General features: G+C 52.1%; 2 protein-coding genes across 2 annotated transcripts; both read left to right on the plus strand.

The window, feature by feature from the left end:
* Positions 1-1,473: 1,473 nt before the first annotated feature.
* Positions 1,474-17,740, plus strand: ETV3 (ETS variant transcription factor 3). Its single transcript, XM_075906939.2, has 5 exons — positions 1,474-1,631; positions 4,162-4,224; positions 5,860-6,097; positions 9,633-9,748; positions 12,916-17,740. Exons 2-5 carry the CDS (start codon positions 4,179-4,181, stop codon positions 14,106-14,108), a joined length of 1,593 nt encoding a protein of 530 aa, XP_075763054.1. The 5' UTR covers positions 1,474-1,631; positions 4,162-4,178; the 3' UTR covers positions 14,109-17,740.
* A 43,410-nt stretch (positions 17,741-61,150) lies between these two features.
* Positions 61,151-66,849, plus strand: ETV3L (ETS variant transcription factor 3 like). The gene is made up of 5 exons (XM_075908299.2): positions 61,151-61,211; positions 61,766-62,003; positions 63,897-64,083; positions 64,452-64,575; positions 65,879-66,849. Exons 1-5 carry the CDS (start codon positions 61,160-61,162, stop codon positions 66,511-66,513), a joined length of 1,236 nt encoding a protein of 411 aa, XP_075764414.2. The 5' UTR covers positions 61,151-61,159; the 3' UTR covers positions 66,514-66,849.
* Positions 66,850-69,980: the final 3,131 nt, after the last annotated feature.

Below are 69,980 nucleotides of genomic sequence, written 5' to 3' on the forward strand. Positions count from 1 at the left end.
AGGAGTGTGTCACTTTGGTAACACCAGTAGGAAAAAACGGATGTGGAGAAAACCAGTGGAATTGGGCAGCCCTGCACTTGGGCGAAGGTAAATCAAACGATTCACGGGCCACACATAGAATCCTGATAGGCCGCAGGTTGCTCCCCCCACTGCCTTAGACCATGCTGCCCCCACCAGAGGCAATGAAGAAGTGCTTGCTGCTCTCATGGTCCCAGGGCATTAAAGATCTTCTGCAGAGAGCATTAATGGGGTACTCAGTACCCCTCCATTCCCCAATATCCCCACCCCACAACTCCTCCCCACTTCCCTCACCCAACTCCCTCCCTCCCCATCCTAACCCCCCAAACCCTGATGGCTTCTCCTCTCTCCCCACCCCATCCCTTCCTCTCATCCCTTCCACACCTCAAAAAACCCATTCCCCTGCCCTTCCCCCTTTTTCCTCTCCCCATTTCCCTCTCTGTCCCACTATTCCCCCTCCAACCCTCTTCCATTCCCCTCAATTCCCCTCCCTCCTCTATTCCCCTTATCTCCCCCCATTCCCCTCCCCCTCTATCCCCCTTACCTCCCCCTCAACCCTCCTCCCTCCTCTACTCCCCTTATCTCCCCCCATTCCCCTCCCTCTCTAGCCTCCTTACCTCCCCCTCCCTCCTCTATTCTCCTTATCTCCCCCCATTCCCCTCCCCCTCTGTCCCCCTTACCTCCCCCTCAACCCTCCTCCCTCCTCTACTCCCCTTATCTTCCCCCATTCCCCTCCCCCTCTAGCCTCCTTACCTCCCCCTCCCTCCTCTATTCCCCTCCCCCCTCTATTCCCCTCCCCCTCTATCCCCCTCCCTCCTCTACTCCCCTTATCTCCCCCCATTCCCCTCCCCCTCTATCCCCCTCCCTCCTCTACTCCCCTTATCTCCCCCCATTCCCCTCCCCCTCTATCCCCCTCCCTCCTCTATTCCCCTTATCTCCCCCCATTCCCCTTCCCCTCTATCCCCCTCCCTCCTCTACTCCCCTTATCTTCCCCCATTCCCCTCCCCCTCTATCCCCCTCCCTCCTCTATTCCCCTTATCTCCCCCCATTCCCCTCCCCCTCTCCCCCATTCCCCCCCCCTCCCTCCCTCCTACTCCCCTTATCTCCCCCCATTCCCCTCCCCCTCTAGCCTCCTTACCTCCCCCTCCCTCCTCTATTCCCCTCCCCGCTTGTCTCCCCCAATCGCTCCTCTACTCCCCTTATCTACTTTCTCCATCCCCCCATTCTCCATTCTATCCCCCATCTACTCCCCCTCCCCTTCCTCCACGCCTTCGTTTTCTGAGGTAATTTGTCCCCCGCGGGCACTGGTTGGCAGGGTGGGCAGTACGTCCGAACGTGTGCGGCGGGGGCGGTGACGCGCGGTGCGTGTGCGCGGTGACGCCACTGCGGGGCGGAAGCGCGCGCGTGTGTGTGTATATGTGTGTGTGGGCGCTCGCTTCCCCCCCCCCCTTTTCGCCCTCCCCAGTCCCGGAAGCGTGTGGGCGGCGCTGGTTCCGGTTCCGGTGGCTGCGGGGCTGGGTGGCGAGGGGGAGGCAGCAGGCGACGGAGCGAGCGAGCCAGACTCTCGGACGGGCGCAGACTCCGCCGCCCAGAGCCGCCGCCCGGGGACTGAGGTGAGGCCGGGGCGGGCGGGGCCGCGCTTCCCCCCGACTCACGGGCAGCCGCGGAGCCGCCTCCCGCCCCCGGCCCGGGCCGCCCGTCGGGCCTAGGCGGGGGGCTGAGGGGACGGAGGTCACAGGGGGGGGAGGGGGCGTCGGGACGGGTGGGGGAGGGGATTGGGGGGGCTCTGCGTGTTGGGGGGGGGGGCTCAGCGCCAGTGGGGGGGGCGGCTCGTGGGATTGACGGGGGTGGGGCCCTGGAGAAGGGGAGATACGCGGGGCTCGGGGGGGGGGGTCGGGAGGGAGGGAGGGAGCAAAGGGGTCGGTCGGTGTGGGGGGGGCTGAGGATCAATGGGGGAGGGGGTTGGGGTTGATGGGAATGGGGTTCCATTGGGAAGGCGAATATGCCGGGATCTTAGGGGAGCCGTCTCTGGGACTGGTGGGGGCGTCTGGGGGTCAGTGGGGGTGCCTGCGGATCGAAGTGGGAGGGGGGTATTCAAGGGAGCGGCAGGGTCTCTGGAGGAATTTAGGGGGTGAGGTTCGATAAGAAAAGATTGGGAGAAATGGGGGCTTGGGGGGGAGCTGAATGTCTAAGGAAGATGGGGGGCATCTCTGGGGGTGCATGGCTGGAAAAAGGAAACAGCGTGGGCTGTGAAGATCTGTGGGGTCTCATGGGGGTTTGTGTCTGAGGTTGGGGGTGGGGCGGTGGGGTTATTTTGGGGGCTGCTGTGCAAGGTCGACTTCAAAGAGGGCCTCTGAAGTGGCCGACTGGGGTATTTTCGAGTGACTCAAGGTTGTGGGGTTTGGCTAGTCACTACAGGGAAGGGTGTTGGAAATTCCTAGGGCCTGGTGAAGAAAGATGGTATGGCCCATCCAAGGAGCTTTCCTGGGGGGAGAGGTGTGGTAAGCTTTAGAAAAAGGGTGCTGGGGTCTTGGGTATTGTGAATACTGGGCTGGTTAATCCATTTATTGGCCTTTATCAGCTCCGGCTCTGTGAGGAGAAATTTGCTTACTCTTATCCTCACATTGTTAGGGCTCTTGGTTTTCTCTCATTAATAGATGACTACCTGTAACTTGAGTGTTTAAACATTGGGGGGGGGGGGAGAGAAGAGAAGGAAACATACTTTAAATTGTCCTGCCCCACCCATGGCATGAGGAGGCTTGGGTGCATTAATATAAGTTTTGAGCTGCCTTGAGGATGGTGCCATAGAAATTGAGCTTAGTTACCCAACTGTTGGAATATAGGATACCTTCCCCCCCCACCTCTACTCCCACCCTCAAATGTATTGCACCCATACTAACCCTCAGCAGGCAGGATTATGCTCATACATTATTCACCAGAATTTAAATTAACACTGCCAATTCCAATAATTATTTACCCTGCTGTAACTGTAGATGATAGGGAACATTCTTTCTTTCAAACAAAAAACCATATTGTGGAAGAGAGAAAGCTACTGACTTTTAAAAAAAGAGGGGAACACTCTGGTCTCACCTACCTCCATTTCCCTACTTTCCTTAGCTTTGTGATTTCAAAACATAGACCTTAACAGGAAATTCATTGAGGAAGTATAAATTTTTAAGTAAATGTTTGGTCATCCCTAAGAAGGGCTGATCATAAGCACCTGCTGACCGGACCCATTTCCCACCAGAAACAAGGTTTAAACTGGATTTAGTTTCCACCGTCTTGGTGGTGTGGATACTGTTCTGAAGGGACTGTGTAGCCAGATTTTGAGTCAGTTCTGGCCTCCCACCTTTCTTTCAACTAGCATAAAAATGAACATTTCCCTTCCTCCGCCTGTGCTATTGGGCAGTTGATGTTCTTTTTGAGGCCTGTTTGCTTGAATAACACGAGAGATGGTAAAAGCGGCGAGGAGTCCTGTGGCACCTTATAGACTAACTGAAGTGTAGGAGCATAAGCTTTCATGGGCAAAGACCCACTTCGTCAGATGCAACGAGAGATGGTAGGATCTTACGTGCTTACTTTCTGTACCTCAGAATATTATTGGGAGCATGATATACCTGTTTCTTGGCTTCACTCTGTGTGATGAGGCCAAGCACATGCAGGTAGTTCTTAACATAGGGTTAATTGACCTAAATAAATCAAAATCAGATGTGCATTCTTGAGTGGAACTCAGAGGCTTGGATATTCTTTCCCTCTTGCTGGTACATCTGAGTGAGTTCAGCAGCTTGTGTATTTTGGCACTCAGGCCTGACCAGGAACAGAAGGCAAACTGTTTGGCTTGTTTTGTCTGTCTCATGGATCTGTCTTGCAGTCCTGTTTCATTTTTACACTTCAGTGGCATGTCAGGAGGGAAGCAGATATTAAACACTGTGTTTACATGTTGTGGTGTTAAGTCACGTTCCAGTAATTACAGCTGCTAATAGCAATGACATCCTGGGTACCATCTCTTGGAGTTGGAAGTATTCTCGATTGGAGTGGCTACTTTGTCTAGAAGAGCTTTCTACAGGATGGAACAAGATTCAAAGTCCTGTGGGTGATGATTGCATATTGATAAGTTGTTGCTTATTTCCTTTTATTTCACAGTCAGCAGGAGGGAGAAAATGAAAGCAGGCTGCAGCATTGTGGATAAGCCAGAAGGAGCAGGAGGTAAGGAAGTGTATACAATATGACATTCGACATGGTGAGAATCCTTAAAAACTTAATTTTCATTTATGCTAAGAATCCTTTACATGATTCTGACATTGTAGAAGCCCCTGTCCCGGAGCTGAGTGTGGATGGGAATCAGACCACCAACGTTAATATCAAGCAGGTCTATAATAACGTGGTAGGGGATGTCCTGTGCGGTTTGGATTTAGAGTCACCTAGAGCAGTTACTGGGTTAAGACTTGAATACATTTTCCTATAGGTACTTTACATGCACGGATCGTGATCTTTGACCTTGATTTGTGTCCTACTATGGCTTGTAGGTGTTTTCAGGCCCAATTATTATCTGATATGGTGGTAACACAGATGTCATCCATCCATGGCATGGTTTGGCCTAGCACTATTCTTACAAACCCCCCAAATTACCCTGTCCACAATAAGCTAGGAAACCCTGCAACAATAGCTATGTTGGAAAACTGTTCTAGCCCAACTAAATTTGCTAGTCATTCATGAGCACCTGTTAGCAGGACTGAAGGTAATGTAGATAGAGATTTTCTTTAAAGACTGGAGAGCTAACTGGATTCATTGAAAATTAGGCCTCATTTAGATATCTGTGGGTTTAGGTGTCTGATTTTAGAATCCCAAGTTAAAATATGTGGCCAAAATGTTTGGTGCGTAATAGGGATGTTAAATTTCAATTATTTCACTAATTGAATAATCGATGCAAATTGCATCGCCTATTCAATTAGTTGAAAAGGATACTTCCGTTACACTGGAAAGGTGCTTCAAAGGTACTTCAAAACAGCAAGGGCTGTTGCTACACTTTAAAAGTGAAAGCATTGCAGGGAGCACTGGGCCAGCAGGGGTCTCAAGCAGTCCCCCACTGGCCCCATGCACCCTGTGGCATTTCAAAGCAGCAGCGCCGCATGGAGCCAGGGGTCAGCTGGGGACTCTGAGTCCCCAGCTGACCCCAGGGCTCCATGCGGCGCTGCTGCTTTGAAACGCCATGGGGAGCCCAGTGTCAGGCTCCACGCGGTGTTTCAGCTTTGACAGCGACACATGCAGCCCGGGCTCCCAATTGGCCCTGGGTTGCATGCGGCATTTCAAAGCATCGGTGCCACATGGAGCCTGGGGTCTGGCCCCAGGCTTCACATGGCACTGCTGCTTGGAAGCAGTCCCTTGTCTCCTTCCCTCCCCCTTGCTGCCTCTTTCTGATAGAGGATAGTCGACTAGTCGTTCACATCCCTATTGCTTATTTGATAATCGACTAGTCATTCGCATCCCTAGTGTGTAAAGGGGCCTCTTTTCTGGGTCTTCTAATGCTTTTTTATCTATAGGCCCTGCTTCTATTTGTATCAGTGTTGATTTTTCTCATTTTTTTCTCAAGGAAGTAGGCAGTATTGCATTGTTATAGCAAGGGAACTGGTGGTCGGGACTCCTGGGTTCTAATCTGCAGTAGCATCTAGGGACCATAACCAAAATCACAGTCCCATTCTGCTAGATACCATTTAGCCACAGTGAAAGGCAGCCACTGCCTCAGAGACCTTACAGTTGCACAGCTCTGTTTTTCAAGCTTTGTATTCTTTTGTTTTGATAGCTTTTAATTCTTTCCCTCTGTTGCTTTGGGTTCTTCTCAAGGCTATCACTTCCCGGAATGGGCCTACAAAACTGAATCGAGCCCTGGCTCCCGTCAGATCCAGCTGTGGCACTTCATTCTGGAGCTGCTGCAGAAGGAGGAGTTCCGTCACGTCATCGCCTGGCAGCAGGGCGAATACGGGGAATTTGTGATCAAGGATCCAGATGAAGTGGCCCGTCTGTGGGGCCGGAGGAAATGCAAACCGCAGATGAACTACGACAAGCTGAGCCGGGCCCTCAGGTGAATGAAAGGATACTTGAAAACAATTATTTGCGAGGGTGAAATAGAATAGGGTGGATGGGGAAGGATGACTGGAAGATATGGTTGATTCATGTAAACAGTTGATTGTGGAAATTGACTCAAACTCTTTCCCCCAGCTCAATTGCCTCTCTACTTTGGAGAACTTTGGCTCTGAAGTTGAAGTCCATAGTGTGTGACTGTTTGGTTTATTCAGTTATATTTGGAAAACATGAGGAGGAAATAGCCACGTGGTTGCCAGAGAGTTGTGACATGACAGCAGATTTGTCCTCTAATCAGATGTGGGATGTAACGACAAATTTGCATTTATAATTTGAAACTCATTGTAATCTGGATTATTTACTTCTCCTGAGCTTTCCTGAGTCTCTCCTCTTCCTCCAGTTCTGAGGCATGCTTGAGCAATACAGGTGTTGCAGGAAAATATTGGCTTATTCCATCAGTGATAACATTTCTGAGAAAGCAACTCCCTTGTTTAAGACCAGTTCCTACTTGTACAGAATTAGAGGGAAGAGACACGGGTTTATGGTTTTTACTTGAACCCATGATCAGGTGTTTTACAACAGTTGTATTTTCCTTATTAGCCTAGCACTTGTATATACAAACATAAGTAACAGCACAGTGAGATCCTGGTCTCTGACTTGGCCCTGTGGGTGCTACAGTAATACAAATAATAAACAACAAGGATTGTCCAACTCCTTAGTGTTTTTCTGCACCTCTTGCAGCAATAAATTCAGCTGTGCTGCTTTAGGGTTCAGCTCTAACCTGCTAAGAGCTGCTAACATCATAGAAGTGTGCAACAGAGGGTCAGTGTTCCCTGTAAGTGGGCACTTGGGTCAAATGCTACCCAACTGATAGAGCAGTGTTTTTCAACCTTTTTTTTATAAAATACCTCTTTTAAAAAAAATTGTAAGTACCCCCTGTACCTACAGTTTTCAGACACACACACAATTTTTTTCTACCATTGCAACACATGTTGTTTTAACAACTTAATCGTAGCCAGGCAGGTGATGAAATTTTTGGGTGTAAAAAGTACAAAAATAATAGTGCTGTAAAACTTAAAACCAAAATTCAGTTTTCTCTAAATTTCAGTTGTGTTGATGTACCCCCGCAGGCTTCTCTCGAGTACCCCTAAGGGTACTCATACCACTGCTTGAGAAACACTGTGATAAAGCACTCACGGCCAGCAGCATCTGTTTCTACCAGTGGTGCACATCTGCACATGCCTCTGTGCGCATACAATAATTTATTCCACACATGGATGGAAAAAAAAAGTGAGAATATTACCAAGGATAGAATGTGGCCAGTGGTGTAATTTCGTTTAGTGGTGGTGGGTACAGTGGCAGAGGTTGATCAGTTTTCACTGTGCACTTCTGAATCTGCTAGTAAAGTTCTCAGTTACCTTTTCTCCTTGCTAAAGTAAATCCTAGTTCTTGAAATTTTTCCCCATGTAACCTTCACCAGAGCACCAGCCAATTTTATTTACGCCCTTTCAGAGTCTCTGCTATATAGTTTGATGGGGGAAGAAGCTCAAAATAGGCCCAGTCTTGTTGACTAGGGAAGTGTAGCCTGGTTAGATCTGTCATCATAAAAATGACTCTGGGCTCCATTCTGAGAAGTTGTGGTGTTACCAACCTCACTAATAATATGGGCCTCGCTGTCATGTGCCCTCTGATCCCTTCTGGGCAGGGCAGGCAAAGATAAACAAGGCAGCAAACATAACAGACGCATAATGGAACAGGAAGGAAACAATAAATTGAATAACACCAACGCTGCAATTGGTGTATGGCCCTGGAAAAAGCTCCACCTGCGTGATCTGGCCATGCCTTGGTTCCTCGGTCACGTTCGGAACTTCAGGGAGATTAATCAGCAGTGCAGGTACAAGCAACCACCTCCAGTAGGAAGCCTTTGGCTTCCCACCCCCCTCCCTGTCCTCCAGCTGCTTGATTTCTTGCCATCTGTGCAATCACCAAGTGCTGACAATCCAGGGTTTTAAATGAAAAGGGGTGTGGGTGTGTTTCAATGTACTGGTGATATCTATCTGGTGAGCTAAGGGTGTGATTCCCAGTTTGTGTTGCTATGCACTAGCTGGCTAACAACAGTTGTGTAGCCATGGGAGCGCAGGCAGCAGGTCTGAGTGCAAATCCACTTGGACCCTGTCGGTACATACTTGGCTTGGCTACCCCACACAGACGCTTGTGGGTGCTGCCACGGCAATGCTTCTCTTTAGGGTGCTACCTTGAGATCCAGCACATGTCGACGCACGCTGGGAATCGAACCCCGATCCCAACGAGCAATTTTTGCCCTGGTGCAAGCTGGCATGGCTTGGCTCCCATTGGGATTACAGGGGGGAGGCAGGGCAATAGCAGCTCTGTGTATTTGTAGTCCTCTTCAGCTGTAGCACCCATCAGCATTTTACAAAGGAGGATGTGCATTGCTATTCCTGATACACTGGTGGGGAAATCAGACCGCCGAGGGGAAATCAGTCACGAACAGTTCAGGGGTAGAGCGCAGAATAGAATCCAGGTGTTCTGAATGCCTGTCCAGGGCCTCAGCCTCCCCACCATGTGGTCTTCTATTGTAGCCAAGAAGCTAGAAATGAAAAGGACCCTTGAGGGCATCTCCTCACTGTCTAACTGTACAGTGTCCCTTTCAACAGCAGTTCCACTAAGCCCCTGAAGCTTAGTGGTCCTGTACGCTTTCAGAGTGGGAGCTTTACTTGAATACAGACTCTTACGGTCACATTCCTTCCCGTTCTCGATTGTTCATTGGCCCTGTGGCACCTGCAGCTACTGTGTAGGTGGAATCGTAGCTGTGCAAAATACTATTTGGCTGTGTTTAATGGAATCCAGTGGTTAGAAATGAACAGCCAGTACTGTGTGCCTGGCCACCTCTCTGGGGGGCTGCCAGCGTGTCCTCTGGGAACCACAGTACAGGAATTCCTGTGTTAGAAGACAATGTCACGGTTTGGGAGGCCAGGTGGAGAGGGCACTGTTGATGGTTTTATTCCTAGCTCTGCCACTGGCTTGCTGTATGACCTTGGGCAAGTCACTTTGTTTCCTCATCTGTAAAAGGAGGCTATTGATACCGACCTTCATAGTGTGCTTTGAAATCAGTGGCTGAAAAGAGCTATCCGCTAGGGATGTAAACTCCTGTTTAACTGGACTGGGGCAGGCGGGGGCTGCTCCAGGTGGGCTGCTTCTGCACAGGCTCCCACGCTGGTAGTCAGCAGCCTCATGGTCTTGGGTAATGGTTAACTGTTATCTGGTTACCCATTCACATCCCTATTATAGACGAGCTAGCAATTATTCTTTGGAAACTTTTTCTGACAACCACCTCAGTTTTCCCATGCTTATTGTTATCCTTGTTCTCTGAGTAGTTTTGTTTCTTTGTAGACGGTTGAAACTTGCACATAGCAGAAGGGAGGCCGTCTGTAGTGTGGTTTTTAAGCAATAGACATAAGCTGTATTGCTTCCGACTAGCAGAGCTTTTGATAGTTTTTTTTTATATATTTTGGCAGATATTACTATAACAAGAGGATTCTTCACAAGACAAAAGGCAAAAGGTTTACCTACAAGTTCAACTTCAACAAGCTGGTGATGCCCAACTATCCGTTTATTAATATCCGGCCCAATGGTAAGCTGGACATGGAGTTCCTGTCAAATCCTAAGGAGTGTGCATGGATGGGCTGTAGCCTGCCTATAATGCAGACAATGGGTAAGGGGAGGGGGCGGGGGCAAGCTAAAATCATACCGAGTGATCTGCACAGATTCGTTCCACAGTCTATTTGCCCAGGCTGGCGTCTTTCAAGAAATCAGTGCTAATATGATGAGAATGCCAGTAGTAGCTGTAAAAAAGTTTTCTGTTCATTCCCTCTGGGGCACCTGGCATTAGCCATGGTGGGAAGACAGGACCTTGGGCTAGGTGAACCTTTGGTCTGACCCAGAATAGCTATGCTGATGCTCTTAAACTAGTGTGCATTTCTCCATTTGCCCCAAGCCTTTTGGTAGCAGCAAGCAGACAAGCTGAAGCCCTTTGGGCAGTTGATTGAAGATGGCTCATTTGGTTGTCTGCATTGGATGTTTGGGGGCAGGGGGGAGTTGCTTTGCTCGTCATTTATTTGGTTGTGGTGTCCCTCTGGTAATAGAAGGCATCGAGTATATTGCAGGGACCTTGTCCTACGTGCTTGCTGAGCGCCAATCTGTTTATGGTCCCGTATCAACGTGACCTTTCCTGTTACGATGTCCAGAGGTCTCCAGGACTTGGTGCATGTAAATGTTATCAAAATGTTCACAGCCTAAAGACAGCGATAAAGAGCTCCCTGCACTCCCAAAGAGCAGTTAAACCAGCTCGTAAGCTGACGGCAGCCTTTGATTGCTCTGTTCCTGCCCCTTTTATGTCAAGCTGAACAATTCATGGCTAAATTGCTCTGGCTTTCAGGGGAATTCACTAGTGAATGCAGAACAGAGCAGTTTCCAGTGGTGGGTTTTGACTGGCTTGTGAGCCGTGAACTCCCGAACTCTTGTGATGACCCAAATCCACAGTGGTTTACAGGCTAGCCACAAGGTGCTTAGGCAGGAAGCATCGGTGTTGGCCATTTGGCTATTCAGCTCTTGCCACTGAGTCAATAATTTCTGAGTGTAAATTCCACCCCAGGGTTTGGGCCAAGGCTACAATTATTCGGTCAGAGGGTCCATCCATCTCGAGTTCCATTCTGGTGGGGTTACGTGGTGGAATCTAGGAGCCTGTGACCAGCCTTATATGATTGAAGGTTAGCTCAGGAAAGGTAGAAACCCAGGGAAAGAATAAGTGTGAATGTTGAAGGCGTCTGTGTCTCTAAACAGCTTCCACACTCCTCAGGGAGGATCACGTTGAGCATGACGAGTGAGATGCTGGGGGGAGCTATTCTGTTCAGGTCCGTGACTGCAAAACTCAGAGCTGCAAAGAGTTGAACCCCATGGCTGGCCACATTCAGAGCGCCAGCGATAGGGCTCACCTCCTCACGAAGGCCTGACGAATGGCTGAAGATGAATTTTACAGAAAGGAAAGGGGATCGGTGTTTGTGGGGACTGCTCTGCCCCACTGTTGTATTTTATTCTTAGATGACTGGGGCACTGTAAAATATCTAGATGGATCCTGCCACTGTGCATCTGACTCATCATTTGACTCTGAGGCTGCCCAGTGTTATTTTAATCATGAAAGGCCAGAATTGTGGTTTCAAAGAGCCTGTCCTTTAAGAAAACCTCCACCCAAGGGTTAGGAGACAGCAGAGGAGTAGAAATCTCCGGTGAAGTTGGGTGATTTTCCCCCCCATGGGAGAAATGTTGCGTGGAGGGGGAAAACGTATTTTCCAGGACCCCTGAAAAGCATGAGGGATATAAAATCTAGTGTGAAGCTGCACTGCAGCTCTATAATTACTGCAGCAACAAGTCTGAGCAGTTCTGCCTCAATATTGCTCACTACTGCTCCTTTTCCCTGTTTGCCGCCACTCCCTCCTGTCCCTGGGGCATGCATTTAAAAAAAAAAAAAAGGTTTGGAGAATTGGAATGCATCTGTCTAATTACAACCTGTTTTCTTTCCTCCTGGCTGGGAGTGGGGGTGGGGATATTAAACCTGTTTGGGGCTCTGGGATCTGATTCCCCCCCCCCCCCTCTGTGGTGTGGACTTTCCGGGGTCGAGGTGCTTAAGTCTCTGAGACGAGAGCAGGGTCAAGGCCGCATGAATCAGGGTTCTGGTAGCTGTAGTAAATCCTGAGTGCTCGTGTGGTCTTGAGCACTCAGATGGGACTTGTCTGAAACACTGGGCAAAAGGAAGCTACCTGAGGAGTTGTATTACTGGGGAGAACATCTGAGATCGAACCTCTTCTGTTCTAGGGATGTAAAAATCCCATTTAATCAGTTAACCAATTAAGCATTACATTTAACTGGTTAACTGCTTAAATAGGGGCGGGTGGAGGGCTGGTGTGACTCCCACAGGGTGGCATAGCGAGGCCCACCAAGCTGGGGCAACCTACTGCCCACAGTGAGCCGGCCAGATGGAAGCCACTCCAGCTGGGCTGGTGCACCCCCGGTGGTGCGGTGAGCCTGGCTGGGCTAGAGCGCGCCCCCCCACAGCACAGGTGGGGAGCTGCTCTGGCCAGGCCAAGCCCGCCATACTGTGGGCAGGCGGCAGGCTGCCTGGGCCCTGCCAGGCCAGCAGATAACCAACAGGCATCACCTGGTAACCACTGACATCCCTATTCCATTTTAGAAAGGCACAAACGGGTGGGTTTTGAAGTTCCTATGAGAATTGGAGCTTTATCCGTGTAGTGTGAGTAGCTTCAGTAAAACTATTGCAGGACGTGTGTCCTGCACTCTGCCTCCTCAGAAAGCCTCTCTGTTAAACGGGAGAGACAGAAAGGGCAGGGGAAACGTTTGGCTCTGAAAATCAGCGATTAGTGGACCGTGCTGAACACCCTGAAGAAGAGCTTTGTGTAAGCTTGAAAATGTCACCCACAGAAGTTGGTCCAGTAAATGGGTGAGGAGTATTACCTCACCCAGCTTGTTTCTCTCAAAGGAGACGATTCAGCTCCAAAAGTGATGAGATTTTGAGGCAGGCAGCGGTGATTGAGGATTTGGAGGTGTGGGGGAGGGAAATAGAGAGCCAGCTTGTTTCTGACCGATCACCTGTTGCACTGCGGAGCGTGTATGGTAATTGCACGTTCTGTTTTTAAGCACAGAAAGGTGCAGCTCTCACTTGTGACACTTTCCTCCTTGGTCCTGTGGGTTCCTAACGCTCCTTTCTCGTTCTCTCCTTTGTCTCAGGTGGTGTCCCACAGAGCGCCCCGCCTGTCCCCACTTCCTCCCGCTTCCATTTCCCACCCTTGGACAGCCACTCTCCCACCGAGGATGCCCAGCCCAGCCGGTTCTCCAGCGGATCTCTGCTGCCTTCCAGCCAGGAGCCTCTGAACGACAGCGGGGACAGGAAGCCCGACATGCCAGAGCTGGAGGACGTCTCATCTGACTGGCGACGTGGGGTGGATCTCATGGCTGCTCGGAACGCGGTGGGCGCCAGCAGCATCAATAATCAGAAACGCAAGCCGGAGGTCATGCTGCCTCTCTTCACAAGGCCTGGGCTCTACCCGGATCCACACAGCCCTTTCGCCGTGTCTCCTCTTCCAGGGCGTGGTGGGGTCTTAAATGTCCCCATCTCACCGGCGCTGTCCCTGACTCCAACCCTCTTCTCCTACAGCCCCTCGCCCGGTCTCAGCCCCTTCACAGGGAGCAGCTGCTTCTCTTTCAACCCTGAGGAAATGAAACACTACCTGCATTCACAAGCCTGCTCGGTCTTCAACTACCACCTGAGCCCGCGGACTTTCCCCCGCTATCCGGGGCTCATGGTTCCACCACTACAGTGCCAGATGCATCCCGAAGAGCAGCCCCAGTTCCCGATCAAGCTGCAGCCCCCTCCGGTGGGGCGTAAGAACAGAGAGAGACTGGAAAGCACTGGAGAGGCGGCTGCCCCTCAGCTAGCTCCTGCTTCCCCCCGAGTGAAGGTTGAGCCCATGGTGGAGAAGGAGCCTGAGAGTGAAGAGCCACCAGCCAAAGGGAAGGACAAAAGTGAGAAAGAGGAAGGGCCTGGCATGGAAATGCCAAACACCAGCCTGGAAGGGGGGCGAGGAGCTATATTTGCCAGGCCAGCTGCCCCGTCCTGGCCCTCAGCACCACCAGCACCGACCCCAATGAACCTCCCCCCTGAAGAATCCCAGGGGCAAGTGGAAGGAGGTGGAGAAAAGCCATCCAGAGAGCCAGCGGGAGACCCCGGGGCGCAGGAAAAGAGAGAGGATGCCCTGATGCCGCCGAAACTGCGTCTCAAACGTCGTTGGAATGGTGACCGGCAGGCAGACGCCCCGGAGGAGCACCAGAATGGGAAGCTCCACTGGAACGGCATGCTGGGGGCCCCGCACCTCATCCCTGCGCCCAAGGCAGTGACAGCCACGGCTGCATCGGACACCTAGGAACGAACTGGAAAGCGCTACAGTCCCTATGTACCAGAATCCATGTATTTATGTAGCAAGGTTGCGGGGTGGGGGAGGGGGCGGGGAGGGAGACTACAATGGTTTGATAATTCTAGAAATTAGGATTTGGGGGAGGGGGGGTGTCGGGTCATTTTAATTGGTTTACTCGCAGGTGAGACTCCGCTTGTCCTAGCTAGGAGAGAGGTGCTAACTCTTCTGTGCATGAGGTGGAGACCTTGCATAAACTTCAGACAGACCAAGCCACCCTCTCCAGCGAGGCTTTTATGAACTCCTAATCGACTTTATGTTCTCTAGTATTTATAGAAGCAGGAATCTGAATAGAGTTCCTTTTTATGGAGTCAGGTGCAGCGACGGAAAAAGATCTAACAGTTCCGTCTGAGGTGCGACTCTCGCGCGGCATCATGAGCCGCCGCTCTTTCCAGCGGCTTTGGCAGCCGGGAATGTTGCACTGTCTTTCAATTGAAACCGAGCTTGCAGAAAGACAAACACACAGAAACAACACAGCTTGGCACCCGGAGGAGGAAGCTGCTGAAAACTCAGCAGTCGGTAGTTTTTGAGTCAAGCTGTACTTCTGACAAACAACTCATTAGGACTTGAAGACGCAATGGTCGTTCTTTCAGCCTTCTTGAAATATTGAAAAAGCCATGAGCAATTGTCAAACCTTTCAGGGAAGGAAGGTCGTGGGGTGGGGGAAAATAACCTAATGCCTTTAATAGAATGCATTAAGATGTACCCTAGTTTTTTTTTTTTCCTAATAGTATGGGTGGGGTGGGGATGTGATTGGAAGATTAACCCTCTAATTTGATTGTGGTGAGTTCATAGAAAAGGAATGAGGAGAGCTTTGTTCAATCTACTCCTTGTATTGTTTGGTTCCCCTATCACTTTGAGTCATGCCTTAACTATATAGATACACTTTATGTGATCAGGGCCTGTTGACAGAAGAAGCTTGTATCTCGACTGAGGCTGGGTTTCCATTTGGTGTTGGGGGCTGTCTTGCTTCCGATGCCATGGGGAGGAAAATGGTTGGATGGATTGCGATGGGTGTGGATATAAAGGATTGTGGGGAGGGACGAGAGTAGCTCAGGGAGGCACTGAAGACGGTGTTCCGGTGGGTGCGAGAGAAGTTCTGGGGTGAGTTTGAGAGGCGAGCAGGTGCTGGAAAGCATGGCGGTGCTCTGAGTCATGATGGTGGCGACTCAGACCTGGCTTTGTAAATCTTGCCACAGTATTTGCGATCAGCCTGCCGGTCCCCTGGATAGCTGTGTGTCTCATTAGATTAATTGGCCTGGGCTTCAGATTACACTGAGGAACGTGATTCTTTCCTGTTGCTTTGGGACTAATTTCTAATGATTCCTTGAAAGGAACTGAACGATTGATCTCTGCAGGGATGAAGTTGTATCTCTAGTATTGTCATGTATTCCTGCAAGTCTAGCAGGCAGTCTCCTTTAATAGAGAGCTTCGCAACGCTAAGGCAGGGGCAGTGTGTGAATGAGTAGAGTATTACTTGTGTATGCTATCAGGCAACTCTAACCCTGGACTGCATGGTTAAGAGAGCAGCTAGCCTGCTAAGTGTGTGGCCAGTAAGTTGTTAACCTGACCGGCGTGAGGTAAAATAGTGTACATCGTTCCAGGAGCAGTCTTAGAAGTGCTGCTTTGTATGGTAACTGCTGCCTGAGAGCTGGTGGCAGGATCGTGTCACCCCTGGGGTGCAGAAGGGGTGGTCTGCTTACTGGGGGTAGCTCCGCTAGTTGCAGCATCTGTGCCTTGGTGCCATTCCTGCTTCGTTCCCAGCTGTGCGCTGCGGCTTAGAACCATGGACTTCCTTGCTCCCAGGTCTTGGCCGTAACCATTACCCCACAGGGTTGCTGCCTTAGCATCTAGGTTTACCTCCAGATTTGGAATGGAGCACAGGGGAGAAAGGAAAGGCATTCCCAGCATGCGGAAACAGCCCTTTCCCAAAGAGAGGGCCAGCAGATGTCGGTATGAACTCAGGAATAGAAACATGAGGCCTTTTGAATTAGTAATGCATATCTTCAGCCCCATCATACCCAAGTGCCAGAATGAATGGATGCTGCTCCCGTTCGGAACGGGGGGGAAGGGGAGGGCGGGAAATCAAATCACTTGTTTTGTGCTTTTTCAAAACGAAAGTTAAAACTACATTTAAAATGTCCTTTGGCTTTAAAAGTTTGTAATCGCTCTGGGTGGGGAGCGGGGAGGGTCGATTGTCGTTGCACTGCAAACTGGGATCTACAAGTTCAGGGAAAAAGGACTCAGGTTCTCAGGACAATGGACCAGTGAACGCTGGGCACATCGGAGTTGGGGGGATGTATTCAGCTTTGGAGAAGGGGAGGGCAAAGCCCGTTCGGCAGCATGACCCTGTTCCCCAGCTGGCTCAGGAAGTCGCATTTCTGCAGAGGTGTTCCTCCTGACCAGACATCACCTTGCCTAGCAGCAACTTTAAAGGAGGAAGCTTATAAATACATTTTAAATAATATATATATATATATTCCAGTGTGCCAAATATTTAAACTTTTAAAGTTTAAATGGTTGAAAATCTCAGCGTCCACCTGTATTAACTAATCAAGAGCATGTTAATGTTTAAAACCATTTTTGCTTTGTTTAGCCATAGAGAATCTGTAGGAAAGGAACTTTAATGAGACAACCAGCTGTTACCTGAGGTCTTGGGGAAAGAGTTGTCAGTGCAAACCACAGAGTTGGGAGTGTTAGCCAAGCGTCTCCCCTCAGTGTTGCAAAATTGTCACGCCCTGAGGCTCAGTCTGCTCAATAATGAAAATTATTCCTCACATCCCCCGGGGGAGGGCAAGTTGGATTTTGCAAGGCTAGACTAGCTGGGGATGGTATTTGGCTAATACTGCCCTATTCCACACGGGGAATTGATCTGTATGGGTGAAGAGAAAGGAATGGCCTCCTTTAGAAGCATTAAACCCTAGCGGCAGGTCCCGATCTTCCCCTGTGTGACAGGTTAAACCCATTGCTTGGTTGTCGTCTTTTTAATTTATTCTATAATTATGTTTTTACTTTTTAAAGTAACTTTTTTCTTTTTTTCTCTCTTCTGGATCCTGGTGGGTTTTAAAAAGGATTTTTTTTCTTTGGTTTGAAATATTTTTAATCAGATTGTTTGTTCTTAAAAAGCTGTTAAATTTTAGAGTGGTTTTTAAGGAGAAAAAGTATTTACTGATAGAAAGTTTTCAAAAAGTTCACTTTTCGTGAGGCATGTTTTTGACTTTATTAGAGTTGATTCAGCAGGGATTAGTATGGATGCATACACATCTGACTCTGTTAGCTTGAGCTATCTGTCCACTGAAAGCAGAATTAAAAGTGTGTGTATATGTACATAAAAATGTAAAGTAGTCTTTAAATACTCCATTGTGCAGTGCCTTTAGCTGTTCCATTTTCTATAAAGTCTTCAAAAAAGTTTGCATATATATATATATTATATATATATGATGTAATGTTATAGAAATATATGTATAATATACATATTTTTTCCAGGGGTATCTGATAGCTCTGTATTTTGTTATGGAAGTTGAAAGAAAAAAAAAGTATTTTACCTCAAATTAAAACGTTAAATAAACCTTTTAAATAAGTCAGCATGGTTTTTTTTTTAGTTTGTGCATTGTCAGATTGTCCGTCCATTGTGGTGCCTGTTAGCATGCCTCCCACATGCTAATTAGGGATGTAATAGTGTAGTCAATTAACCGATAAGCCAAATGCTTATAGGTTAATGCTATAGACTACACACATTCCTTCCTGCTCCTGCCCGCAAATTATTTAGCAGGCTGGCCAGCAGCCCGGCTCAGTCCTGGCTCGCGCTGGGTCCAGGACCTACCCCTGCTGCGGCTCTGCATTTAAAGTGTACTAGGAGCCAGGCAGGTAGGCAGCCCGGCTCAGTTCCAGCTTGTGCCTGGTCCAGGAGCGTAGCCCCCACTCTGGACAGGAGCTGCTGCCACCCTGCACTGCTGCCTCTGTATCAGAGGCAGCAGAGGGGGGCGACAGGCAGCTGGTCCGCGAGGGGAGCAGGTTTTTAAACTGACTCCCCTTGTGGACCAGTTCCCGCTTGGCAGCAGTGTGGAGTGGCAGGGGGCTCCTCAGGAGTGAGGCCAGAATGCACTGGCTGCTGGCCCCACCCCTGAGGACTATAGAATAGTCGAGTAACCGATAAGAATTCATGAGGTTATTCTGCTATTGAGTTAACCGATATTTAACATCCCACATGCTAATGCAAGGTGTGGTATGGGGAAGAATTATCCCCATTTTACAGTTGGGGAACCCAATCGAGTAAGTGATTCAACAACGGTGTTGCAAAAAATTCCAGCAGAACTGGAAGCTGAATCCCAATCTTCCAAGTCAATTGCTTGAACCACAAGACAGGACTCTGCAGTCTGATACCAAACCCTTAGAGCACTTGGGGACCTGCAGAGGAGACAGGATGGTTATCGGCACTTTAGCGGTGGTGAAACAGGCACAAACGGGGAAGTGACGGAGCCAGGAGTAATACCCAGCGTCCGGACTCCCAGGCCTGTGCTTTTACAGGCTACGGAAGTGCAATTTGCATTCAGAATCTCGTGTCTCACGTTTCTCGACAAACAGTGCGTCGTTAGAAGCCATGTCCTTGCTCCCTTGACTATGCCCATCTTGGTTGCTGTAACTGCTCCCTCCCTGGTACATGTGCAGCTTTCCAATCTGGCTGCTCCGCGCTCTGCTTCCTATGGTTCCTCTTGTTTGCCCTCTATGGCGTCCTGGTCCTCCCAGCTGACGTGAGAACGCTGTATATTTTTCCCAGCTAATTCTTAATATTCCTTTGCGTTGTTTTGCAAGGAGAGGCACTGTGTGTTCTGGCTATTCATATTGATGCTGCTTCTCGTGTCCTCCAGGAGGAGGTGCTGACAAATGAGTTAGCCCTTCTCCATCTCGCTAGAGAACTCAAGTATGTGACCTCAGTGGTGTGTGTTGCTCCCCATCTCTCCTAGCTAGCGAGCAAAGTCTAACCTCAAACCTGAATTTCCAGTGGTTGGCGACGGCCCAAACATTACAGGTGGAGGCTCCTCTCGGAATGTGTGTGTGTGAGGAGGGAGGTAAGTTTTGACACCATTTGTCTGCGGTAGCGCCTCTGACTTCGGGATTGTGCCGTTCAGAGCCAGTGTCCCAAATTCACCTGCCTCTCTGAGAGGCGAACGAGGTGCCAAAGCAGCTGGCGGCCTCACAGGAATCCGTCTTGGTTGCAGTCTTCCCAGTGTGCCGGCATAATTAAGTGCTCTCATGCCCATCTCTAGCAGCTTTGACCAAGCTGCCACTTAGAGAGGATATTTTTGATTTGCTGTTGTAACCCTGCCCTGTGAATGCCGCTAACCAACATAGAGCTGGGATCGATACAGCTGTTGAAGACCTACCGAAGAACTAGACCTAGTGGAAGTTGTGGGGTATCCTCCAGATTACACCTGGCCCAAGAGCTACATTGTTGATGTGGTGGTAATGTGGTCGGATGGTTTTTTCCCCTCCTTTCTAGAACTGCAGAAGGGACTCTTACCTAGAGACAATTCTGAACGGTTTCATGTGGCTCCCTGAAATTTTGCATGGTGAGGTTTCCTGCCCTGGATCCATTGAGTTACGTGCAATAGGCTGCACCCACCTCCCTGGGAACCTGATGAAGGATGATCCAGAGCAGGGACCCCTTCCGCCCTGCATATAAGGCCAGGTGGTATTCCTAGGGCAGATGTTGGCCATGGGTGCAGAAGGCTGTGACGTGCAGACACGTAGCCGAGCAAGCTTTCCCCAAGAGGGGTGATGCGGCAACGATAACAAAAATTTCTGGTGCAAACAGTTCACCATAGAGCCAGGATGCAATGCTTAATATCCCCATGAGCACGGACTCGCTTTCTGTTCCATCCCACGCCCGTCATTTGAAGGGTTATTTTCATTTAGCTTGAAGAAGTTCCTAATAGACTTGAAACTCCAATAAAACCAGTCGAAACCTAAACACGTGTCCACAAAGCAAGCCGGCTTTTTGTAGTGCAGGGGCGCCTGGGAACCTCCCCTGTGCACCAGGACCCTATTGTGTTAGGCTCTGTGCACACAAGGAATGGAAAGGGTTAACCCGTTACTGGAATGCTGACTTGGTAACCCGTTAACCAGACTGCCAGTCGCATGGAGCGGGCTGGCAGGAACCTGAGGTGGTCAGGGCGGCAGGTGGGCGGGCAGGCGGGACCCACCCGTGCTGCAGTGGGCCCCCGTTCCCAGTCACACTGTGGCCCTGAACCCCGACATGCCTCCTGCCCTCAGCAACAGTAAGGCGCGCGCACATGCACCCTGACCTGGCTGCCCTGCCCCCACCGAAAGTTAACCAGTTAAATGATAAAATTGTATCATTTAACGGGTTAATTCTTTTGCTCAATCTTTCCATCCCTAGCACATATGCAAAGAGAAGGATCATCTCGGTCCCTAAGGTTGTGCAACCTGCGTGTCAGACGGCTGCTTGCTACAGAGGGAGCCCAAGGAAACAATGAAACAAGATAGGTAGGTACCATGTGGGGCTCGTCAGCTGCCTAAGGGCTGACAAGCCTGTTGAAATTCACTTTACGCTGGCTTAAAAACCTCGGCTTTAAAGCGTTACTCACAGAAAGAGGCCTTGGGGTGGGGGGAGACGCAGGGCCAGTCTGATGTAAAAGTGCCTTAGCCCAGTGACTTGTTCATGGTCAGAGGAAATCTATCAGAAGGGGGTTAGGCATTGGGAACTCCCGGCCTTGTGCTTACACCCCAAAACCGTGCCCCTCTGTGATCACATTCCTCTGCCCCTTTCTAAGGGTGTGTCTAGACTACAGGGTTTTGTCCACAAAAGTGGACTTTTGTTGAAAAAACTATACCTGTGTCTACACTGCCGCTGAGTTCTGTCGACATAACGTTGACAGAACTCAGCAGCTTTGTCGACGGCTGTAAACCTCATTCTACGAGGAATAACGCCTTTTGTCGACAGAGTTCTGTCAACAGAAGGCGTTATTGCATCTACACTGTCTTTTTCGTCTACGCTGTCATGTCGACAAAGCGGCTTGCTTTGTCAACAGAACTGGGTGTAGTCTAGATGCCCTTTGTCGACAGAAGCTTTGTTGACAGTATTTGTCGACAGAACTTCTGTCGACAAAAGCCTGTAGTCTACACATAACTGTCTTGAGTACGACTAGAACAGTAACACTGCATTTCAGGTCCTTCACATCTAACCCTTCCCAGCGGCTCCCCCCCCCACATGCGAAACTTTCTCTTAAGAAGCAAAACAATTCTTTGCATGCACAGACCACAGGAAGGGCTTGACATTCAGTTTCTTAAATGTATAATTAATAAGCATTGAATGTTAAAAGACCCATTAATGACAGGGACATGTGTATTCGGGCTGGATGGCACCGTGAGCAGCCCCCATCTGTGTTCTGGCTAATCCTCGATGACTTGTACTAATCAATTCGTTTTTGTAACCCTAATAGCTTTTGCCGCCTGTCAAGTACAAACAGAATGCATATTGGAGACACTCGCCAGTGTTTGCAGTCATAGCATTGTGCTGGGGATGAAGCCGTGTTTGTTAGGACCAAAAGGCAACAAAATAAGACCAGAGATTTCCGTGGCTCACAAGAAGAGCAGAGGCCCTGATCTTTTTTAAACCAAGACTGCGCTAGTGGTGTAAAGAGGCCTCCTGTGAGTGTCACTGATTTGCACTCGAAGGCTCCTTTCCACGGACAGCCTGCCGAAAAGAGCATTAATGTGACAGCGTGTCTACGTGGGGAAATTGCCCGGCAGAGCTGTAGCAGCGTAATGATTACCCTGCTGGAGCTTGACTAGTCAATTTCCTAATGTGGACACGCCCTAATTCAGTGTTCCTTAAGCAGTGGTAGGAGTACCCTCAGGGGTACTTGAGAGAAGTCTGGGGGGGGGGGGGGGAATATGTCGACACAGCTGAAATTTGGAGAGAACTGGATTTTTGTTTTAAGCTTTACTGCACTTTATTATTTGTGTACTTTTTACATCCAAAAATTTCATCTCCTGCCCGGCTACGATTAAGTTGTTTAAACAAATGTGTTGCAATGGTAGAAAAAAAAAATGTGTGTGTGTCTGAAAACTGTAGGTACTGGGGGTACTTACGAATTTTTCTTTTGAAAAAGGGGGTAATTTATTTTTTTTTAAAAAGTTGAGGAACACTGCCGTAATTGACAATTGAAACCACAGGTAGGGTGAACTCTTGTGTAGAGTTAGATCCACGGGTTTTAGTGCTAGTGAAAGTCGTGAACTTGGGACAGTCTGCTTAAAATGTGTGGGGTCAAACCGGTCCTGTGCAAAACTCCACTTTCCTGCTGTTTCTCTTCAACGGGTTGGCAAAGGCAGCTATAACCCTGCATCCAAACTGCCCTGAACAGTTATCTAGAAATCTGCATCTAGCACTCAAGGTTTGTACCCTAAACCTCTCTGCTTTACCTGTGGGGCTAAAGTACCTATATGGCCTCCATTTTCATAGTGTCTGTGCACCTCATCATCTTAACCACCCTCTCTCCCCCATCCTAAGCTTCAGGGGGGTAGCCGAGTTAGATTGTAACTGGAAAAACTTAAACAACCAATAGTCTAGCTGCATCATCAGGCGGGGGGTGGTGCTATCCCAATATCTTTCAAAATCTTTTATGAAATTAGAGCTGGCGGAAACTTTTCCAGCATCGTTGTGTTTTGACGGCAAATGACAAACTTTTCCTTTTGACTAAATCTCCCATTTTTTTTCAATGAAAAGCATTTAAAAAACAACCCCAAAACTGAAATGCATAAAACAAAACCTGCGTGTGGACGTGATTTGGGCCCTTTTTTTGGTGAAAAGGGGACACTTTGACGAAAACAAAATAATAAATTGTCTTTAAAATGTCTGGCAGTGGCGGGATGGGGAGGAGGGAACAAAAGGCCTTTTACAGGCCTATCAGCCATTCTTCCCAGCCTCAAGGTGCCTACTCTGCTCGTTTACAAGCCTCTTTCCCTTCACGGAGCTCAGCCGAGGATTTTCCAGCCCTGTGCTCATCCCTCCTTTCCAAATATTAGCACAGAGAAGAACCAGGAATTCAGACCTAGGGCATTAAGTAGCTTGCTTGCTCAAGCAGTACTCCAGGGGGTTAGGAGAAAAATGCACCCTCTTTGGCTTTGCATGGTGGTCTGAAAGTTGCCAGGGTATGAGGCAGGGCAGAAGATGGCATCTGGAGGTTGGAAGGAGATGGGGGGGGGGGGGGGCGGAGATGAGGGCTCCTGTGTTCTTAGACCCACCACCCCTGCTTGGAGCTAAGAGGCAGAGGAAGGCAACACCTTCCCAAAGTGCCAATCCTGCTCTGCCCCCAGCCTCCACCCCATTCAACACGGGTCCTCTAGGCTGTCTGGGCGTTAGCCCCACTGAGGCTGGGGCCATGCTGACAGCTCTCCCAGAGCTGCGGATGGCCACCGCCCATCCTCTGGGACCAGTGGGGCTGCTTGCTACATGCCCTCCAGGGCCCACACACCCTCCTGGTCAAACGCCCTCCTTCCCCATGCACCAGGGACATCTGGGGCTGCAAGCAAGCCACCCGCCCTGCCCTGCTGTACTCTGGACAGGGCTGGGGAAGACTGGGGCCTGGCCCCCCTCACCACACATGCCGTGGCTGGAGAAGGTTGGGGTTCATGCCACCTGCCCTGTTGGGGGGGTGTTAGAAGGCTGGGGCTACATGCTGCCCAGTGTGGGGACAGGTAGGCTGCCCTTATAGTGTAGGGAGGGACGTTTGACTCCCCCTGTGCCCCGGGGGCAGAAGCAGCCGAGCTGGTGGCCTAGGTTCACCCACCGCCCATGGCTCCAAGAGGGAGGGTTGTTTGGTTGTGACTGGCTCCTTGCGTTCTGTTCCCTGCTGTGGGGGGGAGAGATACGGGAGTGCCAGCTAGTGGTGAGAGCACAGGGCTAGACAAGGCACCTGCGTTCTGCGCCACCGCGTCCCCCTCCGCGCAACGATGAGCGATGCAGAAACCACGGGCAGCTTTTTTCTCTACGTGTTATGGGTTGTGATTTGGGTCCATTGACTAAACCCCCTTCCACCTGCGCCCTCCCCCCTCGTGCTGTCAAAGCCAGAGTGTCATTGCCACACAGCACGCAAGCAGTTAGCACCCTCTGAGTGGCAAGGGAGGGCGGGGGGGGGGGAGGAGAGGGGAAGAGCGGATGGTGTTATTGATCTGTTAGATTACTCAATTTCACCCGTATTGATCAGGTAATTGCTTTATCTCAGTTCTCATTTGGACACTGCCTTGCCGCCTTTCTCCCCTCCCCACAACGCGCTCGCTCTGTTTTTTAACTCTCGTCTGTCATGGACCTCCGGGCGCAGATGGAAGAAAGAGAGGGAGGAGGGGAGGAGGACGTCTTGATGGCCTTCACTGGCATTCATTTCCCGGGGCTGAAAGATGGCGCTTGGCGAGTCGAGACCTACCCTCCTGAAATACACCGAGAATTCTGCATCGGGCAGCTCTTGGGTCTCCGATGGTGAGAGCTAGTGGTCGTTCCAGTCCGAGAGCACCCTAAGAAATACAGTGGTTCCCAGGCATCCTCGCTTAGCTCTTGGAACACCTCCAGGCGTGGAGTGTCACTGCCCTGGTGTAAATCTGGAGTAAGTCCTTGGAAACCCCTGTCTGGGCCTATCAAGGAAGCTGTTGAGAGAAAAATCAGCCAAAATGTTTCTGGCACAACCAGGACTCTGCCCGTCCCACTGCACAGCCCCCAGCGGCTCTAACCCAGAAGAAATTCCAGGTCCAGCTGTGTTGGGTGCTGCACAGACCGAGGGGGAAACAAGAAACATCGCCTGCCCCAAAGCACGGCAAGGTAGACAAATAGGCCAGGCAGACAAAGGAAAGGTGGGGACCCTCGTTTTATAGATGTAAAACAGCACAGAGAAGGGGCGTGACTTGCCCCGGGTCTTACAGCAGAGCCAATAAAAGAACCCAGGCGTTTTGAATCCCCGGATGGGACCTGGGAAATTTCTTTTTCCTATTAGAAATAGCAGGGATATCTCATTTCCCCTGCTTGGCTCTCTTTGAGGTCTCCGCGGAGGACTAGAGAGCTGGTATTGGCTTTTCCCCTCCTTTCCCACAAGGGAGGGCTGTGTCTGACGGGTCTTTCCTGCCACCTCTGTCAGGCTTCTGATTTCTGTAGGTGCCAACAAAAAACCCTACCTGGGGTGGGATTCTTTATGACCTGGTGCCGTCAAAGCCAGGCGGTGTCGCACTGGGCTGCAAAGGACACAAGGGGATGGGGAACTGGGGGCAGTTTCTAAAATGTGGGGCCATGACGGTCTTGCAGGTGGGCCGCAGGCTCGGACCTCCCCTTAGCCCCCGCAGCTGGGTACCTGTGTGGTTGCTCCAGCCCTGTGCCCCCCTGTGAGGACGGAGCACCAATGCCGGGGGGGGGGGGGGGGCTGGGAGGCAAGGCTCTCAGGCCAGATCCAGATCTTCCTCCCCCCAGCTGGGGAAATGGCAGCGCAGGAAACCCGTCTCCTGGAGATGTTTCCCATTGGCCGGCAGGAGGCACAGAGCCAGGTAAGCCCCGTCCCACATGTCCAGGCCCTGCACCCCCACCCTGCTCCTGCTCCCTCCCACCCAGATCCTCTCCCCCCTCAGCCCGCTCCTGCACCCACCGTCCTGGCCAGACCCCTAGTCTCACCTCCTCTTGCATTGAGGGGAATGGGCCAAGGGCTAAAAAGTTTAAGAAAACACCTTTTCCCCCCCTCAGTCATTCCTTCTACTATGTGGGTAGTTTTGCGGCCATGTTTCGAGACGTTTGCTCCAGGGTAGTTATATTGATGTAATTCCACTAGTGCTGAAGTCTCACCCTAGGGGTCTCACCTTAGGGCAGAGCATCAGCAGTGTGGACTGTTTGAAATCCCAAGCTCTCACTTCCTCTGCGTGCGTGCGTGCGTTCCCCGGATACGTTTGCAGGACAGCGGGTGCTGTAGCAAAGCCCAATATCAAAGTGAGTCTGTGGAGAACCAGCCTAGAGCCAGGTGAAGTGAATTTTGCCTATTTGCCTTTGGTCACGTCTTCACTTGCTGTGCCAGAGATCGAGCTTCTGGTGTTTGATTTAGCAGGTCTAGTTAAGACCCACTAAATCGAACGCTGAGGGTGACTCCGATCAGCGCCAGTACTCCTCTCAGTCGTGAGGAGTAAGAGAAGCTGATGGGAGCATTTGCTACCATTGGCCTCCCTCTGAGAAGATGGCGCCACACTCGGCTTAAGGTAAGCCGACTCCAGCACCCTATTTTATGTAGCTGGAGTTGCGTCCCTTAACCCGATCTTCCAGGTCTAGTCGGGCCTTAGGAAGTAGCCTGTTTTCTCTCTTTCTGTTTTTGGGTTCTTGTGTGTAGCCATTCTGACTTCAAAGAAATCAAGGTGTTATGTTACAACCTTCCAGCCAAGAGTATTTAGGTTGTTCTCTACCTTCTCTGTCAACTTAACAGAGATTTATTAGAGTAACTACTGGTACATAGGTGCAGTAACTTAAGCCAGGTCTACACTAGAACTGGAAGGTTGGGTTTAGGTACGCAACTCCAGCTTTGCGGAATACATAGCTAAAGTTGCTGTACCTTAAGCTAACCTTGGCGCTGTCTTCACAGAGGGAGGCCGAGGAAAGCAAACACTCCCCATCGGCTTCCCTTACTCCTTGTGCCTGCCAGGAGTACCGGTGCCACCCTTGGCATTTGATTTAGTAGGTCTTAACTAGACCCGCTAAATCGAATGCCAGAAGATTGATCTCTGGTACGGCAAGTGGAGATGTGGCCTTAGTAAAACCAAGGCTAATTTTTCCAGTCTTTTTAGGGAAATGGAGATAAGACCTGGATTTCTGACATTAAAAGCCCTCTATTTTACTTCACTCGCTTGACATCTTTTTGGGTCTGTATAAACAAGCATTTGTTTGTTTGCTTCCTGGAGCCGATTGCTTTTAAACAAGTGATCTGACTTTAGGCCACAATTTGGGACCAGAAGTACAGAGTGTATGTTTGTCGGGGAACAGGGCTGGGTCTGTATCTACCCGCCTTTCGCAAGCGGACCCAGCCGCCAGAGAAGCTGAGGGAAATTTTCTGCAGGCCCTGGATCAGTCCCATTGTGTTCAGCCCACGACCTTTGTGCCTTTTTCAAAGAGAATTCCTTAGCCTGAAGATTCCTCCAGCCTCAAAGGACGGCTGAAGTGCAGCCCTGTGGAAGAAAGAGCTGGAAGGAAGGTCCCTTACTCAGGGAGTTAAGAGCCTAGAAAATGCCCACTCTAGAAACGCCCGGAGACATTTCCAACTGGAAGACAAGACGGCCCCATCCTTCAGAAAGGCGCAGGCAGCCCCGTGTGATTCATGCAAATGTTTCCTTGGCCAGAGCAGCCGGATTGTTCTCAATAGTCTTCCCTCAAAATCAAGAAGCTGTTTGGCCAGGAGCCTGGCGGCGGGTTTGTGGGCAGCAAACGGGAAGAAGGTTGGAAATGGGCGCCCGGCTTGTGCTGCTTTTGTGCACCCCTTGCTAACTTCAATATAACAGTGGCCAGGCTGAGTCAGACCAAAGGTCCATCTAGCCCAGAGTCCTGTCTGCCGACAGTGGCCAAGGCCAGGTGCCCCAGAGGGAATGAACGGAGCAGGGGACCATCAAGTGATCCGTCCCCTGTCACCCCTTCCCAACCTCTGACAAAGACTATTGACACCATTCCTGCCCATCCTGGCTAATCGCCATTGATGGACCTAACCAGAGCTGGTCTTAGGGGCAAGTGAGCCAGGCGATCACCAGGGCCACCGACAGAGGCAGTATTCTAACCTGACCTTCTGAACCCTCTCCCAGGTAACTCCCTGACTTTTTTTTTCTTCTTTTTTTTTTGTGTGCTTGACAAATTTCTGTCCGGTATTTTTTTTTTGGAAACCACCTGGCAACCCTACAGGCGAGCCCGGTGGTCATCTGGGGCCGCCAATTGGTTAGGACCGGCCCTGGGCCTAACCTCCGTGAATTGACCTAGTTCTTTTCTAGGAGAACTTACGATGCAGGAACAGAATGCAGGTCGCTGGTCTGACTCAAGACTTGATCCGACAAGACTTCAGTCCCTGGCAGCGATCCGTCGATAGAGAACCAGCCTAAAGCAAGGAAGGGTGAGTTACGAACCTCTGCGGCAGGAAGCAGACCGCTTTGCCCCTCTCTCGGGTTTGGTTCCTGGGTGTTACGCAGCAGCCTTCTCTGAAGAGATTAAAACCACAAAATTCTCACTGTAGGTTGCATGCCAGGGTCCTGGCCGTAACACTCACGCATCCAGCAGGGGAAGGAGGCTCCAGGGAGGTGTTAATAAAAGTCCAGACCCAGCTGCAAAATGCAAGAGGCCAACGGCTCCCCTACGGAGCATTTCCCGGGAAAGGGAGCATTGGTGCATGATTGCCTGGCGCATGTATCTGTCTACTGGTACCCCTGCGTGGCACCTGTCACTCAGCACAGAGAGAGCAGCTGCAGTTGCTCTCTGAAGTCACGCGGCTCAGGCAGCCTCCCTTTTACAAACGCCTTATGTCATCCGAGAGTTATTGTTGCCATCAGCCTTCGTGTTTACCGGGGAATTCTCTTCCCCCGGCGGCCTCGTTAATCTGATGTTAAAAGAGGAACAGCGCAAGGGACTGGGTGACTCAGGGGACTCGTGATGGGACGTGGAGATTTTTCAGCTTTCGGGCGACAGCCAGGGGTTTTGTGCCTTCCCTTGGCATAGCTTGTGGCAGGATATTGGGCTAAAATGGCTACTTCCACTGGAAGCTCTTTGGGAAGTGAGCTGTTTTTTTTCGGTACCGCACTTAGCCCCCCATCCCGTCCCGTGTGTGGTGTCCCCGCCATGCAGTTAATGGCAATCCCGTATTGCCACCCTGATTGTTTTTACACCGTCTCCTTTGAGCTGAAGCAAAATGCAGGACAATGTAGCACTTTAAAGACTCACAAGATGGTTTATTAGATGATGAGCTTTCGTGGGCCAGACCCACTTCCTCAATGGCTGTGGCATCTTTGCAGGCAGGTGGAATTCTACAGCTACACGGGGGTTGGGTCTGAGCCGGTCCTACCGGGGGAAGAATTTATTTATTGGATTCACTTTTGCCAATTTTTTCCCCAAATAAATGCTTGGGTGGAGCTTTGCTCTCCATATGGACTGGCTCAGTCTGCAGAGTGGGGGCGGGGGTGGAATGATTCCCAAATATATACCATGGCTGCAGGGCCTCGGAATGAGTCAAGGGATTTTCTCCCCTCTCCCAAATCCCGTAGGAAGGGGGAAGCAGGCTGGAACGCTGATTGGGATTCCTGCCCCATCTCCCAGACCCGTGGTGAAGTCTCAATGGGTTTCATTCTTGTTGTCCTTTTTGCTTGGGAATTTTTTGGAGCTGTCCTTGAAAAATGATTATTTGCAGGGACAGTTGAAAACCACGCGGATGGGCAGAAAACTGTTGCAAGTCTGGAGGGGGAGGGAGGGGCTTCTCCCTGCAGAAACCTACAAAGAAAGGGGAAACAGTTTCCCTGGAAATTGGTTTAATCATAAGAGCCATTTTCTTTAGGGAATAGGTAGGGATGGAAAACTTTTAACTAATCTACTGCTAATTCCTCTCTGGCACGGCTTGGCTGGGGTGATTATCAGTCTGGTCTTATCTGCCCCCTCCATCAGCAATAGTCTCTAAGCCCTGCCTGCTCTCTGATATACTTATCCTCCCTGTCCTCTTGGGAGGCAGGGCAGTGCTCTCATCCCAGTCACATAGATGGGAAACTGAGGCACATACCGCCTGAGTCACTCCCGAAGCATGGGGTTGAGCAGGGAATAGAACCCCCGTCTCCCGGCTTAGTGTCCTGAGTGCTCGGAATTGTCCCCGTGTCGGTAGGTAATTTAGGTCTTATCTGCCCCCTCTAGCCTTCCCACGCACCCTGGGGCTAGAGGAGATGAGCTCAAGGCCTGTGATTTGTCTCTGCCTGCTAGATGGGGCTGACCCCTGTGCCAGCAAAGAGCCCCTCGTCCCTGCAGGCCTCCTGTTCCAAGGGGCGGGAAGATGCTAGGAACGGTGAAGGCAGGACTCCGGAGCGCGAGAAGAGAGCGAAAGCTGGCCTGGTGCTCCCCCTCCCCAGCCAACCGCAGATCGATGCTGCCCGGCGAGGGTGAAAAGCCAGCATCCGTGCTATTAATTTAGAGATCTCCCCCGAGAGGGGAAACTTTACCCGCCTTTCATTAGCCTGCCCAAACACACTGGCCTCCCGGCACCCCCTTCCCGAGCAGCAGGCAGGGGAAGACTGGCGAGGGAGCTAGCAGGAAAGCTGCCCTGCGGTCGTGCCTGTCCCGCGGGGGTTATAAGGTTCTAACCACTATGCCCTGCTTCCCCAAAGCTGGCCTTGGGCAGCTCACTCAGCCTCAGAGAGAGAGGTGGGAACCTCACAGCGGGGTTGGTGGCTTTACAGCAGGGTAACATTGGAGCAGGCAAAACGTGTCTGTGAAAATGTCAGCCCTCCCCAGCACCCTGATGCCAGCATGTGTGCTGTGCGGAGACCAAGGCTAGCGAAACTCGGTCGCCAGACGTCTGTGGTCAATGATGCAATCGGGAGGGGTGGCAAGTGCTTTGGAGGTTAGAGTCGTAATTCAAAATGATCTGGGGACACGGAAGAAATGATCCGAGGGAAACAAGATGAAGTTCAACAAGGACAAATGCAAAGTGCTCCACTTACGGAGGAACAATCTGTGTCTCACAGACAGAATGGGAAGTGACTGTCTAGGAAGGAGTCCGGCAGAAAGGGATCTAGGGGTCAGAGTGGACCACAAGCTAAACATGAGTCAACAGTGTGACGCTGTTGCAAAAAAAGCAAACATGATTCTGGGATGTCTCTTGCTCACAACACTGCTGTTAATACGAGAAGTCATTCTTCTGCTCTACTCTGCGCTAATTAGGGCTCAACTGGGGTATTGTGTCCAGATCTGGGCACCACATTGCAGGAAAGATGTGAAGAAATTGGAGAAGGTCCAGAGAAGAGCAACAAGAATAATGAAAGGTCTAGAAGACATGACCGATGAGGGAAGACTGAAAAAATTGTTTAGTTTGGAAAAGAGAAGACTGAGAGGGGACATGAGAGCAGTTTTCAAGTACCTAAAAGAGTGTTGTTACAAGGTGGAGGGGGAAAAAATTGTTCTCCTTGAGTTATGAGGACAGGACAAGAAGCAAGGGGCTTAAATTGCAGCAGGGGAGGTTTAGGTTGGACATTAGGAAAAACTTCCTCATTGTCAGGGTGGTGAAACACTGGAACACGTTGCCTGGGGAGGTTGTGGAATCTCCATCTCTGGAGATATTTAAGAGCAGGTTAGACAGACAGCTGTCAGGGATGATCTATGGTGTTTGATTCTACCGTGCGGATATGACTTGATGCCCTCTCAAGGTCCCTTCCAGTTCTAGGGTTCTATGATTTTACTCTGGGAGTGCCCAATTACAGCCACGCCCTCTTTAAGGCTCCTTCACCATGCCAGTGATGGGCACACCCGCTGTCATGTAAATGAGAGTCAGGCCCAGTGTTCATTTCCGATTTTGTCCTCCTGCCTGTGTCTGTGTTTTCAATCCCTCATTCCGAGTGACAGAATCTGTCCGTCCTACCACGGGCAGCGTTAGCCGACGTCCATGGATGAGCCCCCCAGAAATTCGATCCAGATTAACTCGTGTGAATGGGCCCAATCCTCAGTGGAGTGGGGAGCCTGGCCCAACCCCATGGTGCAGGAGTCACTGCGGGGTGTGTGTGTGTGTGTGTGTGTGTTGTTCTCCAGTAGTTGTCAGCCTCCAGTGCCCCCCCCTACCTCCCAGCTGGGCTGTGATGGGGGCTGTGCTGTCAGGGCATGATGAGCTTGCCCTAGGCTGTACAGTGCCGCCAGTGAATTTGGACGCTTGTCCTCTTGTGGGATGTCTCGCTAGCTCCCATTCCATCCAGAGCCTCTCCTTATCTACCCTCCCGACGACAGACACTTATCTTGCTATCCTCCCATCTCGACCTGCCCGATCACCTCTCAGCCTGCTACCCCCATCGCCCCTCGGGCTGGGCCCCGGTGAGTAACAGCGAGATCTGTCCAGCTGGAGCAGGGCTCTGTCCTGCTTTGGGGTGTAGGTGTCACGCCTGATGTGGCGAGAAGGCTGACAGCTCTGGGACAGTGGGAACGCAGCCACACGGACTTTCAAGCAGCCCTATTTTACAGGTACCTTCCCTCCCCCCCCCCCATACAACCCCTTTCATCCGATCAAAGCCTCTTATATCAGCTAGTCTTACAGAAGGTAATTAAGAACCCCTCCCGCCCAATTCCTAGCTCAGGTACCATAATCCTTGAATGCCCCCGGACTCTAAGGTGCAGGCCATGCAACTGTTTCTTCCAGCTCCGTGAAGAAAGGGGACCAGCTTTTCTTTTCTGGGCTCAAGCTTTCGTACCGTCGGGGGGCTGAGTCATAGGTCTGGGTGGGCTATCAACACGGTGCAGCAGCCTGCCTAGGCCAGGGCCACATTATGACTTTCGTGGGCCCTAAGCACTTTTGCCCCTTCCTCCATAAAAAAAAATATTAAAAATTATTTTTGCTATAACTTTAAATACTTCAACATTTTATTTTTTTTCTGTTTTAGGCAAAAGGTAATAGATTTTCGCGGGCCCTAAAAGTTTCATTTTTTTCTGGTGTGAGAATTTTTGTAAAACATTGTCTTCGACCCTAAAAATTCATTTTTTTTCTTCTGATTTTAAAAGAAATTAAAACATTTTCGTAAGCCCCTAAAAGTATCATGGGCCCTAGGCACTGAGCCTAATGGATAAGTCGGCCCTGGAGGAGGCCTTAAGGCAAGGGTAGCCAACCCATGACTTGTGAGCCACATGCGGCTCTTCACCCCGAAAGCTGCCCCCGCCCCCAGCTCCCTGTATTCACTGGTTGCAGGGGAGCTGTCTGGCGTGGCAAAACGGTGTCGGCAAGATGGCGTTGGCCGACAGGAACCTTATGTGGCCAAAAAGCCTAACCTGCCATTTTTAAAGGGGCGGCATCTTTTTTTTTTTTTTTTTTTTTTTTGACTCAACAATTCTGGTGCGGCTCTTCGCATTTTTTCCGCTGTTGTTTCGGCTCTCTTTGTTTAATGCGTTGGCCACCCCTGCCCTAGAGCAAGTGTCACTGTAAATGACTCCACAACAGCAATGTCCTGGAATCAGTAAAACTGAGGCGCTGAGGACAAAGGGTTCTATTCTCACTGACACGGAAGATGCTGCTGTGAGGTTTACACCTGCGTCACGGCCCTGGATGCTTCCAGAGCAGCGGTACATGGCCTTTGTATTGCCCTGTCCGGGGCACAAGGCGTAGAAAATTCCACCCGAGGTCTTGTTCTCATGTTTAGGAAAGCTGCCTTGTGCCGCCCGGGCGGCAAATTTCATTTGTGCTCCCTGATTTTGTGTAAGGATGTTGATCCTGACTGGGAGGAGAGTTGTCTGCATGTCACAGGTAAACTGAGGCAGAGAACAAAGTGGTTTACCCAAGGACCTCTGCAGATGCAGGGGCAGAGTAAGGCATCGCACTCTGATCTCCCCAGCCTTAGGCGAGGACCTAAATCCCGGCCCCATCCTTCCTCATGGACGCAACAGCCCGCCCCTAACCCAGCGGCACAAAATGGCTGCCTGTCTCTATGGACAGCAGCCCCCTTGGCGCAGAAACCGTGCAGGAGAGGGCTGAGAATAGCTGCTCCGGGGCACATCCGCCCTGGATGTGAGGGGAGAGGGAAGGAGTGTTGCTCCGGTTAGGGGGAGGCCCCTAGAAGGGCAGGGGACCCTCCCAGAGAGGGGAAGGGAAGGAAGGGCTGGGAGGGGAGTGTTTGAAACACCCATGAAGGGGCTGGCTTGGAGGGTCAGGCAGAGAGGGGCCCGTGAACAGTGGGGCAAAGAAGGGTCCATGTGGGGGGAGGGGAGGGGAGGGAAGGGCCGGCTGGAGCTGACCGTGAGGGTCGGTGTGGGGAGAGGGGCTGGAATGTGGAACGCAGGGTACCGACGGGAGGCCCGGGGCTGACCCCATGGGGCTGGGGCGGGGCGGGAGGTAAAGAGGAAGGCCAGTGTGTTTGGGGTTGGGGGGAGCTGACTCGGGGCTGACGGAGCAGAAGGAAGTCGGGGTGGACCCCTGAGCGCTGAGGGTCCGGGTGTGGGCAGGAAGGCTGGAGGCGACAGCGATGCGGCAAGAGGAGCAGCGGGCACCTCTTGGGGGGGGCTGGGCATGGCCTGTGCGGAGGCAGAGCTGCTGAGCTGGGGGTCAGGGACGAGGGGGGGGGGGTCGTAGAGATGTGAGTGAAATGGGTTTATTACTCGGAGTCTGTTTGCCACGATTGGTATCGACCCGCAGCTGTCACCTCTCATTGCCGCTAATGGGACATGAGGAGGCTTCTGTAACCAGAGTGGGCGGCGCTGCCCTTCCCTCCCGCTCGCTCCTTTCTGGCCCCCGTTTCCTCCCCCCCACCCTCGATGTTTGCTTCCTTTCCCAGTCCCCTTTCCCTCCTCCGCCTGTGACTCCATCCCTTGCTCTTTCTCACTCCCCTCCTTTCCTCTCCATAGTCTGGCCTTTTCATTCCCTCCTGTCTTTTCTCCTCGTCTTTTGTCCAGCACGTTGTTTATTTTGTCCCGCTTGTTGCTTATTGCTCCTCCTTTCCTTCCCCCTTTTCTTTTCTCGTTCCCCCTCTTTCTCACATCGCTCTCGTCTTCACATCCGTTTATTTCCTCTTCTCTGTCCCCAGCCCCGCCCCACTTTCCTGCTCCCACCTCTGAGCCTCCCCATCTCTGGGTACCTGCCATAAAACTCAGATCTTTCCTATGCTCCCCTGGGGATGAGCTTTGAATTTGGTAGGGAATTTTCTTACTCGTCCTCTGTCAGTGCTGCTCTTCCCACACAACCCACTCGCTGGAGCTGGGGCCGCGATGCAGCCTCCTGTTTCTTCTACTTTCCTCCCCAGCCTTATCTTATTATTATTTTAATTGGCGATCTTGCCCGCCGGGAGAAACGTAACCGACGAGAAATGGCATATTGATCCCCAGAGCCGCTGTGGGGATGGTGATGTCCCCCGAGCCACTCCGGTTTACTGAAAGCGGCGAGGATCTGCTTATTCGCTCCGTTCACATCCCCCTGGCTGGGCCGGGCTGGGAAGGGGTGATATCTTAGTATGCGCCAGATGCAGATGCCGTCCAAGGCTCCGGCTGCCGTCCGGTTATTTGCAATTACCCCCAAAGACATGCATGGGCACATCCTTGTTTGTCTGCAACTCCGGGTCCAAACGTCGGCTGCCCTAGTCAGGGCACAAACTCCGGCCCCCGGCTTCAGCACAGTCATGCAGCAGGGTGAGGGCACCTAAGTGACAGGCCAGCACGCTGGCAGTTGAGTGGACACTGGGGCAACAGGGACCAGTGTCCGGGGCATCAGGTTGGGTCCTCCTGGAGTGCATCATGAAGGAGAGGCACCTCACTGGAGGTGTTTATAAGCTCTCTGAATGACGGCCCCACCCTTTTTTTGGATCCTGGGTCAGCTGGAGTAAAAGACAGGAAACAAAGGGTAGGAATAAATGGTCAGTTTTCAGGCTGGAGAGAGGTAACTAGCAATGTCCCACAGGGGTCCTTACTGGGACTGATCCTATTCAACCAATTTATAAACGAGCTGGAGAAAGGGGTAAACAGCGAGGTGGCAAAATGTGCAGATGATCCAAAACTGCTCAAGAGAGTTTAGTCCAAAGCAGACTGTGAAGAGCTTCAAAAGGATCTCATCAAACTAGGTGACCGGGCAGCAAAATGGCAAATGAATTTTAATGTTGATAAATGCAAAGTAATGCACATTGGAAAATATCATCCCAACTATACGTATAGAATGATGGGGACTAAAATAGCTGTTACCACTCGAGAGAGATCGTGCCGTCTGTGGCTAGTTCTCTGAAAACATCCCATCCATGTGCAGCGGCAGTCAAAAAAGCAAACCATGTTAGGAATCGTTAAGAAAGGGATGGAGAATAAGACAGAGAGGCTACGTCTAGACTGGCATGATTTTCCGCAAATGCTTTTAATGGAAAAGTTTTCCCTTAAAAGCATTTGCGGAAAAGAGCATGCAGATTGGCACGGACGCTTTTCCGCAAAAGCACTTTTTGCGGAAAAGCGTGGGTGCCAATCTAGACGCGCTTTTGCGCAAAAAAGCCCCGATCGCCATTTTCACGATCGGGGCTTTTTTGCGCAAAACAAATCTGAGCTGTCTACACTGGCCCTTTTGTGCAAAAGCTTTTGCGCAAAAGGACTTTTGCCCGAACGGGAGCAGCATAGTATTTCCGCAGGAAGCACTGATTTCTTACGTGAGATCATCAGTGTTCTTGCAGAAATTCAAGTGGCCAGTGTAGACAGCTGGCAAGTTTTTCCGCAAAAGCAGCTGACTTGCCAGTCTAGACACAGCCAGATTGTCTTATTGCCTCTATATAAATCCATCCACATCTTGAATATTGCATGCAGTTGTGGTCATCTTATCTCAAAAAATATCTTGGCACTGGAAAAAGTTCAGAAAAGGTATACAAAAATAATTAGGGGTTTGGAACGACTGCCATATGAGGAGCGATTAATATGACTGGGACTTTTTGGATTGGAAAAGAGACGACTAAGGGGGATATGATAGAGATCTATAAAATCATGACTGGAGTGGAGAAAGTGAAGAAGGAAGTTATTTACTTGTTCCCATAACATAAGAACTTGGGGTCAACCAAATGAAATTAATAGGGAGCAGGTTTAAAACAAAGAAAAGGCAGTCAACCTGTGGAACTCCCTGCCAGAGGATATTGTGAAGGCCAGGGCTTTACAGGGCTCAAAAAAAGAACTAGATACATTGATGGAGGATAGGTCCATTGATGGCTGTGGAGCAGGATGGGTAGGTATGGTATCCCTGCCTCTGTTTGTCAGCACATGGGAATGGGCGACAGGGGGAGGGATCATTTGATGGTTGCCTGTTCTGCTCACTCCCTCTGGGGCAGCTGGCATTGGCCACTGTCGGAAGACAGGCCACTGGCTGGATGGACCCAGTGTGGCTGTTCTTATGTTCTCCCTGCTGGAGTTGCAAAGGCTCCCTGGCCTACGTGGCACTGGGCGTCGCGAACCCTGGGTCCCCTCGACTTGCTCTGTGATCTCAGCTGAGTGCCTTCCCCTTTCTCTTGGCAGGGGGAGGACGACGCTCCTGAGCTTGCTAAGGTGCTTGGGGATCCCTAGCTGAGAACCGCAAGCTGAGAATTCGCATTGCTGTTAGACAAGGCAGCTGCAGCCAGTTCCCATGTTCTCCAGGGAGATTCGAGTCTGGACAAATACCCGGGTGGATTATTTTCAGTTTTTTGTGGAACAGGCAAAGCCGGCACAGGCCTGGGGCTCTTGGCATGGTGCCGGCATGGTTCAGGGTTTTGCAATGAGTGGGCACCGCTGGATTGGAGCTACACCCTGTCGGCCACCCAGACAGGCTCCAAGATGGTAAATAAATGACGCCAGACTACATCCAGCACTCTGCACTGCAGGGGCATGTGTGTAGGCTGCATTTATTAAGGGCTACGTGTTTGTGTGTGCGTGTCAGCATGTTAATAGGCAGCAGGTTTAAAACAAACAAAAGGAAGATTTTCTTCACTCAGCACGCAGTCAACCTGTGGAACTCCTTGCCAGGGGATGTGGTAAAGACTAGGACTTTAACAGGGTTCAAAAAAGAGCTAGATAGCCATTGATGGACCTAACCTCCTTGAATCTATTAGCCAGGATGGGTAGGAATGGTGTCCCTGGCCTCTGTTTGTCTGGAAATGAGCGACAGGAGAGGGATCACGTGAGGTTTACCTATAGTGTTCCCTCCCTCTGGGGCATTTGGTATTGGCCACTGTCAGCAGACAGGATACTGGGCTAGAAGGACCGTTGGTCTGACCCAGTCTGGCCGTTCTTATGACTATGAAATTTGCCTCTGTGTGGCTTAGCCCTCGTGTGCGAGTGCACCTATGAATTTGTGTGGCCATGGATCTGAATTTGTAGCTGGGAGGGTGGCTGCCTATTTGCCTGCCAGGGGTGTGGCTGTGAGCGTATCTGTGTCTTTGTGAGTTTCACTATGACTTTGTGCGCACACGCGTGTGTGATGGTGAATGAGGTGCTGCTGCCTTTGGATGTGATTGTGAGCATGTCCCTGTTAGGGTGTGAATGAATTTGATCTGAGGAAGTGGGTCTGGCCCACGAAAGCTCATCACCTAATAAACCATCTTGTGAGTCTTTAAAGTGCTGCACAGTCCTGTCTTTTGTATACCTGTGTGTGTCGGTGCAGGGAGATGACAAATATTATTTACGCTAGTGAATTCCAACACCTCGCCCTCTACTGCTCCCACTTGGAGTCTCATCTCAGCCCCACCCCTGTAATATTTTGGATGAATTTAGGGGGATAAATGCAGGAAGATTATGTCATGTTGGCAGGAGGGATCACACATCCCTTTGCCTAATTAACCTTCAGAGTGTTGGTGTCTGGGCCTGACGAAGGGCAGAAAGAACGCGGTGGATGAAGCTTAGCGTCTGAATGCTAACACGAGGCCTGTGGTGCGTGCATATGAGAGACTTTCACCGCAGGCTGAGCAACTTACAATTTCTTTCTGTCCTATCACAACCTGGGTCCTTGCCAGCTCTTTAAATTGCTCCCTGCTGACTTTTGCTGCAGCTCAGCCAGCTCTTACTGGAACTGTGCACCTGGGTGCACCTGCTTCCTTTCACCTCTGTGCTCAGCCTTTCTGGAACATGCAAGTTTTTGAGACAAATTTGTATTGGAAATTGAATTCTCAACCAACCCCCCTGCCCTGTTTCTTTTATACCCAACTTAGTTAAAAAATGTCCAATTTTTGGACTGTGAAGAGAGCTCGGATAAATGTTCCCACCGTTAAAAAGTTTAACGTTTCAAAATTAAGAACATAAGAACGACCAGACAGCATCAGACCAAAGGTCCATCTAACGCAGTGTCCTGTCTTCCAATAGTGGCCAATGACAGTTGCCCCAGAGGGAGTGAACAGAACAGGGAATCATCAAGTGACCCCACTCCTTTCATCCATTTCCAGCCTCTGACAAACATAGACTAGGGACACCATCCCTACTCATCCTAGCTAATAGTTATTGATGGACCTAACCTCCATGCATTTACCTAGCTCTTTTTTGAGCCCTGTTAAAGACCTGGTCTTCACAATATCCTCTGGCGAGGAGTTCCACAGGTAGACTGTGCGCTGCATGAAGAAAAACTTCATTTTGTTTATTTTAAACCTGCTACTTACTAATTTCAGTTGGTGACCCCTAGTTCTTATGGTATGGGAAAATTAGACCTTTTTTTGAAATTCTGAAAAATGGGAGTGGAAAAACTGAACCCCCCCCCCCAATATTTTTGTGGTTTTATGAGTTTCTCTAGTCTCTCTCATTACTCTCTGTTCCTTCCTACCAACCCAGCTCATCTTTCCACCTGCCTGCTGGCCTGCACAGAGGGAGCCAGAGAGGGATTAGGGCTCTGCTATCGGCCAGGTCTTTGGTTGGCTTTTGTGTATATCTCTTGCTTTCACCGCTCTGCCTCACTTTGGTCCGTGTCTTACACTTCCTCTTGAACAAGCCAGACACGACTGAATAGCTTGTGCTTACACGCATGTACACCACACTAATTGTGACACATTCCATTCATGCTACACACAGTTTATCTTTTTGGTCTTGTCTAGACAAGGCATTTGGCAGTTCAGGGAATGTTCTGGAATAGCAATTCTGGAGTAACGGCATGTGTGGAAACACGCATTCTGAGGTGAATGCCAGATTAAGCTAAGCAGGACCAAAACACTCTTATTCCAGTGAGAATATGTGGAGTGTCACCTGAATAGCTAGAGCATTTTAAATTCACACTCCACCTCTAATCTGAATTAACTTTTAAATGTAGACAAACCCTTGGATTTGAAAGCAATGAGGAGTCCTGTGACACCTTAGGCTACGGCTAGACTGCAAACTTCTTTTGGAAGAAGCTTTTCTGGAAGAGATCTTCCGGAAAAGCTTATTTCTAAAGAGGGCGTCCACACTGTAAAAGTGCAACGAAAAAGCGATGTGCTTTTTCGAAAGATAGCGTCCAATCAATGTGGACGCTATCTTGCATTTAAGTTGTGATTAGCCTGGACGGAGTGGCTACCAGGGCACCTGTGTTATTTCCTGGAGGCCTCTTCGTTCGAAAGAACTTTCTCTTTGGCATCCACACACGCCTTTTTCCAAGAAAGTTTTTTCAAAAAAAGGCTTCTTCCTCATGGAATGAGGTTTACCACCGTCAGAAAAACCCTTCCGTTCTTTTGACTTTCTGTCGGAAGAACTCAATGGCAGCGTGGACACAGGTATTGTTTTTCTTGAAAAAAAACTTCCATTTTTCCAGAAAAACGCTGCAGTGTAGACACACCTATAGAGACTAACAAAAATATATAGAATCATGAGCTTTCGTGGGTTTGATCCATTAGGATTTGAAGGTTTCTGACATTAGATTGGGTGGCGTACACTTCAGAATGTGAGTTAAAGCTTAACTGCTTGCTCTTAGGCTTTGTCTACACTGGCGCCAGCAATATGCAAATGAGGCTATGCGTGGAATATCGCCAAGCCTCATTTGCATATCTAATGAGCCGCCATTTTGCTGAAGAGCCTCTTGCGTAAGAAGGAGCTGTCTACACTGCCCCTTCTTGCGCAAGAAAACCCCTCTTGCGCAATGCCGTTATTCCTGAAAATAATCAGCGTGACGGCATTGCGCAAGAGGGTTTTTCTTGTGCAAGAAGGGGCAGTGTAGACATCTCCTTCTTGCGCAAGAGGCTCTTCAGCAAAAATGGCGGCTCAATAGATATGCAAATGAGGCTTGGTGATATTCCACGCTTAGCCTCATTTGCATATTTCTGGCGCAAGATCGCGCAAGTGTTGACATAGCCTTAGAGTTTTAAAAGGTATTAATTGGATCAAGCCAAATTACTCGATCTAACTTCATACTTTTAAATCTTAGTCTAGACATGAACTCTCTCTCACTCACACACACACACACACACACCACACACACACACACACCACACACACACACAATCTTGATCTAGCTTCATACTTTTCAATCTTATTCTAGACAGGAATTGTTACACACACACTGAGTATCTTGGTGCGCCTGTGCATGCGTGTGCGCGCGCACACACACACACACACACACACACACAACCTCTGTCTGCTCAAATGCACTCGCACACACTGTCTCCCATGGGCGCACGCCCCAACACGAATGTTCCCCGTCAATCAGCCCAGTGCATTTCCATCACGTTAGCCGATGGATTTAAGCCGAAAAGAGCCCCCAAGTTCAATTCCCCAGCCCTCTCTTCCCATCTTCATCAACTCCCGGGGCTGCGGGGCCGGAGGTTGGGAACGAAAAGGCCACGCCATTTCTCGTTGGAGCTCAGGCACAAAACAAGTCAGAGCAGTGCACTGATTTGCAGAGCTGGCGTCTCTCAATCTCTCCTCTCGGTGGAAGGGAACAAAACAATTGGGTCTGGACTATGTTGGTGAAAAGTGGGAAGGGAAGAGACCGGCTGAACTGGATTTGGGAGGTTGGGTCAACAGTATGAGCCCTGTTACTGGGAGATTCCCCCCCCCCCCCACATGGGGTCCTAGAACCTGGGTTCAAGCCAGAGCACAAACATCTACACTACAGTTAAGCCTCAGTCAGGCCAGCTGCCGGGGGTTGGGGTGGGTGGGTGTGTGTGTGTGTAGGCAAGCCCAGGAGCCCACGTCTCTGGTGCGGCCATTTACACCAGTGCAAAGGGGGTGCAGAATGCTGCCCTTCTGGTTTTACGCCCACTGTGCACTGGCGTAAACAGCTGCACCAGAGAACATCCATGCTGGGTCAGACCCAGGACCCTGTCTTCCCACTGTCGCCCGTGCCAGGGTGAATGAACAGAACAGGGCCCATTAGCAAGCGAGCTGTCCCCCCATGGTCCCAGCTTCTGGCCGGCGGAAGTTTAGTGACACCCAAGTTTGCCCCCCGACCATCTTGGCTAATAGACACGGATGGGCCCCTCCTCCAGGGACTCCTGTGAACTGAGTTACAGGGTTGACAGGCTGGGGCCAATGAGATTCCAACCCGGCAATCTGACCTCTCCTGGCTCCTTCCTTAGCCTCCCAGGCCTGGCCGCCCTTCTACAAACAGCATCACGTCAGCCCTTCACACCAGTGTTAGCCACTGGTGCAGTCATGCTGGTGCAAAGGCCTAGTGCAGGCACAAGGGGCGCTGGTGCAAAGGCCTAGTGCAGGCACAAGGGGCGCTGGTGCAAAGGCCTAGTGCAGGCACAAGGGGCGCTGGTGCAAAGGCCTAGTGCAGGCACAAGGGGTGCTGGTGCAAAGGCCTAGTGCAGACACAAGGGGCGCTGGTGCAAAAGCCTAGTGCAGACACAAGGGGCACCAGCTAGGGTGGCCATTAGTCCTCCTTTACAGAGGGCAGTTCTGTGGTTTGCTGCTCTGTCCTCTATTGATAGGAAAGCAGACACCTTTGTGGCCTCTATTTTTCTCTTGAGCCCAGAGGTGAAAGGAAGCCGGTGCACCTGGTGCAGCGCTCCAGCAAGAAGCCGGCTGGCTGGGATGCTCGGCTGTAGCTGCTCCCAGCTGGGCAGGGCTCTCCTGCAGGCTGCCTTGCTAAGCAGCAGGTAACTAGGCAGGTGAAAGGGGCTTTCTGGGGACACGCATACCCCAGCCCCTAGCGCCCTGGGCGCCCTTTTGGGAGGGTGGGGGGAGCTGCAGCCGCACATACTGGGTCACAGCTGTTCTTCTTCCCCTGACTCTCAGGGAGCAAGGGGAAAGAGCTCAGCTTGGGCCATCCTCTTGCTCCTGGCTGCTGAGGGCGGGGCAGAGGAGGATGCAGCAGTCTGTGAACTTTACCCTCGCTCCCTGAGAGTCAGGGGAAGAAGAGCAGCCGCGACCCCCTCCCCACCCTCCTGAAGTAGCTCCCTTGTCCCCTCCCCCAACACTCACCCCTCCATCCCCAGCCTTGACACCTGAACCTCCCACATCCCTCTGCCCTGGGCCCCCTCTGCGCTAAATGCAACAGTCCTCTCTTCCTGGGCTACTTTGAAAGCCACCCGCCGCCAGCACAGCGTGATTTAAACCAGCGTTTCTTAAACTGTGTTGCAAGGCAGTTGGAGGTGTGCCACGGAGAACAGAGTTCAAAATGGCTGCTCTTAAAGGGGCAGGCGACTTTTTTTTTTTTTTTTTGGCTCAACAAAAAATCATTGGTGTTCCTCACTTAAAAACTTTTTTGGTGTTCCTCCATCTTAAAAAGTTTAAAAAACATTGATTATAACAGTCCCACAGCCCGGGTGCAAATCACAGCTGTGCCAGGGCTCTGCAAGCGGCTACAGTCCCAGCCTCACCAGGGCCTTGTGTTATGTGGCCCTGCAGTGCTGAGCAGACAGTGCCACATCAAAGGCTGTGGGGAGACCCAAGGGTCCCTCATGGGACCCCTCTGCTCCCATGGGCAACTTTCCACTGTTCCCGTGGGCAAACTCAGCATTCCCCTGAGGGCCAGGTTTCAGAAAGCTGGGGAGAGCCAACCGAGCCAGTAGCTAATTTTGAAACCATCTGTCGGGGATGATTTCTTTTGAAAGGGGTTCTTGACCGTGAGAGGCTGCCACTCAGGGATAATGGAAGGCCAAGCTTCCCTGGGGCATTGCCTTCTACCTGGGAGGCTGGGGCAGTGCTTTGGACGTGCTTAGAAGAGGTGAGTTCAAGTCCTCATTCAGCCACAGACTTTTTATCTGGCCTTGGCCAACTCCCTTAGCCTCTGTGTGGCTCAGTTTCCCACCAAACAGAACTCACAGCCCAGCCTGACCAGACAGAGTCGGCCCCACAGACCTTGGAATGGATGAAGATGGGAAGAGAGGGGGAAATGCATTAAAGGTTGTGATGTCCCCAGGCGCTACAATACATGAGAGAGATTGCCAGTTGGGGGGTGGCTAGCAGCATTCCCTGTAAGCCAAGCACTTAGACCGCCACCCAAGAGAGATGCCGTGCCGCTGATTAGCAAAGCACTGGCAGCTTGTGTTTCTCTTGGTGGTGCACATGCCTCCGTGCACAGAACAAAATTTATTCCACACATGGATGGGGAAAAAAATTAGAAGGAACACTGGTGGCATCAACGGGGTGAGGAAGAGGGCGCTGGGTGAGGGTGGTTTTCTGTGCTGGGGACACCTGTCCCATTAGGAGTGGACTGAGCCTCTCTGAGGCATTTCCCGGCGAGGCGAGCCAGGGTGCCCCTTGGGATGAACACCCCCCCTAGTTTAGGCAATTTGCTGGCTCTTTCCTGCCCCTGGAGACCTCGCAGGAATTGAATCCAGGCTGCTGGCTCAAGGCCCTAGCCCCAAGCCTGCCTGTAAAGGGCCTGGAGAAGCACCTGTGAGTTCTCTAGAACCTCGGCTCAATCGCAGGCTCCAGAAGGCAGCAGCCCAGAACCAACGGCCTGAGCAGGACGCAGGAGTTGGGCCAGGACATCTAGCGGTGAGACGGGGGGGTTGTGAGCAGCGCAGGGGGCCGGGCTGTACGCCTGGTCCCTAGAGGAGCTAAGTCACGTGCCCCCGGATCCTGGTGCCTCTGCCACCCGCCGCTGCCAGCAGGGGTCGCTACACAGGCTCTGCCCCCAGCCAGCTTTGGAGAGGCTAGCGGAGAATGGCCGTGGGATTTCTGCATGGGATGGGGTAGAGGTGCGGAGAAACGAGCCGCATTCACCCAGCTTCCTCTCCCAGCAGGGAGCCAGCACGAGGAGGAGGAGGAGAGACCCAGGGCGTGCAGCGGCCGGCAGCTGGAGACCTGCGAGGGTTAAACACAATTGTCTTTGCAACCACGGCCGCCCTCCTGGGAGCGCGGAGTACTGGGTTTTCATTTTAAGTAACCCTAACGCGGCATGTGATGAAATGCGCGGGCCGTGTGTGACAGACAGAGAGAGGGAGAGAGAGAGACCAAGAGGGATGCAGGTGGCTCGGAAAGGTAAGAGATCTGCCCCCATGCCGCGGGGGCCTGTCTTTAGTACATAGATTGTAGGGATCTCCGAATCTTTGTCGGCACCTCAGGTTTCTGACCTCCCTGCTGGGAGAGCCTTGTTATCTTCTGAAATCTACCACCCCTCCACTGGTCTCCCATCCTTCCCCGTCGCCCACAGGATGTCCTCGCAGAGGAAGGTAGCTCTGGGTTGCAAAATGCCTTTGGGACGCAGCTTCCCGTTCCCATCGTAGCTTTTATCCTCGCCCCAGAGTTTCCCGTTCTGATGGCGTTCCCCGAGGGGGGCAGACAGGACAGAACTTTAGCTCCGCCGGGAATGGAACCGGCTCCTTCCGCGCCCGAGGGTGGAGATGCTGTGGGTATGGTAAGCGGAGGGTTCCCGCTGACATTTGGGCTTTTCCGGGATCACTCCCAGGAGGGCTTATGCCGCATGGCAGGGTCTGCGTGAAGGAGAAGGGGGCTGGGGAACATGTTTGTTTATTTCCCCATCTCAAAGCAGACTCGGGCAACCAGAGACCAGGGTGACAGCCCTGTCTGTGCGGTGACCTAACTTCTCCCAAGTGCTGCATGCTGGCTGTGCGGGGCTGGGCTTGTGTTATTGGAGACAGGGGGATCAGAGGGGTCTCCTCCCCGGGGAGAGGTTGTAAAATGACCTTCCGTGCAGCACGGCCCCCTGGCAATAAACCCAGCTCTAGGCCAGCGCTGGGGAGAAAGGGCTGAGAAAGGGCCGTCTATAGGAGAGGAATGAGCAGCAGCCACAGAGCAGGGCAAATCAGCAGGGTGTGCGGATGGCGCTCCCAGCAGACCTCTCTCCAAATCCATCTGGTCTGGAGTTGGGGCAGGGAGAGAGGGGTGGGGAAGAACCCTGATCTCGCTGAGCGGAACACCCAGTGTCCCCAGGAATGGAGAAGGACTCGGCTCGGTGGGCCTGATCCTGGGCTGGGCTTGGTGGGCCAGATCCTGGACTTGGCTCGGTGGGCCTGATTCTGGGCTGGGCTCGGTGGGCCTGATTCTGGGCTGGTCTCCGTGGGCCAGATCCTGGACTCGGCTCGGTGGGCCAGATCCTGCATTGGGCTTGGTGGGCCTGATCCTGGGCTGGGCTTGGTGAGCCAGATCCTGCATTGGGCTTGGTGGGCCTGATCCTGGGCTGGGCTTGGTGGGCCTGATTCTGGGCTGGTCTCCGTGGGCCAGATCCTGGACTCGGCTCGGTGGGCCAGATCCTGCATTGGGCTCGGTGGGCCTGATCCTGGGCTGGGCTTGGTGGGCCAGATCCTGCATTGGGCTTGGTGGGCCTGACCCTGGGCTGGGCTCGGTGGGCCAGATCCTGCATTGGGCTCGGTGGGCCAGATCCTGCATTGGGCTCGGTGGGCCTGATCCTGGGCTGGGCTTGGTGAGCCAGATCCTGCATTGGGCTTGGTGGGCCTGATCCTGGACTGGGCTCAGGGGGCCCGATCCTGGACTGGAGTCAATCCGCATAAATTGACTTATGTGGTTAAGGATAGGCCCATGGGTGTCATTTGGGAAATGTCGGGGGGGGCATTGACCCCCCCCACTGCAAGCCTGGGGCAGGAGCGGAATTTGCCCCTTCTTGCGCAGCCCCATTGGCCTGACGGGAGCTGCCCCACTGCCCCCCGCTACAGGAGTCAAACTGCACAGATGGCTCCGGTTCCGGCCCTCTAGCAGGCAGATCCGTTCGCTGGAGTTCAGTGTCTCCCCGACCTGCCTGAGCTCAGGGTGATTTTACTTCCTGCTTTCCTAGGTTCATAACTCTGTTGACCAACAAGTCCGTGGGAAGGGCAGAGAGACAGCAATCGGGACCGTCCTGGGTGGCAGGAATCGCTAAGCATCGTGATTCCAAAACTGGAACGACCAGACTCTCTTCCTGCCTGAGCTGGGATGCTCACATCAGGAGATTGGGGAGGGGTGGCTGTCCAGGGGGCAAGTTGTGGGGGGGGGAGGGGTCAGATCCCCCCAGATGGGTTATGGAGTTGACTGGATTACTCCCTTCGAGGCTGGCAAGGATTGTCGCTCGGTTGGGGGGGGGAGAAGAAGGGGGATTTATCCAGCGATGGAAACCCCCAAGAGCTTTTCGGATTAGGTGGAGGCTTGGAGGATAAAGGCAGCTAATATTTCATCCCAAATCCAAACCCCTCTTCTTCATGTGACTCCTCATCGGAGCCAATGAGAGAGAGAGAGAGAATACCTGGGGGCCTGCCCCTTGTCCCCGTGCGCCTGATGTGTTGTTTACACTAGTGCAAAGTGGAAAACACAATGTGACGCGTCTCATCCGACGTGTGTGTCCGACACGGAGCCCAATGGAGCCACCCAACCATTTCTTTTGCCTTTCTTCCACGGGGGGGAGGGGCTGCTGCTTCTGGAGTGTCACCCCTAAAACTGAAGCTGGACTTCTAGTCAAAAGGGCCAAATGACCCCTGGATTGATGTGGTGAGCAAAACAGCCCCTGGTCCTCACCAGAGCGGATGCGAATCCTGATATCCGGACGAGCTTTGCATTGGGTTCTACTAACCACCCAGAGCATGTGATCCACTATGTGGAATAACCCAGTGCACGGGCCCTGTATGGCAGGCAGGGGCCACTCAGGACAAGAAATTGGGCTGAAACGCTCCCCCAAACTCTGGGGCAACAGCAAGGCTGCTTCTAGACTGGCAAGTTTTTCCGCAAAAGCAACTGCTTTTGCACAAAAACTTGCCAGCTGTCTACACTGGCCGCTTGATTTTGCGCAAAAGCACTGACGTTCTACTATCCGAAATCAGTGCTTCTTGTGCAAATGCTTCGACGTCCCCGTTCGGGCAAAAGCCCTTTTCTGGAAGTGTTTTTGCACACGAGGGCCAGTGTAGACAGCTAAAAACTGTTTTGCGCAAAAAAGCCCAGATGGTGAAAATGGCAAAAGCATCCGTGCCAATCTAGACGCTCTTTTCCGCAAATGCTTTGAATGGAAAAATGTTTCTGTTCAAAGCATTTGCGGAAAATCATGCCAGTCTAGACATAGTCCAAGAGTGTGGGGAGAGGCGCTTTGAAGCGTTGCTTGACAGGGCTTTGCTAGCGTCGCAGCATCCGATTCATCCCGGAGTCGGTCGCCGGTTAGGCTGGAGCTGAGCAAGCCCAGCCGGCGGTTCTGTGCCGAGAGCTCTGTTCTCTGCCGCCCGCCTCGCTGGAGGGCTTGTAGTTCTGCAGGGGGAGACTCGTTCTCACTGGCAATACAAATAAAGAGGTGCCAGCCTGGACGCTGAAGGTCACATCTGCTGCTGGGGACGTGCAGGGCTGCTCTCCGCTGAGCAGGCAGCTTGCCGGGCACTAGGAGGGCATGCCAGAGGCATGCTGGGTGGGGTGGACATATGTGTTTTTATATATGCCTGTCTGTGTCTGTGTGTAGGGTTACACCAAGTCTCCTTTGCTCATGAGACACAGGCGCTAGTGATGTATGCACTTGGGGAAACCGAGGCACGGCACGGGGCTGTGACTGGCAGCCAGCCCCTGGGGCTGTCTGCTCAGTAACAGAGCCAGAGCAGGAGGATGGGGAACTCAGTGGAAGCAGCTGCTTGTTAGGAGAGATGCGCTCTTCGGTACGGCAGCAATGCCTTGAGGGAGTTGGGCCCTGTCCGGCTGCGGGCTGTGCACACGCCGGGAGAGGGAGTCCCTGCCCCACGGCGCTTCTGGGAGAGCCAGCCGTGACAGGAAGGGAATTGCCAAAGGTCACCCGGCAGCTCAGTGTCAGAGCCAGGAGTAAAACACAAGCTGCCCGACTCCCAGCCTGTCGCCATTCTCTCTCCCCTGCTCCTCTGTCCTCCCCCTGCTTTGTGGAGCCCTATAATCACCCCCCTTCGGAGATGCCTCATAACCACCGAGCCCCGGGGGGAAGCGGAGAAAGGAACAGCGGGGAGAGAGCAAAGCCAGGCTCGGCCACTGGCCGTGGGATTCCAGCTCCGAGCTTTGCCCCCCGGGTCTGCCCCTTGCTCTCATAGCCCAGACCCAGGCCTGCGGAGCCTGGTCTGGCCTGCCAGGTTCCAGGCGTTCACCTTCCCGAGTGACCTTCATCTTCTTTGTGTCTTCCCCCCCGCCCCCACCTCGTTTAAGGTTTCTATTTGACCGTGTTACAGAAGCCTTTTAAATCCCACGTCCCCGAGAGACCCAGGCCAGCGAATGAGAAGAGTCAGCTCCTAGAGTCGGGGTAAAGACTTAAGTGGGGGGAGCCACTGAGCGAGGCCCGGAGCCTGATTCTCCCCCCACTCCTTGCACAGCCACCCCCCGGACTTTGACGGAGCCCCTCTGGCCTGACACCGGAGTGAGACCAGAATCAGGCCTGCCCTCCGGGGGGGGGCTGGTGTGAACGGTTGTGTGAGAGCTGAAGATCCAACTGCGGGTTCTGAGCGCCCCCAAGGAGGGGAGGTTAAAAGATCACTCCCCCCACAAAGGGGCAAACTAGACAGGCAGCAAGGTGAGGAGGCAGAAGCAGGGAAGGATTTAAGGCAAGATGCGTGTTTAAAGGAAGTGGGAGCTAGTGGTTAGCGCAGTCGCAATTCATAGCCGTGACCAGTTTTTCCGAAAGTGTTATCTAGGACAGTGTTTCTCAGCCAGTGGTATGAGGACCCTTGGGGGTACTGGAGAAGTCTGGGGGATACGTCAACACAACTGAAATTTGGAGAAAACTGAATTTTTGTTTGAAGTTTTACTGCGCTTTATTATTTTTGTACGTTTTACACCCCAGAAATGTGATTGCCCGCCCGGCTACGATGAAGTTGTTTAAACGAATGTGTTGCAACGGTAGAAACAAATTTTGTGTGTCTGAAAACTGTAGGTAGGGGGGGTACTTATTTGTTTTAAAGGGGGAACTTTATAAAAAAGGTGGAGAAACACTGATCTAGGGGCTCGAGCGAGGGAGGTGGGGCTAAATAGACCTGGGTTCCGATACTTGCTCTGCTGGGGCAAGTCAGTGCCCCACTCTGTGCCTCAGTTTCCCCACATTTGCGAAGGGGCGGTGGGAATACTGCCCGCCTTCGGAAAGTGCTTTGAGCGCTATGGATGAAAAGCGCTGGGTGTTCTCCTCCACGGAGCCGGGTTGCTGACTCGCGACTCAGGGAGGGGCCTTGCGTGGATAGAGGACGTAGCGTTGGTGACGCTGAGGCCCCTGTAGGCCGCCACGGAGGGGTAAAGGGAGCTGAGTCCTGCTTCCCAGCCTCCCTTGCCCCACTCTAACCACTAGACTCCACTCCCCTCTCAGAGTTGGGGCTGGAACCCACGATTCCTGGCCCCGCATTCTCCCACGTTGCTCAGTAGCCAAGACCTGGGAAGAGGGGATCTGAACATGCAGCATCTGGCTCTGGCCAAGCCATGATTAGAAGCCACGTCCCCTGCGCCGCCCGTAAGAAACACTCCCTGGAACCCGGGCGTCCAGCTCTGTCCCTGCTTGGGCCAGGAGCAGAAAGCGACTCTGTAAATGGGGGGGGGGGGGGTGTCCACACTCGCTGTGCCTCCATGGAGTATCTCGTCGGAGGGCGGAGCTGTCAGGCCACCCTCTCCCCCAGGGCCGGGTTCCCTTATCAGAGGAGATCTGGCCCCTGCCTTCGTGGCTCCCCTGGGTAGGAAGCAGCCTGCCCAAGCCCGGGTTCCCCCCCCCCCCCCGCCCATTCCCCCGCCTCCTGGCCGTTCCAATGTCCCCTAATCGGCTTGCTTTAATAGCATTAGGCGCTTTTAAACAAACAGGCCCTTGACCCTCTTTCCCCCCCTGCCCCCACGCTCTGCTAAGCAGGTGGAGGCTGAAACGCCCTGGGCTGGCTGCGCGGGGCTGGCTAAGGAGATTGGAGGTGGATTTGGGAAAGAGAAAGGGGCAGGAAGCCAGCCAAGTCTCGCCCCACTGGCCTGTTTGTTTGCACTCCCAAGCCGGAAAGGCTCTTCCAGCCGCCCCCTGTCTCTGCCATCTCCCCCCCCCCCCACATGGCCACGTTCGCCTCCCCGGGGTGTCATCCTCCCCCTGCCCTGGGTTGGGCAGGGCACGCTGGGACAGAGCCACTGGAAACCAAACTGGGGGGGGGGGGAACCTGAAAACACATAGCGCTGCCCCTCGGCACAGAGAGGGGAGGTGACTGGTCCTGCAAGCCAATCTGTGGCACGGCCCGGAATCCTGCCTCCCAGCTGCCCCCGCCCCGCACTAACCACTAGACCCCACTCCCTTCCCAGAGCTGGGGCTGGAACCCAGGAGTCCTGGCCCCCTCCTTCCCGCACTACGCTCTAGCCCCTCGGCGGTCTGCGGGCAGTTCGGGACAGATGTATACTGCTTACCTGGGGCTGGGTTGAGGGCTGTCCGCACAAACACCGGGCCTCATTCTGCTTGGTGTCAGGCTAGCCTGGTTTCAGTCTAGCCAAGCCGTTCTGACAACTCGTTACAAGCCTGCGGGGTCAGGGCCTGATTGTGGGCAGAATAACCCGGGGGAGCAGGTAGGTTGCATCCTGCCAGGATAGTGTGTGCGGTGGGGGGGGGCTCACTCCTTGGAAGCCCCCCTAGGGTGCAGCACTTAATAGCTCCCTGCCCCGCTAGAGCACTGGCCAGCTCCCCCCTCAGAATCCGTTCCTGATTCTGATCTCCCCATGGTGTAAATCAGGAAGCACTCTGCTGCAGCAGATAACACGAACCTGGCAGCCCATCAGCCCGTCTCTCTCTTCCCCCGTCCTTCATCCTCTCTCCCTCTTCATCACGCCTGCCACGTGGCTCCTCACCACGTTGCCCTCTCTTTGTGGGCCCGAGTCTGAGCAACGCTAAGGCCCGTTTACCCCACCCTTTTTGCACTAGCAGAGTGGTCGCTTGGACACGGGCCTGGCGAGATCAATGCCATCAGCAAAGTCACCTGCGTGATGAAGCTTTTGCAGGATCAGGAGGAGCTGCGATTGCGTTCTCCAGCTTCTAAAACCGCTCGGCGTAGGCAAAGGCAAACCCTGCCGCATATTGAGGTGGGGGGCTTTGCTAAATGGAAAGGGAACTATCCGTTTTGAAAACCGCCACGATTTCATTTCTGCATACACAACGACAAGTCCTGTGGCACCTTATAGACTAACTGATTTATTGGAGCATAAGCTTTTGTGGGCAAAGACCCGCTTCGTCAGAAGCACCAAGTGGGTCTTTGCCCACGAAGCTTATGTTCCAATAAATCCGTTAGTCTATAAGGTGCCACAGGACTTGTCGTTGTTCATGCAGATTCAGACTAACACGGCCACCCCTCTGATTAATTTCATTTCGATGAATCTGGGAAGCAGCCTTTTACTTTTCAAACAGCCTTCAAATCCAAACCACAGTCCAGCTCTAAATAATGCAAACAAGAAGCAATGAATGAAAGGAAAAAACAAAACAGACTAGACAGAATAAAGCGAAGGGGAAAAAAAAGAAAAATGGGAAAGAAATAAAATCATTATTCAGAACGTTAAATGCCAATCAAATAACAGAGAGGTGCTTTTCGTGGCTTCTTCCCCTACCATCTGGTTTCCTCAGTGGCCTGTTTGCATTTCTGTGTTTAACCCAAGCAGAGAGAATCGTCTTTATTATATTTATTTGACTGTAACATCCAGAAAATAAAATCAAAGGAAAATGCGAACGTGGAGCTGGGGACGCTAGCTAGGTGAGCATCTGTCCCGAAAGAGACAAGTTCTGGGATAAGGGAATTGGTCAATTTTACCTTGAGCTGGAAGTATTAAGAAGTGGAGAACTTTGACCGGGGAATATTCCCTCACCCATTTCCATAGCAATGATTTTCTGTTGTTGTTTTGAATGTGAGTGAAAATTAAATCACACTGGATAGCTCCATTTGGGAGAGGGGTGTTGAACAGCAATCCTCCCCTCCTCAAAGACATTTTGGTTCGGAATCTGGAGAGAATCCGGTTTTTATCAAATCGGCGTGTGCCTAATCCAAAGCCTGCTGAAATCTGTAGGAAATCGCCCACTGGTTGCAGCAAGGCCAGAGTTGCTTTTGTATTGAGTCTGCGTTGCATACAAAGCCAGTTGCCTGTTTAGAACCTGCCAAATGCCCTGTCACCTGCCTACAGACTTTTTTGACAGCCCCCGCGCTCCCATGAATGCGAGAAACTTCCTGGGTACTCAGACGAGGGAAGAAATCTGTTTGGTTTGACTTTATAGTAAATGAAAACCATTCAGTGTGTAAGGACTGACCTAAAAGGAGCGTTTGCAGGATTGGGCCCTCGGTGGCGTGCCGCTGTGTTGGATCTTTGTGTGTGAGATATCAGAATCCCACTTCTGTTGAAATCAACCGGTCCTTTCTAAGGACCTTTACTTAGCAACTATCGGGCCAAGTCTGCTCCTGAGCAGTCGTTTACACTGCGTGAACCAAATGCAAAGTGCGTCCACCAAAACACGTGGCTAATCGTTTTCCATCCTTTCTTTTTCTCCTGCCAATGCAAAAGACTTTTTTTTGGTCCGAATAACTGTATTGATTTTGGTTTAATGTTGCGTTTTCGCCATATTAGCAAATGATACTAAACCGCCCAAGACCAAAGCAAACTGTGAAGAGCTCTAAAAAGATCTCACCAAACTAAGTGATTGGGCAACAAAATGGCAAATGAAATTTAATGCTGATAAATGTAAAGTCATGCACTTGGGAAAACATAACCACAACTATAGATACAATATGATGGGGACTAATTTAGCTATAACTACGCAAGAGAGAGATCTTGGAGTCATTGTGGATAGTTCTCTGAAAACATCCACTTAAGGTGCAGTGGCAGTCAAAAAAGCAAATAGAATGTTAGGAATCATTAAAAAAAGGGATGGAGAATAATAATATTGCCTCTCTATAAAACCAGGGCACGCCCACATCTTGGATACTGCATACAGACGTGGTCGCCTCATCTCGAAATAAGATCTATCGGCATTGGAAAAGGTTCAGAAAAGGGCAACAAAAATGATGAGGGGTATGAAACGGGTCCCATTTGGGATGTAAAATGTTGATTATTTGGCTAATCAAATAGTCGATGCAATTTGTATCGACTAGTCGATTAGTCAATACGGGCGTTTCCGCCTTTGAAGCATAGCAACAGCCTCCCCTCCCCCGTAGCTGTTGCTACACTTCAAAGGCAAAATCGCTGCAGGGAGCACAGGGCCAGCGGGTGACTCAAGCAGGCCCCCACTGGCCTTGTGCTCCCTGCGGTGTTTCAAAGCGGCAGCGCTACATGGAGCTAGGGGTCGGGCGGGACTCCCAGCTGGCCCTGGGCTGCATGCAGCATTTCAAAGCAGCAGCACCACATGGAGCCCAGGGTCTGGCCCCAGGCTTCACATGGCGCTGCTGCTTTGAAGCACCCCCCTCATCTCCCTCTGTACCCTTTCTGCCTCTTTCCGATAGAGGCAGCAAGGGAGAGAAGTGACTCGTCATCTAGTCATTTACATCCCTAGGTCCCATATGAAGAGAGATTAACAAGATGGGGACTTTTCATCTTAGAAAAATGGAGACTAAGAGGGGATAGGAGAAAGCTCTATAAAATCATGACTGGAGTGGAAAAAATGAATAAGGAAAAGTTATTCACTTGTTCCCATGACATAAGAACTAGGGGCCACCAAATGAAATTAATAGGTAGCAGGTTTAAAACAAACAAAAGGAAGTTTTTCTTCATACAGCACATAGTCAACCTGAGGAACTCCTTGCCAGAGGATGTTGGGAAGACCAGGACATTAACAAGGTTCAAGAAAGAACTAGATTAATTCATGGAGGTTAGGTCCATCAATGACTATTAGCCAGGGTGGCTAGGAATGGAGTCTTTAGCCTCTATCAGAGGCTGGGAATGGGTAACAGGGGAAGAATCATTTGATGGTTCCCTGTTCTGTTCATTCCGTCAAGGCACCTGGCACTGGCCACTGTCGGCAGACAGGACACTGGGCTAGATGGACCTGTGGCATGACCCAGTGTAGCTGTTCTTATGTTCTTATATTTTTGCTTTACTTTTCACAATATTATTTGCCAATTTCAGTAACATTCCCACAATATTTTACAGTGTTTGGGGGCAGATTTGTCCTATTTTGTTTGGTTTTTATTCTCAAACCCAACTAGTTTTATTTTCCAGAAAAATCTTGGGGAAGTTTGGGTAAAAAACAATATAGTTAAAAAAGGGAACTCATATGAAATGCATCGCATCCTATGGATTCTCTTCTTCTAGTGGATTTTTTTTTTTTTTTGGCGGAACGAGGTTATGAAGAAGCTGTTTGTAAAAAAAAAAAAAAAAACTGGCTCATCAAACTGGATTTGAATAATATTTTCTTGGGATCAGTGGGTCCTGGAAAAGTGATAATCACAGAGAATCTCACACACAATTAAGCACACAGAGAATCTCACATGCAATGAGTAACTATTTTTGCATAAGTCCCATTTCTCCATGTGGATAAGTGGGAAAAGTCAGGTCTTGTTAATTGGGGATAAGATGATAGAAAGTTTCTTCTTTTTATACAGTTCCTATGGGGCTCAAAGGATATGAAATGTACCAACTCCAACTTTTCTCTCTGGCTACGTCTAGGCTACAGGCTCCTTTTGGAAGAAGCTTTTTTCGGAAGAGATCTTCCAAAAAAAACTTCTTCCGAAAGAGAGCATCCACACTGCGAAAGTGCATGGAAAAAGCGATCTGCTTTTTCGAAAAAGAGCGTCTAGACTGAATGGATGCTCTCTCACACGTAAGCTGTGATTGCTATGGACGGAATAGCCACCAGGACACCTGTGCTTTTTCCTCTTTCCTCTTTTTCCAAAAGAACTCCCCCTTCCCCGTCCACACACGCCTTTTGGCAAAAAAGCTCTTTCGCAAAAAGGCTTCTTCCTCGTAGAATGAGGATTAGCAATGCTGGAAAAACCCCTCTGTTCTTTTGATTTCCTTGCGGAAGAACGTGATTGCAGTGTGGACTGTCCTCAAGTTTTGTCGGAAAAACGGTTGTTTTTCCAACAAAACTCTGTAGTGTAGACATACCCTCTGTTCAGAACTCGCCTGCTCTAATGCACCAGACCAGAACCTCAGCAGGTGGAACTCAAAGTTCCTTTGTTGACTTAACTGGTGCTGGACCGATTCACAACCCCGAGAGGGTGGCCTTTTGTCTCAACTGAACCATGAATATTCTTAAATTCTCATGTTGCAAAAATAAAAAACAGAGTCACTCTTGGCTGGTTACAAGCCCTGATTGATCCTCCCTTCACCAGCATCTCCCTGCGGATGAGTTTGGCTAGGATGATACAGTCTTGCTGCTTGTCTGTTTCTTTCTTAGCCATTTAAAAAGCACAATGCTGAGGGACTCATTGCATTTTTTCTGTAGGCCAACGGAAAACCAGCAGGAAAATCCCAAACCCTTCCAATCTCTGGAGTAGGAGATCTCTCTCCCTCTCTTCCCTGGCAGGGGGGTAAGAAGATTTAAAATTAACCCTTCCCCCTCCTTTCTATATAAAGAAGAATCGTCTTAAAACTCTCGGACTCTCTCCCTCTCTTGTTCATTTCTAATTGCAGGCAACAGCGTCTAGCTGAAATAAATCCCCAGAAATACACATCTCAGCAGCAAGGTAGGTAAAGACCAGATCTAAGAGCTCCCAAGGTCTCTAGGAGCCTCTTTCAAATCTTCGCCCTCTTTTCTTTTTCTTTCTTTTTCTTTGCCAACAGTTTCTCTAAGGAATTTAGGGCGAATGTTTTTTTTTTTGCTTGGGTCACCCCTATGATGTTTGAAATCAAGAAAGGTGTTCAGAGGCTTGAAAATGGTTTTTAATCATAATCAAAAAAGCCATTTTCTCAGTTAAAATAAGATGCTTTTTTCTTACGTAACAACCTTAATGGACGTGGGGAGGAAAGTTGAAATCACAACAGAGTGACTGAAAAATTGGCACAAATTGGAGACCCAGATCTTGGGGGAGGAGGGGTGAAGTTCTCAAGAAGGTCCTTCCGTTTATTTTTCAGCCCGGGACTTGTTACAAAATGTTCCCTTCTGCTTCAGAACTGTCGGGTCCCAAGTAACACATCAGTGTGTCGCCACTCCTGGTTTGCAGCGGTGCTTTGGAGGAGACAAAAGGCGTTCAGACCAGCTGACGAACTTGTAGACAATGAAGTGTAGGGTGTTTCCTGGAGACGAGAGCAGAGGGACAGCTCCTTTGGCACTGGAGACAATAGATGTGATTTCTGGATGTTGGCCAAGGAGATGTGTGATGCAAAGGCTTGAAAGGCACGACTCTCCCTATAGCGTGTGGTGGGTCTAGGCGAGGTCTTGAGGGTGCACGAGGCTTTGGCCGGCTCCCTCTCCGGCTGCCTTATACGGGGAAATCCACAGAAGTAGCAATCACGGGGAGGGAATGCATTCTCTGCAGCGGCGGTAGCATTGGTCTGTGGTGAAGTTACACAACCCTCGGAGTTACAGCAGCGATAGGAAAAACTAGCTAAGTCCAGTCGAGTGTGTCCAACTGAGACTCACTGTGGGATCGTGCCTGCCAGCCGGCTCTCCAGAACTGTGTCTAGATGGCTCGCTATTTCTCTCTCTCCCCACACACACCCTTCAATTCTCTCTCTCTTTCTTTCCCCGTTTCCCTCAGCCTCTAGTCCTTTGCACCCAGCGCCAGGGCTGGCCTTACCGTGAGGCAAACTGAGGCAGCCGCCTCAGGTGCCAGATGGTGGGGGGGCACCACCAGTGTAGAAAATTGGGAGGGCCCAGAGTGTAGAAAATTGTGTCTGCTGCTGGTGCGTATGGGGCGTCATTTGAGCTCCCCGCCTCAGGTGCCAGAATGTTGTGGGCCGGCCCTGCCTAGCGCTGACCAATTCTTTGGGGTTTCTCCTCGCATTTTGTACGACCCGCCTGCTTTCCTGGCCCCTCTCCTGCGGTGCTTGTTCCCTTTAGTCCCCTGGCTCCTGCCGGTTGGTCTTCGACAAATGTATTCCCTCAGCGCTTTCACGTCGCAGTGCAGGCTTGGAGCGAGCGTCGGCCATCTCTCCGTGCTCGCCACCCTGCCGGGTGACCCCGTTCAAGTCTGGAAAATACTTCCGAGAGGCCGAATGTGCCGTGGGCTTGTTTCCTATTCCCACTCTGGCTCCTTTATGGAGCCACGGCAAGAGGACCACAGCCCTGGCGTAAAGGGACCTGTAAGGATCAGACCTTGTGGTGCTGATCCTGACTGGAGCATCGCCCATTTCCACGGGGCCTCAGCCTCGTTTGCCCGCTGCTCTGGCAGTGTAAAGGGGCCTTCCCGGGAGAGTAAATGCCCGTTAGAACCACGTTAAGACCCCCTTGGCCGGGCCAGAACCGAATGCAGGAGCCTTGGCGTGAACACGGCGCCTCAGAACGTTGTACTGGACGGTGTTCTCCATTCGCGTCGTGTCGTCATGGGTGGTCCAGTGGGTTGTTCATGGTACTCTGGGCCTTAGCTCTTCGTCTTGATTTGGACAATATTATTTAGGAGCAGGCTTGCCTGGCGTTGCCCAGGTCCTTCAGGGCAGGGCCTTGGGGATGTGGGGGGGTATGTGCAGGATGTGGGGGACCGGGGGGGGTGCAAGAGTGAGGTTTTGGGGTGAGGAGAGGCTCAGGAGGGGGACCCCACTTGCCCGCCAACCCAGCAGGGCCTGTTCTCTCCTGCCAGTGCCTCCCCAGCCCACCAGGGCCAGGTCTCTCCCCCTAACTGGCCTCCCCCAGCCCGCCAGGGGCCTATTTGCTCCCCCCTATGCCTCCCCCAGTCCTCCAGGTGCTTTCTTTGTCCGTCCCCCCTGCCCGCTCCCAGTGCTGTGGCCAAGGGCTGCTGGTGGGGGAAGGGTTTGGGGTAGGAGGGCTACTTACCAGTGTGCTGGCAGGCAAAACGGCATAGCCCCATCCCTGCTGGCTGCTCCCTTGGTGGTGCGGCCGCCCCAGTGGACCCTCTGCAGGGTAGCTCTCCCCTGCGGGCTCGCTGCCCCCGGTGGCCACTCTCCTATCTCATCCCCCTGAACAGCAGCCCCTGTTTCCATATTATGGAAACCAGTCCTTTCCCCAGGGCTTCCAGTTGTTCTGGCGCAGCCAAACTCCGACCTTGCTGTAAGTTCTGATCAGAAGAAGCTGCCTCCCGAATTTAGCGACTCTCGTTCTGCCCGTTTAGGAGGAGTTCTTAGACAAATGGACTCGCAGACAGACGCTAAAATATAGAGAGATGTGAGATGGTTGGACCCATTTTATTCCTCAGACTGCAAGAGCCTCAGGGCTGGGATTGTGGTGTTGTTGTTGTTGCTCTTGGGGGTTTGAGTGTGTCCCTTTAGTAACACGGGTAGGAAAAAAACAACGTGGACAGAAAGCAGGGGACTCTGGCAACCCTGTGCGTGGGCACCAGTAAACAAACCGTCTCGCGGGCCGCACACGGAACCCTGATGGGCTGGGTTGCCCCCCATTGGCCTGGGGGGGTCCTTGGACCAGTGGGCATGGTCATTCTAATAATTGAGAGCCGTTCTCACGCTGTCCCACCCCCCTGACACACATGCTGTCATGCGCGCGCGCGCACACACACACACACACACACACACATGCTGTTGCACACACACACACACATGCTGTCACACACGCACACACACATGCTGTCGCGCACACACACGCACACATGCTGTCGCGCACGCACACATGCTGTCACACGCGTATGCACATGCTGTCACGCACTCACACGCATGCTGTTGCACACACACGCACACATGCTGTCGCGCGCACACACATGCTATCACTTATATACACACACACAGTCGCGCATGCACACCCACATGCTGTCGCGCACACACACATATGCTGTCACTTACACACATGCGCACACACGCGCACACACATGCTGTCACTTACACATACACACACACATGCTGTCGTGCACGCACACGTGCTGTCGTGCACACACGCACACACACATGCTGTCACACGCGTATGCACATGCTGTCGCGCACTCACACGCATACTGTTGCACACGCACACATGCTGTCGCGCGTACATGCACGCGCGTGCACACACATGCTGTCACTTATATACACACACACAGTCGCGCATGCACACCCACATGCTGTTGCGCACACACACACATGCTGTCACTTGCACACACACACGCACACACATGCTGTCACTTACACATACACACACACATGCTGTTGCGCGCACACATGCACACACGCATGCTGTCATGCACACACATGCACACGCACACACATGCTGTTGCGCGCATGCACGCATGCACCGGCACGGGAAGGCTTGAATCCCGAATGCCTCTGAGGGCGGGGATGTAAAACGAAAGAGGCCTTTCGCTTCCTCTTGGCCTGGCATGACTCTTCCCACATCCTGCGTGGGTCACGGGGCAGGGCTCGCCTGCCATGGCTCGGGGTTTAGGAGGGGCAGCTGGAGAGAACACCCCAGCCCAAGGCGTGGTGGCAGGTTTCTTGGCGCTCCTGAGAGCCTTTTGCCCAGGGCTCCCAGCAACCTAAACGCATGCACTCTGTGTTTATTTCCTTGCCTTATGCAAATGGCGTGTGCCACCCAGCAGGACGAGTCCTGCAAGAAATACGGGGAGAGATCCCTGAGGGAGCCAAACTGTCAGCATATGAATGGGTGGAGAGACCATTTTCCTCTTAGCACTGGTGGCAGATGCATGGACGAGCTAGGGAATAATCCCCCAGGAGAGGGGAGAAACTGAGGCAGAAGGCTGCAAAATGACTTGCCTGAGGCCACACACCCAGTCAGTGGCAGAGATGGGACTGGACCCCAGGAGTCTTCACTCCTTCCCTGCTCTGACCACCGGATATCTCTCCTGGAGCTGGGGAATGGAACTCAGGAGTCCTGACTCCCAGCCCCCTTGCTCTAACCACTGATGAGCACTGTCTCCTGTGCTAAACCGACCATACTGTGCTCTGGAGGCATTGACAGTGGCAGTGCCCTGGCAGCATCTGAGCCCATGTTTCATTTCACTGCAGTGATGGCTTTGATTTTGCGCCTTCCCAGGTCGGTAAGATGCACTGTGGCTGCGTGTCTGAGGGGGTCCCCAGCTCCTACTGGTTTTCAGGTGAGAATACAAACCATACCGGGGGAAATTCCAAGGTGGAAGAGGAAAACGCATCTTCCTTTCCTCCTGTGGAGCTGTTCCAAGTCCCTGTAACGCCCCAGGGCAAAGCTCAGTTAGGGAGCTGTGGGCCCCGCCCTGAGAGGTGCTAAGCACTTGCATTCCCTGGGAGGTACCACAATCTGGTACATTTATGCTGCATCTTTACTCCCAGAAGACTTTACAGGCAATACATTCCTCCTGCGCTGAAATGCAGCCACCTCTGGGGTGGAACACTGCAAGCTGTTTAATATCCTTCCAGCAAAGCTGCACGGGAATCACCCAGCACTGAAATGCAGCCACCTCTGGGGTGGAACACTGCAAGCTGTTTAACATCCTCCCAGCAAAGCTGCACAGGGATCACCCAGCACTGAAATGCAGCCACCTCTGGGAGGAACGTGGCAGCTGTTTAACAGCCAGGAGTTGAAGACGGGAAGTTCCCTGGGAGTTGTGGGGAGGTTGAGGGCCGCTGACGGCCCCATAGCTGGGGCGTGACCATGCTCTCACTTGCTCTGCAGGGCTGGCTTTCCCAGACTGGGCCTACAAGGCAGAATCGAGCCCCGGCTCCCGTCAGATCCAGCTGTGGCACTTCATCCTGGAGCTGCTGCAGAAGGAGGAGTTCCGTCACGTCATCGCCTGGCAGCAGGGCGAGTACGGGGAGTTTGTGATCAAGGACCCCGACGAGGTGGCGCGGCTGTGGGGCCGGAGGAAATGCAAACCGCAGATGAATTACGACAAGCTGAGCCGGGCCCTCAGGTGTGGGGAAGGGACTGCATGGGAAATCAGTCTCCACCCAGGGCAGAAAGGCAGCTTATAGATCAAAGGGAAGATTGGGAGCAGCCCATGCTAGCCACGCTTTGACCCACACCTGGATTCGGGGTCCTTGGTAATGCAATCCCCGGCTACAGGGAACCACAGGGTCTGTCCGGCCCTAGCAACCTCATTATAGAGTCATCAATGCAGTCCTACCACGAGGATGCAGGATGAAACGACCCCGGTGAGCCATGGACCTGACCCAGACCTGGACCTGAATTCCCCTGGTTTTATGGGGGTTCAGCCCCAGACCCTGAACATATTGGGTCAGACTAAAGGTCCATCCAGCCCAGTATCCTGTCTGCCAACAGTGGCCAATGCCAGGTGCCCCAGAGGGAGTGAACCAAACAGGGAATGATCAAGTGATCTCTCTCCTGCCATCCATCTCCGCCCTTGGACAAACAGAGGCTGGGGACACCATTCCTTACCCATCCTGGCTAATAGCCATTAATGGACTCAACCTCCATGAATTTTTCTAGTTCTCTTTTAAACCCTGTTCTAGACCTAGCCTTTAAACCCTGTTCTAGACCTAGCCTTCAGAACCTCCTGAGGCAAGGAGTTCCACAGGTTGACTGTGCGCTGTGTGAAGAAGAACTTCCTTTTATTTGTTTTAAACCTGCTGCCCATTCATTTCATTTGGTGGTCCCTAGTTCTTAGACTATGGGAACAAGTAAATCACTTTTCCTTATTCACTTTCTCCACACCACTCATGATTTTACAGACCTCTATCATATTCCCACTTAGTCTCCTCTTTTCCAAGCTGAAAAGTCCTAGTCTCTTACACGTAGACAAGAGGTAAGCTGTGAAATCTAGACAGAGTTTTGAAAGCAGAAGGGGAGACTTTAGCTCAGTCTGTACCTTGGATGGACTTGGAGGGGCACTCAGATCCATGCCTGAACCACAGGAGCAGGGAAACAGAGGTGATGAAAGAAGGGGAATAAGAGGACGGATGGGGACTTTTCAGCTTAGAAAAGAGGAGACTAAGGGGGATAGGAGAGAGGTCTATAAAATCATGGAGAAAGTGAGCAAGGAAAAGTTTACTTGTTCCCATCACATAAGAATGAGGGGGTCACCAAATGAAATTGGTAGGTAGCAGGTTTAAAACAAACAAAAGGAAGATTTTCTTCATGCAACACAGAGTCAACCTGTGGAACTCCTTGCCAGAGGATGTGAAGAGCAGGACTTTAACAGGGTTCAATACAGAACTAGATAAATTCAGGGAGGTTAGGTCCATCCATGGCTGTTAGCCAGGATGGGCAGGGATGGTGTCTCTTGCCTCTGTCAAAGGCTGGGAATAGGTAACAGGGGAGGGATCACTTGATGATTCCCGGCTCTGTTCATTCCCTCTGGGGCATCTAGTATTGGACACTGTTGGAAGACAGGACACTGGGCTAGCTGGACATTTGGTCTGACCCACTGTGGGCTTTCTTATGTTCTTATGGCAGCGAGTGAGAGAAAGAGCCTTTATCTCTTTTATTTTTCTAGGAGAAGACTCTTCTCTCTTCTCTCTTCTCTCTTCTCTCTTTTTCTTTTTCTTTTTCTTTTTCTTTTTCTTTCTTTTCTTTTCCCCTCCACCTAGCGGAGAGCAGCCCAGAGGGAAAGCAGACAGACAGGCCCAAGTCAGATGAGATGGAAATCTCTACTGTCGCTCCTAGCAAGCAGGCCTGTGCCTTAAAGCCCAGCGCTTTCTGCTCAGGGCAGAGAAGGACATTTCAATATTTTTTTTCCAATGTAAAAGGTTCCTGGCTCTCCGCGTCATGTCACGGTGCTTGTCTGTTTTACGACACGTCCACCCTCTGCTGCCCTCACACATCAGGGTCTTCCCTTCCCCTCCAGGTATTATTACAACAAGCGCATCCTGCACAAAACCAAGGGCAAGCGGTTCACCTACAAATTTAACTTCAGCAAACTCATCTTCATCAATTACCCACTGTGGGACGTGCGCTACCCGCCCCCGCCGCTGTTGCTGGGGGCCGCCAGCATGTACCGCCCAGCTGTGGTCACCGCCAGCATGCAGAGCGAGGTAACCACAGGGCTTGCGGCTGGGCTGGGGCACGGACTGGTCCAGGGGTGGAGAGGGTCACAGCCTGCCCCATATATAGGGATGGGGGCATGCACTCCCCTATGGGTGGAATGGATCACAGGCTGCCCCATGGGTGTGGCGGGTCACAAACTGCCCCATGCATAGGGATGGGATGGGGGAACACACCACCCTGTGCATGGGGGTGGGATCTCAGACTGCCCCATAGGTTGGGGGCAGAATGGGTGGGATGGGTCACAGGCTGCCCCATGGGTGGGGGTGCAAAGGCAGCAGCCCAAGACTGCCCCAGGCCCCCCAGGCTCATTAATGGGACTCCTGACACCCCACTGCACAGCACATTCCTCTTCCAGCTCCTGCAGGACATGATCTTCACCCGCCAGGCCTTGGCCGACCAGCTGGCCTTCCCCAGAGGCCTCAGGGACCCGCTGGATGTGGCGAGCACAGGGCACAAGAAAGGGACTGCCAGTGGGCCCCGTAAGTGTCTCTGAAAGAGAGGGGGGAGCAGTGCCGGGGCAGAGAGGAGCTTTCCAGGAGCCCTGACAGGTGGAATGCATGTGTGTGTGCACGTGTGTGCATGCGTGTGCACACGGGTGTGTGTGTGTGTGCACGCACTGGCGTGTGCGAGAGTATGTACGCGTGTTAGTGTCCCAGATCAGGGGAGGAGCTGGGGCTCATACACCGAGAGGTAAACAAGGGCCCGGCGGGGCTCAGACAGCTCCCCCTCCACCCCCGAGTGGAAGGGTCCAGCTGCTCCCCTGTCCCAGCGGCAGTGTCTGGCAAGTAGCTGCATGTGGGTGCCAGGCCCTGGACCATCCAGCCCTGGGTGCCTCACAAGGGCGAACTCTGACCAGTGGATGCAAACCCAGGATCCAAACGCCCCTGCACTGGGGGATTGAAATCTGGATCCAGGGCTGCGGGGCCCTAAAACTGGGGCGGGGGGCAGGGTGTCTTGCCGTGGGAGTGGGGGGAGGTTCAGGAAGGGCAAAAGCCTCCCTCCCTGCTGTTCAACTCCCCCATCGGCCTGTCCCTGGAAACCTCTGGGCAGCCCCAGCCAGCATGCAGGTGTCACCGGCGCAGAGCGCTGCCTGGTTTTCTACAGGTGAATTCCCAGCAGCCTGGGCTGCAGAGCCCGCCGGGGTGCCTCGGGGTGCAGCCCAGACAGACAGAGCAGTGTCTGGCTGTGCTGATGACCCCGTAGGGCTTTGCGGGGACACAGAATAGCCTGGATATGCCTTGCTCAGGCCCCAGGCGGAGAACAGGACACAGGAGCACTTCCAGCCAGGGGCTGCACACCCGCTTTGCCCCAGCCCGGCTGCCAGGAAAGGGCCGAAGGGCTGTGACAAATAGGCACAGACGCCAGCTTGCTCAGGACTATGGCAACACCTAGTGGCCAGAGCGGGGCCCCGTCGTGCCGGGTGCTGCACAGACACATCGTGAGAGAATCCCTCCCCCAGCTGCAAGCCAGGTCCCATGGTGCCAGGCACTGCAGAGCGGCAGAGACAGTCCTTGCCCCCAAAGAACTTGCAGTCTGAATAAATAAGGATGGGAAGGGAAACTGAGGCACAGACCTGCGCTGTGACTTGACCAAGGTTGCCTGGCAGGGCAGTGGCAGAGTCCGGAAGGCATCCAGACGTCCTGACTCCCAGCCCACTGCTCAGGGCACCCCGGGGTGACTCCGAATGGTGAAGTGGGGGCTTCCTGGGGAGGTGCGGTGGGGGGGTTGGTGTTGGCTTTGGGAGGCTCTCACTCTGCTCCCTGTCTGTGTTCCTGTCCGTAGGGTTCAGCTCGCTTTCCTCTCCCAGCCTCTTCGGCGCCTGCTGCTGCGTGGGGGCGCAGGACAAGTTCCCCCGCCTGCCTGCCTTTCCGTCAACGTTCCCGCCCCCCGGCCTTGGCCCCCACGCCAGCCGCCAGCTCTGTCCCCCTCCCCCATGTCCCCAGCCCAGACCCCCCGACTGGTTCCCCAGCCACGTCTTCCACTGCAGCCGGGCAGCGCTGCCTCTGGAGGAGAGGGCCCCACTCCCCAGACCAGAAACCCTCCTGATGGGCATTGGCTTCCCGCCCACTAGGCTGCAGGGAAGAGCGGTCCCCGGGCTCCCACTGGGCACCCCACAGGGCCCCGGGAGCGCAGGGGCAGGGGAGAGGCTGGAGTTCCTGCCTGACCTCTCCCAGCCCGAGGGGGAAGGAAAGGCGCCCGCCTCTGCCAAGAACGGCCTGGGCGTGAAAGCAGAGCTGGAGCTGGAGGGCCAGCCTCAGACCAGGGGCACCATCTGTCTGGCTGCCGGCGGGAGGGGCGAGGGTTTGCATTTCGCCCCAGAATTACCAGGCCGCCCCCAGCTTGCTCATCCCATGGGTTCCCCCAGCCTCCCCTGCTTGGCTGGCTTTAAAGCTGGCTGCTCCCTGGATGCCACCTAAGACAGGCGGGCGAGGGAGGGGCCTGCCAGCTCTCCTTCCACCATCCCAGGGGACCTCGGTGTTTCAGAAGCTCCCTCAACAACCAGGTCTCCACAACCCACCGCTCCTCCTGCCTCTGGGCCGAGGGGGCAGATTTCCAGCATCAGAGCCACCAGCAAACCAGCCACCAGGGTCTGCCAGTGATGTCCCCTCCGCCCAAACCTCCCTGAAGGAGGGCCAGCGAGGCAGGTGCAGAGGCCTCTGTGTTGCTCACAGGGTCTCAAAGCACCATGCCGGTCACTGGAATCACACGTCATCCACCTCCAACACATCCTCAGCTTCTGCAGGGTCTGGGTCCCTCCCACATTTGTGATCCGTCTGGGTGGTGACTAGTAGGGTTGCCAGGTGTCCGGTTTTTGCTTGGATAGTCTGGTAATTTAAGAGTCTGGTAAAAAAACCCAAAATATTGGACATATCAAATGTCAGGTATTTGGGGTTTTTCTCCGACAGGAAGTCAGCAGGGACATTTTTCCCCTGCTGTGTCTGGCAGGAATGGGGAGCGGGAAGTATGGGGATTTAAAGTCTCAGCAACCTTTTTTTTTTTTTGGCTCAGCAAGTTTGGTCTCCTGCTTTTTTTTGCTCTACCACTTTTTTCTCCCACTATGTTCGGGATTCTTTGTGAAAGAATCTGGCAACCCGAGTGACCAGAGCTGATGTGCAAACAAGCTGGGTTTCGGGGAGGATGTGAGGGGGGCGGAAACAGATGAACACTAAAAGGTTTTCATTTTCATTGCCCCTTTTTCTTCAAAAAGGCTAGCGGGAGGGAATACCCCAGATTTCTCCGGTTTTGGAAACGGGAAAATTGCAGCCAAGAAATTTCAAATGTTTAACACAACCCCCTCTCCAGTAGCTCCAAATGTTGCCTGACCTCCCCCGCAGCAACCTCAGCTTTGATTCAATATCAGCTTTCTGTGGGGGAAAAAAGCTTGAGAAGGAAAAACGTTGCCTGGGCTTCAGGACACCAGAACTGGATCATCCGCAGGGATGGAGCACGGTTCCAATGGAGCGAAGCAGGAGCCACTCCCGTGTGAAGGCAGCCTGTGAGGTGGGGAGGGGAGTAGCCGTCTCATCAACTTCTTGCCTCAGCTTGCTATGGGAGGGTTCAGAAGGGGAGATTGAAATTGACTCAATATTTCCCCATAAACACTCAACAGCCCCTATAACGTTATTCTTCTCCTTTTTCCGTCTGCCTCTCCCCAACCCTCAATGGGGACATGCTCTGAATTGCTCAGGGTCCCATGTTCCTTTGCCGGGCGACCCAGATGGGGGTTCTTTCCTCTCGACTTCCCTCCCTCTTATTCCAACATGTGTGAGGTGTTTGCGAAGTCCTAGCTATTGGTCCCCTTTGCCCTGCCCTCTTCACTCCTCTGCCAGATCTCAAGCCGGGTTTTGTGCTGTGCTGTTTGCACCCTGCAGAAATCAGGGGAAGGTCGAGGAACATCCAGCGTTGAGGCAGGGGTGCTCTCCCTGGGGAGCGAGGTCCCTAGATCAATGGTTCCTCTAATTTTTTCCATCGGCCGTGCAGAACAAATTTTGTTATATGCACCGAGGCATGTGGCTGTGCACCACCAGTGGGAACACCTGTTGCCAGCTGTGGGCACTCTGCTAATCAGCTGGGCAGCATTGGAATCTCTCCTGGGCAGCCACCCAAGTGCTCAGCTTCAAGGGAACACCGGCCAAGACCGTTCAGTAGGACAGGGGTACTTGGGAAGCCCTGAACTTGCAGGAGTTTGCCAAGGATGTTTTATAGGCTGCTCCTTCCAGCGTCAGCACAGGTACATTCTCTTTGGCTGTCCCTGGACCCAAGAAGTTCCATAGCCCACCCACTAGCTCAGCCTGATTCCTCCGTATATACAAACCCCAGTGCAGCAACGCCCTTCTATGCTCCCCGCTGCGCCCATCCGGCCATGCCCCATCCCCACCCCACGGCTTGTCAGTGAAATGTGCACGGCTTGTCTAGTCTCGCCCGGGTAGTACAAAGGCTGGAACCAAAGCTGGTGAATAAAGATGGTTTGTAGACAAGAGTCTTTTGTTATTGCCCCAAATCCCCATCCGTGGCAGTGGTGGGGAGGTAAGAACAAAACCACCCCTGTCATTTGCGGGGGGAGGAGGGGAGGGAGGGAGGATCCTTCATGTCCAAATTCTTGACAGAAAATGACCACATGACCAGAAAGATGTCTCCCTATCTGCCAGCAGGTGGTGCTTTTTATATCACCTAGGTCCTCGCTAGACATGAACCTATAAGCCCCAGCCATGCAAAATGGGATGTACTTTGAAAAGCAGAACCTCAGCTATTGGCCACGAAACAGGTATCAATTCAGGAAAGCCGGAGGTCGGCCCGGCTGATCACACGGATCGTGACTCAGCTGATCACACGGATGGGGATATTTGGTGCATGTGTGATGGTTGGGCCCAGAGATCCAAGTGCAGGTGGGAAGGAGATGAAGTATTGTGCATTGCCCAGTGAGATGTTGCCATGCGGAAAAGGGCAGACCCCCTCCAGAGGCCATTTCTAAAAAGCTGACTCATGGTTCTTGGTCACGGAGTAGCAGCTAGACCAGCCTCGTGCAGAATCAGGCCGCTTGGTGCTGTACTAACGTAGGCGTAGGAGATCTGGTGCCTATTCCCACAAGATCAGTACCAACTAGCAAGGCAGACACTGAGGCTACGTCTACACTGGCACCCTTTTCCGGAAATGCTTAAAACGGAACAGTTTTCTGTTATAAGTATTTCCAGAAAAAGCGCGTCTACATTGGCAGGATGCTTTTCCGGAAAAGCACTTTTTCCGGAAACGCATCCATGCCAATGTAGACGCACTTTTCCGCAAAAAAGCCCCGATTGTCATTTTCGCGATTGGGGCTTTTTAGCGGAAAACACTACTGTGCTGGCTACACTGGCCCTTTTCTGGAACAGTTTTCTGGAAAAAGGACTTTTGCCCGAATGGGAGCAGCATAGTATTTCCAGAAAAGTGGCTGATTTCTTACAGTAGATCGTCAGTGCTTTTCCGGAAATTCAAGGGGCCAGTGTAGACAGCTGGCAAGTTATTCCGGAAAAGCGGCTGATTTTCCAGAATAAGTGGCCAGTGTAGACATAGCCTGAGTGAATTTTACGGGGGGGGGGAGGGCGACTGGGGACAAATGAGATGAAAGGACTAGAGCAAGGTCATGCAGGACATGTGCAGGGCCAAGACGTGAACGCGGCTTTCTGGCATCCTAGACCACTTCCTTCACCACAAAACCAGCGTTCCCCGGCCTGCTAAACAGCTGGTGGGAGTGGGTGTGTGAGGTGAGCCAGCTCGGTGAGAGCAGCAGTGGGTATGGAGCTAGGATGTTTCCCACCCTCTCCATTGCTTTGATTGACGTTCTTTGCCAGGCAGGAAGGGAGCCAAACTTCCCTCCCATGCGCGTGCAAGACGGCGCGAGGCCTGG

The sequence above is a fragment of the Pelodiscus sinensis genome, chromosome 22 (assembly GCF_052426305.1).
Source record: "Pelodiscus sinensis isolate ZL-2025 chromosome 22, ASM5242630v1, whole genome shotgun sequence".
Classification (NCBI taxonomy): domain Eukaryota; kingdom Metazoa; phylum Chordata; order Testudines; family Trionychidae; genus Pelodiscus; species Pelodiscus sinensis.

Bases quoted from the DNA above. Each gene is read 5' to 3' on its own strand.
- ETV3 (XM_075906939.2), top strand. From the start codon at position 4,179: ATGAAAGCAGGCTGCAGCATTGTGGATAAGCCAGAAGGAGCAGGAG. The intron at 4,225-5,859 runs GTAAGGAAGTGT...GTTCTTCTCAAG, and splicing joins TAAGCCAGAAGGAGCAGGAG to GCTATCACTTCCCGGAATGG. The intron at 6,098-9,632 runs GTGAATGAAAGG...ATATTTTGGCAG, and splicing joins AAGCTGAGCCGGGCCCTCAG to ATATTACTATAACAAGAGGA.
- ETV3L (XM_075908299.2), top strand. From the start codon at position 61,160: ATGCACTGTGGCTGCGTGTCTGAGGGGGTCCCCAGCTCCTACTGGTTT. The intron at 61,212-61,765 runs GTGAGAATACAA...CTTGCTCTGCAG, and splicing joins CAGCTCCTACTGGTTTTCAG to GGCTGGCTTTCCCAGACTGG. The intron at 62,004-63,896 runs GTGTGGGGAAGG...CTTCCCCTCCAG, and splicing joins AAGCTGAGCCGGGCCCTCAG to GTATTATTACAACAAGCGCA.